Below are 72089 nucleotides of genomic sequence, written 5' to 3'. Positions count from 1 at the left end.
GTTGCTTGGAAGAAATATATGTGCTGTGTGAAAGTCAAACAAACAACATGCCTTATTTTGGAAATGATGAGACTTCCAGCCATGTTACTTTTCCATGTAGAACCATATTCCTTGGAAAGGAGTCTAAGCACCTTAATGTAGGTATCTGCCTGGGGGAGCTGCAATAAGAGCAGGCTGGACCCAATAAATGTGAAATTAATTGAAGCAAGCTGAAAGTAGAGCTTTAAAGAGAAGCAAATAAGCCCGACAGCAAGTCTGAGTGGCCAGAATGTCGGTGTTTTATGTGATGAGGATGCTTGTAATTTACCCTCGTTCTCTCCTGAAAGAAATAATGCTGGAAATTTCATCTAATTCTTCCCATGTGAAAGGAGTGCATGAAAGGAACACCAAAAATCTCCCCTCTTCCTTTGCCATTCATTTTTTCATGCTATAACCTTGTGAGCAAAGCTCTATTCCAGGTGTGAGAGAACTTTTCCTGTAAATTATCCTTGTTATTCTTATCAAGAGTATTACCTCCAAAAGTATTTCCTCTTAACATTAATTATCCTCTGAGTCAACTCATTCATGGCACACAAAAAGATCCGCAGACTTTGTGGGGGTTTCTTTCGTTAAGTACCACATGTGCTTCTCTTTCCAGATACAGAGAGGCTCCATCACCACCTTGAAGACATCACAGCGTATACTGTAGGAACCAAAACTAACAAGTATAAAATGGGTGGTTATTGTTTGCTTATGTGCCATAATGTTTCCCAGATGACTTAGTCATGGGGCTCGCCGTGTTCGATGTAACAGTAGTATAAAATGTTTGAGGAAGGATGGATGTAAACCCAGCTGTAATGCCATCTTTCAAGGGCATATCTTCATTGAAACAGTAGCTGTGCATGAGAGGTCTCTCTCTCATACTAGATTACTAAGAAATAAAGATGAATACATTATTAAAGCCACCAGGCACTGTAGTTGTCTCTGCTGCACACAATACACAAAATAGCAAGAGAAGGGTTAATCTTTTGTCCTCTTTGCCCAGTGGAATGTTTATCGACTCACAGGGAAGGTCTCCTTTCTTTCAGTGAGTTAAGTCAGCCTCTGCTTTGTTTGACGCTGCCCATTTGAGGAAAGCTTATCCCTGACCTTCTGCCAGAGAGACTGATGACAAGGACGGTTTGCACTAACCTTGACATTCACCAGGGTAAATGGCTTTTTCCACAAGTAGTCAGCAAACAAGGAAAGCCAGTCAAGAGCTAATGAATCTGTACCTGAGAGAAACTGAACAACAATTGTGCTTTTAAAGAAGGAAAGGGCCCACAGTTTCATCTGTGCTTAAAGACTGGAGAATTAACTTGTATAGCTAATAAAGGGTTTTGAAGAGTGCTATAGATTAGGCGAAAGGGGAGATACCAACTGAGACATATATAAGGAAGCATACCAAGAGAAAGGACATGTAATCAATGTTATGATTACTTTATTAATGCATCCTGTTAAAAATTTCCCTCTTCCTCACTTTTGTTTCATGTTTTGAGTGATAATTACAGGTAGGATTATATTTTTATGGAGACAATCGAAGCCCACTCCCTAGCTGAGCGGCCACATTTTGTATTCTTCTTGAGTTGTGTTTGGTGGCGAGGAAATGCCTGCAAATGACTTTAAGGTGCCTTTGTTTTGGGCCCTGTCTGTGAGGTCTTGCATTTATGTGGCTTTGGAGGTATTTTGATCTACGTCTAAGACAGTTCGGGACAGCAAGTTCCTAGCATACACCTAGCATATCTGCAATGCAGAGATGTCAGAGACATAAGTATACAAATCTACATGGCACAGAGGGCTCCTTCTGGTTAAAATATTTCCTTGGGGCTAGTTCTGCTGGCTGATGGCAGAGTAAAAAGGCTAGAGTACAACTGGGAATCTGATGCCTTCTATCCAAGTGTCTTTAAATAAGGTACAAAAACAGAGCTATACTGAGCATCTTTTCCCGCTTCTTGCTTCAGTTGGAAAGAGTTTTCTTCAACCGTTTGGCTGATCTCTGGGAACACAAGGATGAGCCCTGTCAAGTGCAACATCTCACTTTTCCCAGTGTTGCTTAGATGAAGTAACCTTATCTTTAATGAGGTTTTCAGAAGCTTAGTTTTTGTGAGCAACCTTCTTTCAGTTTTTGTGTTTGGTCAGACAGACCTGTAGACTGAAATCCTTTGTTTATCCACAACACTTGTCCATTGCTTTACATAACAGTATTTGTCGTATGCCAGGGATTTCCTACAGTAATTTCAGAGAGATACAGAAAGTATTGAGGTTATTTACCTATTTGCTCAAGGTACAAGAGGCATGTTTTTAAGGTCAACCATTGTACATCAACAATGCAAACTGCATATACAATTCTGAACCAAAGCTCTTGAGGGATTACTTCTAAGAGTAATAAAGGGACTGTGTGTAGAGGTAAGGAGGTAATTTGCTCTTTATACTCATTCTATCCTTGGCCTTCTTGTGTGAACTCTGAACAGGAGTTGGAGGGCACACTTAAGTATCTGTACTCTAATCACATCTAGGCAGGTGATGATTTTTTCTCTCTCTTAGTACATATCTGTGCCAGATTCAAACCAGCTCTGTATTTCATCAAGCTCTCTAACCTTCTCTAAATGTTTACAAACCAAGGCCCACATCATCAGCTGACTTCAGTGGAGCTACACTAATTCACACCTGCTCAAAATGTGGCCCAATATGTCTTATTAGCAAAATTAATCATGGAGCTAACCCCCATTTTTTGAGATAATCTAACCAGCTGTTGTCAGGGGGCTTTGTTACATATTGTACTTTAAGCTGCTCAAATGTTGGTAAGTGCTAGTACTAGCTTGAGTTTGGAGCTGTCACACCTCAAGGCTAAAAACCTTCTCTGGCTGTTCCTGAGCTGCTCAGCTATGACTTGCCACTAGAGGGCTGGTAAGCCCTAAAGGTCTGACTAGGACCTACAGCTATAAGTTGTCACTACAGGGTTGGTGAGCCAAGACAGGCTTCCATCCTTGCTGCAGGTGGGAGTGTGAGAGACAGGTTGGGGGCGGGGGCAGAAACATGAAGCCAGGAGTTAATGGGAGAGGGGGGTAGTGAAATGGGAGGTGGAAAAGAAATGGACGTGGGGAAAGGATGGTGAAATGAAGGAAGTCAGCCACTGAAAGATCAAATAAAAATAAGTAAAAAAAATTAAAAAGTAAATTAGCAGAGGTCTCATTTTTTAATAAATTGGCATTTGTGAATAGGGTATAGGGAGTTCTGGATGTGTTTCCTGGAGTGGCTGGGAGGTGGGACAGTGAGGGAAGGCAATTTTGGGGAGTTACTGCACCAGCTAATGGAGACCTGATCTGGCCCTTGCCCCGATTCCACTCCTAGACCCATCTGTGCCCTTTGTCCTGGCTAGCTGGCATATGCTCTGAAGGCTGTTTGTATGGGTTGCACCCTTGAGAGTGAGAGGAGGAGTTGGATTGGTGCCAGAACTGCCCCCTGGGCAGTAGAGTTCAGTGGATGGAAAGTTTGTCCACACAGAAGAGGAGGGTAGGGAGGGGACGCTGCATCCTGGGATGTTGGAGGTGCTGCAACTTGGGTGGCTTATCTATGGGGGACAGCTACACACTAATGGAACACAAGCTGGGTAACACAGATCAAAGATAAACCTGCTCTGGAGTGGCATAACTTTAAGCTGCCTAAAGTGTGCTCAAAACTAGTTTCAGGTGTTAGTGTGTGGACAATCCAGGGGTTAAGAGTTTTCTAGTGGCAGGCTGGAAGGACTCAGCCTGGATCCTAGGCCTTGCTGCTGCTTCTCCCTGTTGTCTGACTGCTGCATGTTACAAAGCCCCTTTCTGCCAGAATGCTGATGAAGCCCCAGCTCTACGGGATGGATCCAATGCCTCTGTGAGCTTCAGGTTGCCAAGCCCTAGTCTAGAGGGACTTGGAGTTAGGCCTTATAGACTTTACTTCCAACTCTGCCACTAATTCATAGCTTCTGAACATCCGCTGTTTGTAATTGATCAAGTTTTTATGCTTCACTATTCATAGCTTTAAAATATATACACACACATGCATATATGTGCATGCCTATATATATATATATATCTAGAGAGAGAGAGAGAGAGAGACCTAACAGGGCTGCGGAGGTGCCAGGAAGTTTAAAAGCATGCAAAAAGCTTCGGGGTGCAAAGTGAAGAGTATTAGTACGCTTAGATACAATGTGGACCATGTAAATAGGATGGCAAGCCTGGCAATACTAATCACACTTTCCTCAGGACAACAAAAGGTTGTATTCTTTCTTACTGCCTAGCTTTGTCATGTGATCATTTTCTAAGTGCTGCTGCTCTCACACTTAAATAGTATTTTAAGGACAAAGAAAAATAATGCTTGAAAAAATTAAAGTGAAATAAAATGCAAATATGATGTCAGATGAAAAATACGATGGCTTGTTGACATTTCCTTAAGTGGAGCTCTGTCCAGATTTTGGCTAATATAAATGAGAAGAGAAAAGGAAAGGGTGAACTTGAGGATAAGTTGGGATATAAAACTTAGTACGTGGCTAGGATTGGCTGTTTTTTGCATTTGCTGATCAAACATTCAGGAGTCCCTTGAACTGTCAGAACATGAAATGTGGAGCTGGCTCAAAGTAAAGGGATGAACCTTTCGAACTGAGGATGGTGGGCACCCCTGGGTGAAGCCTGTCAGGAGTGTGTTGAAGGCAGATAAGTATGTAACCTTGTGAAAGTCTAAAACAAAGCTGCAGTGGTAGTGAGGCTCCCAGGGAAAAAGTTGTATACAGTGGAGAAGATAATATTTCATCTCCCTCCGGGTCAGTTGGTTCTCAGCAGAGTGTTCTCTGTTTGAGATTTGAGGATTTGCAGACAGACAAACTCCACAACCCAGCAAAGGTCAGTCTAAATATCAGACAGATAAACAGCACCTTAACCATAAGCACAACTCCGATTTATGGTAGTCAATTTATTCTTTCCTTTACATGATAAAGTGAAATGTGTGCTTCTTCAGCGAGCCACAGCTGAAGAATTTAAAGTAACACAACTTCCTGAGGTGCTTTTAAAGAAATATGCTTTCCTGTAACCACAGTCCCCTTTAAGATTCTTTCTTCCTGGCATTTTTGCTTCTGAGAATTTCTCTCTTTCCCTCCCTCCTTCCCCCACCCCCGCATAAAACTAAACACCTGTCTTGTAGTGCAAAATAAGGCACTAGTTAATAAAAATCTAGCTTGGCTAAGTTCCATTGTGTCAAAAATCCACTAAGAGGAGCCTTGTTGGCAGTGGATTGGGCCCTCTTTATTTTCACAGTGTGATTCCAGGTTAATGAATGCATGATGCCTATGGTAAACACATCTTTACTAGTTGTAAGCAACAGCACAGCGCTTGCAGTCTTTTCTTAGTGGCAGTTGCCTGCAATCCACAAACAACTTGTGAAGCCCACTAGGAACATCAAGAAGGGTGAGGTTTTTTTATGACATCACGGGCACTGACAGACATGCAGTTCCCCTGTCTAACTCATGGCTGCTGGGAGAACAATACCAGGAAGTTTTTGCACAGTGTTGGGGACAGGCAATCCAGGAAGTTTTTGGGCAGTGTTGGGGACAACTTCCTGGTGCAAATACTGGAGAGGCCAACTAGGGCCATGCTCCTCTTGATCTGCTGCTCAAAAACAGGGAATAACTGGTGCAGAATGTAGCAACTTGGGCAGCAGCGACCATGAGGTAACTGAGCTCAGGATGCTAAGGAAAGGAAGGAAGGACCTTGGTCTTCAGAAAAGTAGACATTAACTCAGGGAACTCATGGGCAGGATCCCTGGGAGTCCAGTATGAGGGGGAGAGGAATCCAGGAGAGCTGGCTGTTCTTTAAATAAAACTTACTGGGGGTGCAGAAACAAACCATCCCAATGTGCAGGAAGCCTAGCAAGTATGGCAGAAGACCAGTTTGGCTAAGCAGGGAACTCTTCAGTAAGCTAAAACACAAAAAGGGAGGAGTACAAAGTATTGCTTAGGCAAGAAGGGATGAAGTCAGGAAGGTGAAAGTGTAATTTGAGTTGCAGCTAGAAAGGGACATGAAGGGTAACAGGAAGGGTTTCTACAAGTATGTCGGCAACAAGAGGAGGATAGGGAAAGTGTGGGTCCCTTACTCAATGGGGGAGGCAACCTAGTGACAGAGGATGCAGAAAAGGCTGAAGTACTCAATGCCTCTTCATCTCAGTCTTCACAGGCAAGGTAAACTCCCAGACTACTGCAACTGGCAGCACAGCTTGGGGAGGAGGTGAGCAGCGAACAGTGGCAAAAGAACAGATTAGGGACTATTTAAAAAAGATGGGCATGTACAAATCCATGGGGCTGGATGCCATACATCTGAGAGTGCTGAGGGAATTGGCTGATGTTATTGCAGAGCCGCTGGCCATCATTGAAAACTCATGGCAATTGGGACAAGTCCTGGATGACTGGAAAAGGGCAAATCTAGTGCCCATCTTTAAGACGGGGAAGAAGGTGAGTCTGGGGAGCTACAGACCAGACAGCTTCACCTCAGTCCCTGGAAAATCATGGAGCAGATCCTCAAGGTATCCATTTTGAAGCACTTGGAGAAGAAGAAGGTGATAAGATTGTCAGCATGGATTCACCAAGACCAGACCATGCCTGACCAACCTGATTGCCTTCTATGATGAGATGACTCGCTCTGTGGATGTGGGGAGAGCAGTGGATGTGGTATACCTTGAATTTAGCAAGGTTTTAGATACAGTCTCCCACAACATTCTTGCAAGAAAGCTAAGAAAATATGGGCTGGATGAATGGACTGTAAAGTGGATAGAAAACTGACTGGATCATTGAGCTCAACAGGTAGTAGTCAATGGTTCAATGTCTAGTTGGCATCTGGCATCAAGTGGCATGTTCCAGGGGTCGGTCCTGGGGCCAGTTTTGTTCAATATCTTCATCAATGACTTGGAAGATGGGATAGAGTACACTTTCAGCAAGTTTGCAGATGACACCAAACTGGTGGAGTAGTAGATACACTGGAGGGTAGGGCTAGCATTCAGAGAGACCTTGACAAACTGGAGGACTGAACTAAAATAAATCTCATGAGGTTCAATTAGGAGAAGTGGAAAGTCCTGCACTTGGCATGGAACAGTCGCAAGCACCGGTATAGGCTGGGGAACACTTGGCTAAGCAGCAGCTCTACAGAAAAGGATCTGTGGGTTACAGTGGACAGTCAGTTGAATATAAGCCAACATTGTGCCCTTGTTGCCAAGAAGGCTATTGGCATACTGGGCTTCATTGTAGGAGTGTTGCCAGCAGATCAAGGGAAATGATTCTTCCCCTCTATTTGGCAGTGTTGAGGCCACATTTGGCATACTGTGTCCTGTTTTGGGCCCCACACTACAGAAAGGATGTGAAGTAACTTGAGAGAGTCCAGCAGAAGGCCACAAAAAGGGTTAGGGGGCTGGGGAACATGTCTTATGAGGAGAGTCTGAAGGAAATGGGCTCATTTAGTCTGGAGAAGAGAAGGCTGAAGTGGGATTTAATAATAGTCTTCAACTACCTGACAGGTGGTTCCAAAGAGGATGGAACTAGACTTTTCTCAGTGGTGGCAGATGACAGAACAAGGAGAAATGGTCTCAAGTTGCAGCAAAGGAAGTTTAGGTTAGATATTAAGAAAAGAACTCTGTCCGTAGGAGGGTAGTAAAGTGCTGGAACAGGTTATCCAGAGAGATTGTGTGTGACAAGGGGGCCATTACGAGACCAGTTGCAATGTTGGCGCACCCACCTGTCTAGAGTAGTCTGCTCTGCCTCACCTGCTCCAACTTGCTGTTCAATAAACTGGATGTAAATATGTGGGAGGCTGCCCATTTAATGCTTCACTGCCTGGAGTGTTATACACAGCTCCTTCCTTCCCTACACCATGTCCCATGTGTCACAGATGGCATCATATATTGGTTATAGCACCAGCCCAGGGCCGGGCCAAACTGCCCCTTGTAGGACCCTACTCAACACAACCCCTGTGCAGCCGTTCAGGTTGCCCTTGCAACCCGCCTCTACACCTCAATGCACAGGCCTTCAGGCTGCCACTGTGCACCCTACTCTGTGAGGGTAACCACACATATTTCTGCTCCCTTACTGGGGCCATTCTATTTCTCTGTCCCCTCACTGGGGCCTCCGGGGTCTTACATACCATGGGGCTTAGGTATCTGTAGCCATGCCTGGCCCCCAAGCCTGGCCCTGCTCTAAATTACCCACTGGGTGGGGGAGCTGGAGTTATAAGGTACCCCTACTGCTTTTCACTGGGGAGGCAACTGATCTGGCATTTCTGGGGAACTACCCCACCACAAGTAGTTCCACCAGGCCATCCTTCCCTAGCAGGGTGTAGTTTTATGTCATACTGCAGGACAAGGAGCCTCCTGCCATCCCCACAGCTCCTGCCCTTACCTTCAAGATATTCTGAGCTGCAGCTCAGACAGGTGGTATTCTTCTGGCTGCCAGCCCTGAGGGCCTGAGTTAAGATGGAGGCTGCTCAGCCTCCTCCTCCAATCACACAGCCCTCCTACAGTCACATGACCACCTTATCAGGGATGGCCTGCACCTGCCATCTGCCCTGCTGCTACTCTGGCCCTGAATGTGACAGGCACCAAAAGGTATCTCCATCCTTGGAGGTTTTTAAGACCTAACTAGATAAAACCTTGTCTGGGATAATCTAGTTGGGGATCATCTTGCTTTGAGCAGAGAGTTGGACTAGATGATCTCCTGAGGTCCCTTCTAACCCTAATTTTCTATAATTCTATGATTCACAGAAAACATCACAAATTAGACTGACTTTCCTGACCCAACAGATGTTCGCTGTTGGGTTGGGAGAGTGGGGGATCAAGTTCAGATTTGGAGACGATCTGGCTGAGGAGCTGCAAGTCTGCAGCTTGTCTTCCCTAGCCCTGCCCCCCTCTGCTCCCAACTCTGGTGCTGTCTGCATGGTGGGAGGGGTGGGGGGAGAAAGTAGAGGAGTAAACTCAGGCTTTGGTTTGCTGAGCCTGTGCTGGAGTGGGGGAGGGAAGATTGAAGCTCTCCCCCAAGGTGGGGTGCTCCAATCTACCTGCTTCCCTCTCTAGTGCAGGCTGGGCAACCCCTAGCCTACGCTCCCTTCCCTGCCATCTCCCTCCCTCCCATTCTGCAGACAGCACTGGGGGCAGGCCTAGGCTGCATCATCCCAGCGGCCCAAGCACACAGGAGTTATTGAAGGTGTTCTGCTTTGAAGTGCCTTCATTTAAACCCTCAGATAATGTGGGTTAATTTGTCTTATAATTAGGAACTTTTAAAATGCTCTGAAGCCATTATTACTGCTAGGGCATGCCTATAGAGTGATTTCAAGGGGCTGATTGTGCAATCAGTGTAACTTCTGTCTGAACCTCTAGTGCCTCTGGGTGGACACAATTAGTGCTTTTTACTATAACATATTTTTACAAAAAATATTTTTGTCATGATTTGTGTTTGTGTACTATCTATAGAGATGATTGGATTATAACTGAAAAATAAAGTCTTACTCTTGTAATTGTGTGTGGGAGGTGTGGGGTATGGTTGGGGGTGGGTATGTGTGTATGGTGGGGTGTGGGTTGTGTGTGGGGGTGCTTGTAGGGGGTTGTGGCTGTGTGTGTGGGGGCAATGCAGTATGTTGGGAGTGTACATGAGGGGGGGTTGTGGGGGCGGGGTGTGGATGTGTGGCATTTGTGGAGTGAGAGAGAGGGTGAGGGGTTGTGGGGACCCCCACACATTATCTCCCATGGTGCACAGCCCCCACCAGCCATAGCAGCAGCATCAGCATCAGGAGGCAGTGGGTGCTTAGGGTGTTCATGGTCTGCACAGGCACTGCTGCCCAGAGGTGCATGGCTCCAGCCAGTGCTGCACATGGTGGCAAGGAGTGCAGCCAGGCCATCCTGCCTCCATCACATGGGGCTCTACAAAGTGCATGTGCAGCTTTCTGCTACCGGGGGAAGCCCCATACGATAGAGCTAGCTGCCTTCCCTGCTCTCTGCCATGCAGGCCTTGGGACTCTGCTCTACTTCCAGTGGAATCCCGGGATCTGCATGGCAGGGAGTGGAGAAGGCAGCCAGCTCCATTGCATGGGGCTTCCCTTTGTGGTGCAGAGCTGTGGTGCGCCACGTGGAGCCCTGCATGATAAAGGCAAGCTGGCTTGGCCATGCTCCTCACCACTACATGCAGTGTTGGCCGGAGCTGCGCAATGCTGGGTGGTAGTACCTGTGCAGACCACGAGTTCCCTGAACACCTGCTGCTGCCACTGGTGTGTACTATGCACATGGGGGGCAGTGAGTGGGGGCCTCACAATCCCCCACTCTACCTGACACCCACACCCTATCCACCTGAGCTCCATGTTCCCACCATCCCCCTGGGCATGGGCTCTGTATTGCTACCAGCTCCATGCTCTATGCTCCTGCCCAGCCGCAGCTCCCCTCCCCCGCTCACACCCTGCCACTTCCCTACTTGGTGCCCAGAGCAAGCGGGAGGCTGGGGAAGCTGAGCACGTCCCTTGGTGGCTACAGCAGTGGCAGCAGCACCCCTGCCGGGAAGCTGCATGCTGGCTGGCCAGGCCCTTCCACCCACATGGGTGGGAGCGAGGCATGCAGGCTATGTGGGGTACAATTAGTTGGTGGGCACCTGGGGGCCAGATGAAATTGCCTGGCAGTCCAGATTTGGCCCACAGGCCAGATTTTGCCTGCCCCTGCTTTAGGCATTACTCCTTATCTCAGTTTTCATGGTATTAGTTCACATGCTTGGTTATGGTCATTTCACACAGTGCAATCAAAAGACTCCAAGGAAGAGTCGTGGCTCATGGGAGTTTTACGTGAATTTTGCCTCAGAAACATTCCCCAAAAGAAAGAATAAGGTACAGATAACTCTTGTGTCTTGTGTACTATAACAAAGCTTTATTTCAAATACCTCTCCCAGGAAAAGCAGAAAGGAAGGTATTTGAAGTATATCCTTTCTATAGTACACAAGACATGGGAGCTAACTAGTTTTTGTGTGTGCTTTCCTTATTCTGGACTAGATTCTCATGTACGCTAAGGACCATTTACACCACTCTGGGGGTGAAATAGCTTTAAAGTGGGTGTAAATCATATTTAAATGTAATTTGCTCTGACATAAAAGTACCCTTTACCCTGCTAGAATGGTGTAGGGGGATTTAGAGTAAATGGGACTCAGGGCCTCTAATATTTTTATTCCTGATGTTGCTGACTTTACAAAATCTCTTGCTTCAGTCAGTGGATGTTGTCAAGGAGGGAAGTGCTCTGGGACTGTTTTGAAGTCAAATCTTCTTTGGCCAACCAAATAATCAAGAAAATATCACACTTAAAATTATGATAACAAGGAACATGTGAGGAAATTGCACCCCAAAATCCATCTTTTTTTTGTTTCCAATGAAATCCAGAAACATGGCTCACATACCCATTCTGTTTGGACCCTATATTCATTTTTAAGAATTGTGAAATCCAGGGGTTTTTTTTCCCTCTGATGAATCCATTTGCCTTTATCCCAAATGATAGAGTAGCTGTTTAGTCAGTATGTTGAAACTAATTTTTAGTGTCACTGCACACTTGATGTAGTTAAAAAAAATCACTACTTCTGTAGCACTGTAACTTAACATTTGTCAGCAAAGTACACTGCTATAGGCTACTTGTCACAACTGTAGATGCCAATACAGTAAACTATGGTTCAGTTAGCCCACTCACCATTTATAGCTGCAGCCTTTAAATCATGCAAATTATCTGCATAGTCTGTATTCTTAATACAAATAACTTTTCAATAATTTGTATGGTTTTATAACACACATAAAAGCATTGTAAAGTTATGAAAAATGCTAATGTTATTTTAATTGCTTTTAAGTCCCCTATGGGAATCTGTATTTTATAAAGATACCCCTTACAACTCTCACAGTCAGTAGAAGACATTTGGTCCTGCAGAGGAATGTAATTTAATTTCCTTATCTCTTTCAAGTTCTTCTTTTATTTTTTTTCCAAATACAACATTTTCACCATTAAAATTTAAAGCTGCATTTTGGGGCCTTAAGTTCAAGTTTGGCATTTTTCTTTCAGTTTGCATTACAAAAATGCTATTTTGTTTGAGGGCAGGGCAGAAAGAGGAGATATTTGAAATGACTCAGACATAAGGTGAATGGCAGGAATAAAGAGCCAAAGAGGCATAGGAGTACGCAGAGAGTTTTGTATATATGTCCTGTTAACTAAAGTGCAAACTGGGTATGTAAATTCCCAAGTGCAGGGTTGATTAGGAATCCCCAGAACATCCCTCCAATTTATTCATTCATACTTAGGAGATGGAAGAGTGACATGCTATTAAAATTTGTTATTCTAGATAGTTTACTTCTAAATGCACTGGGGATTTGATATAATTACTGGAATGCTCCCCTGCTACCCGGGCTCAGGGGCTGTTGGGGGATACAATATCTTATTGTGCAACAGACAGATCCCAGCATATGGCGCATCTCTTTAAGTTGTAATTGATATATCATTCTGAAACAATATTTTCTGGTAATTTTTGACCCAGCCTTCCATGACCCAAAGAGACATCATGTGATAATTAGGGCTGGACATGTACCTTAGAAGAAAAACAGAATTCACTGATATTAATAAGGTGCAGTTCAGTCCCTTTCTTTTTCCATTCAAATTCACTGGCAGGAATTTGAGCAGAAACCATAAGCTTTCAGCAAATATTAATGCCTTTTAAAGAAAACAAATTGTAAATTCATTTACATGTCTATACTTCTTAGGAGCTAAGAGATTCAGCTAATCCAATCAGAATACAGCTGTAGAACCAGGTGCCCTATCAAAGGAAACAGTGCAGCTCAAATTTCACAAACTCCATAGAGCAAGATATGCACTTACAAATTATTCACAGATTAATTTGCAATAAATACATAAATATATCTTTAAAAAGTGAATCCTGCTTGTAGAAGAGTGACATACAAGAGGCAAAGATAATTTCCTTGAATAAATACATGATGATTGATTACTTGCTTTGCTGGTGAAGTGCTGCATAACACTGTAAACAGTGTATCCCGTTTTATGGCATCATTCCATGTCACCAAGGTTTTTCCAAAAGTAAAAAGACACATGTTTCCATGATGGAATTTTTTGCCTACTCCTGACAAAATGAAGTGTCAGACTAAGGTTGACAGGAAGGAAGAACAGGATACCTGTGCATTTCTTTACAATCACCAGCTTTCTGGTATTAACTTCTTTGGGGATTTTGAAGGCATTTGTCACAACTAATGCCCATATATTCAGCCTGGAGATTCCTTTCTTTGTTTTCCCCCATTAAATTAGGTGGTTGCTACATTGCCTTTCCATTCACAGAAGTGACTTCCTCCAAGAAAACTAGCAATATTGCTCTACCCTGGATTTAAACAAAGCCCATTATATTCCACGGGCATTTTTCTATTAGCCTCACATTAGGTCCTAGATAGGCCAAAAAAGCAGTAAAGCATTAGTCATAGGATATGTCTACGTGTGCATTAATGTGCCATAATTATGGTGCATGTAGTTAGTACCTGTAATATCAGCACTTATGTACTGTAGTGCCAGCACAGGTTTTTTACCTCAGTAGACTAATTCTACTGCGCATTAGCACATTAGCATGGCTTTTGCTTTGACATGCTAATGTGCACTAGATTTAGCCTACTGCACTTCTAGCATCTCATGTAGATGCACCCGGGTGTACTGTTCTACACAAGCCTAAGTCCAAATCCTGGTTGGGCTGGAAAGTGCAAGAGAACAATATTGAAATGATGAACTGTGGTCACTCCTGATGTGGTACTGTAATTCCAATGAGTCGAACAATAATTACATTTAAAAGAAAGGCCCTGTGGTCACTTCTGTATCTACAAAACTGAAATAAATATATCAGGACCAGCAGAGACAAAGATCTAAGGCAGTAGCATAACAAGGTGTGGACTTAGCCACTAGTTAGTTACACTTCTGATCACTAAACTTGTCCTGTTCATGGCTACTTAAAACGCAATGGTTAATCAAATGATAACTAGTTCCTGTAACTATTTCTGTACATGAACTGATGTACAGAAATGTACTTCACTTTTTGATCTCAATGAGATAGCCAAAAATTGTGAAATTTGAAGAAAATTGGTTCAGGATTCTTAAAGGTATAAACATTTGCCTTGACAACTTTTGATAAGGACTGAAACCAGAAGGACAGGTAACCTTAAATAATAGAAGGAGAAGGAAGATACACTGAAGGAGCTACTGAAGGAAAAATCATACATCCAAGATGATGAGGATGTGATGGAGTCATGAAAGGTGATGGAGGATAAAAGGGGTTGAGGAGGAAAAATAGAAGAGACAAATTTAAGTTCCTTGTGTTTTGCCTAAAGAAGTCGGGAAAGACCTGGCCCGAGTGAGTTCAGAGGAGTGGAGAGGGCAGAAACCAGATTGGAAAGAGTCTAGGATGAAGTAAGAGGAAAGGAGCTCCAGGTTCACTGATTCGGGATGTGAAAGGAAGAAAGAAAGTGAGACACTTAATGAAGACAATAGCATAGGACTAGAGAAAGCTTGATGGAGTGAGAGAGAGGGTAAGGGAGCAGATGGAAGTGGGTGTGAAAGATGTTAGCAGCTGTGAACTGAGCAAATCAGGGTGCAGATGAAAGGGTTAGAGAGTCAGCTGGAATACTTGCCACCAATGTAAGGGTATAAATAGAAGAGGTTGTTGGAAGGGGAAATAAGAGAAAAGGAGGGATGAGAAAAACAAATCACAGTGGAACCTGTCAGTAAGCTCTTGCACAGGGAGGAAGAAGGGGCACTGTAGAAGGAACAGCATAGGAGAGAATCAAAGGTTATAAATAAGGAGTTTGGAGGGGAGGGATTACTACAGCTATTCAAAGAAAAAAACCCCCAAACCCTACGCAGCCTGCTATCACAGCAGTAGCATAGCTCTGCTACTGCTTTGAGCCCAAGGGTGAAGACTGTTTTCCTATCAGCCCCCTCCATTCTCTGTGGCATGCAGCTCAATTATGTTGGCTTTGCATGGGAATAAAGTCTGGCCCCACTAATAATCAAGCTGCAAATATTTCCCTGCATATTTCACTTTAAATTGTGCCTCTCATTCTGCAACTCCTGGTCGCTCAGGGGCATTTCCCACCATTATTCCATACTTGGACCTCTCAGGAAAGCCAATGGCATTTTTGAGTAATAGTCCAGGACAGGATACAATGCAAGTCCCACACCCAAAACCTCTGCTGCTTAAAACGTGGCCTGTTCACAACTGTAACTCGTACATGCCTCTTAAACACTAACATGCTAAAGAGAGCTGCGCTTGACAGTTAAGGAAAACTCTTTTTCTCATGAAAGGCTGGGGAAAGCAGGGGGGAGGAAAGGTCACAGATGAAAATGTTACAGGAGACCAGCCTGCTGGCACCTGATAAAGAGGTATGTGCTGTGAACCCACGAGTTGTGAGCTTGAGACAAGCCTTGTGCTTCCTGGTCTCTGGACCAGTGAAAAGGAGGATGGGCTGCTGGCATGGATAAAGGTTGCTGATGGCTGTCCGCATCTGTTTCACCCTGCCAGGAGATTGCATTGCCATCCAATTTCAATGCAGATGAAACTAAACCCATGTAGTAGTTGTGTCAGTACATACAGTGGCATATGACTTCTATTAGCCTGGTGAGAAAGTATCTTGTTAATATTCAGACAAACTATGGGATGCGAGACAAGGAGCGCATAAGTGCAGGTAAGTACCTTTCACGAACTGTTGCAGTCTTATTTGCAGCTGAAGCAGAAGGAACTGTGCCACCTTGTTTTATGTGGACAAATTGAGACAGTTACTTAATTGCAGTAGTAATCATGGCACTGTCAGAAAAAAGAGCTGCAAGGAGATAGGCCTTGTCCATCTGAGAGCATGTATGCTTCTTCCTTTTCCACACCATGTTAGTAAGACTCTGACTCTGCTCAACAGATTTCTGGTTGTCTGTCTCTGTGTTTCCTCTGGGATTGACAAATAGAATCAATCATCTTGTTCCTTGGATAGTTTGGGGTGTTTTCAGCCTAAAGCAGATTTATTTATACTGAGCTGACCATAGAGACTGAAATGCAAACGTGGAGATGAAACAAGTTTGTACAGTTAGGCAGAGTCATTAGCCCTTTTTTTCTTAGGGACCTTTACCTATTCCCCTCCCCTAGATCTGAAAGCCAAGCGTTTCAAAGGAAACTCATGGTTTTTGATTGAGCCACCTTTAAAGTGGCTTGATTTTCAGAAGAAGCTGAACACCTGCTCACTAAAAATCAGGCTGCTTTGAGTTGCCTCAGGTTGAGCACTTACAAATGAATACCCCACAAATAACCCATCCACTTGCTTTTGAAAATGCTGCCCAGTGGCTTTTGTAACTTTAAAAAGATGTTGTGAACCTAACACTCTGGTGGCTTGATCCGGTACCAGTTTAAGTCAATGGGAAAGGCTCGCATTGATTTTAATGTAGTAGGATCAAGCCCTCTCTTAAAACACAGGCTCTCTCTGAAACTCTTCTTTCCGAATGTGTTTAAAATTGACACTGAATATGACTATCTACTCGAGAAGAATTGAAGCAAACAAATATTTTTCTCTGCATCTTCTGCTCATTTCCTTCGTGCAGTTTACAGCAATCACTGGGTTAGTTGTTTTCACCCATGGTTCAAGTGAGCTTTTCATATGCAGCAAAGGGGAGAGAAAAGCCTTTGAAAAAAAGAATGATAAAGCTGTACAGATTGCAGAGACAGAGGGCCAAAAAATATCTGAAACTGTTTTAATTCCACTCCCTTCCTTCTTTTTTTTTCCAACTTACTAGATGTCAGGTTGACAGTGTCCCTTTAAAATCAATGTCCATTCCATTGTGGGACAACCTTTTTGGTAGGAGTGCTACAAATTAGCCGCGAACCATCCCTGGTGACCCTCCAATCCACTTCCTATGCCTGATTTGCTTCTCTGCTTTCTGCCCTATGCTCCCTGCCCCATCTGCTGTTCTGATTTCTGCTTCCTGCCCTATCTGCCACTGTGCTGCACTTCTCCGCTTTGATCTGCTGCGTGCCCGGGCCACTTGCGGCGCACGTGCTGTAGGCTGGCCATCCCTGCCCCATTCTTTCCCTGTTAAAAGATATTTCTTTGATTCCAGTTTGAGGAGGGCTGGCCTTATATCTAACACCCCCCCCTCCCTCCCCCCTCAAGGCTTGATCCTGACCAGCAAAACCCTGCCTTAGGAAAGTTTTTCTGTTCCAGAAAGAACCATAGCAGCTTTTTCAAATTAGGCTGGAATCAACTGGATTTTAGCACGTGATCACGTTAAAACATCCTGAAGCAGGGCAGAGGATGGAAAGCTGCTTGCCATTTCACTGGATTGGGCCCCACGAGAGGAATTAAAAAAACCTGGGAGTGATCCCCTTATCAGCTGAGAAGAAAGTGAGGGAGGAATAAGGCTCCCTGCACTTAAGCAGAGTACCCTGGGCTGCTTTTCCTTTATTTCCTTTTTTTTTTTTCCTCTCCCAAATCTGCTATTAGTAAATAATTTAGAAAATACTCCTCTTATCTCCTGGAATACATGCCAAAATGAAAGCACTGGACTAGATGGGACTTTATCAGCTCTTTACCAAAGCAAAATTAAAGTGGAATGTGCCAGACTGCGTGTCCCTGCTGCACCTGGCTGGAGGAAGGTCATGGCTGGGTCAATCTGTACTTTTCTGCAGAGCTTTGTTATTCATCCATATCACTCTGTTACAGTTATAGGGGTCAGTTCTGTGGGAAAGCTGAAGTGCCTGGAGATTGTTAAGCGCAGAATTTTGTTTACTCACTATTTTATATGGGCATATTTCATGTGGCTTCAAGACGAGATTGTTCTCTTGCAAAATTAGCCCTCGTTTTAACATCCCACGTTTCCATTTTAGGACTGCGCCGCTTACAAGCAATTATATTATTCAAGGGAGCTGTGATCTCCCGGAACAAAACATGGTGTGCAGGGCTGGAGACGAGCTCTTAAACGTTAGGCTACAGGAGTGGTTAAAATATCACTTCACGTCCATAAGGGATTTTTCTTACCCTTATGAAAACAGTGCGGCCTCACAATGTCAGCGCAGCCTGTCTGTCAGTTCTCAGCTGCACCATGGGATAAAACTGCTGATCCCTTTTATCCTCTACTGGGAGTGGTATTAATAGTACACTCATTTTTGTTCCATTTATAATTCATTACTGCCCAGTTATTTGGATTTACTTAGTTGTGTTATAAGGCATAATGAGACAAAAAACTTAAACTGTTAGAAGCAGGGGAGGACAGGCACGGGGGCTTCTTCCTTTTTTTTTTTCTTTTTTGATTGTGATGTGAGGCAAGGTGGTTGTGGGGGGTCTGCCTATTCCCTGATATCTGCTATGGGTGCAGTGTTACGCTCAGTTCCTGAGAATAGAGCATTTCAGTGTGCACACTGCCATCTTGCCAGGATCTATTTGAAAATAAGATGTAGGGATCAATGTGCTAATCTTTGAATGGGGGAGAAATAGAGGCAGGAGAAATAAAGAGTGCATAAAAAAACAACTGAATAACAAACAATACGGCTCTTTTATTGCAGTTAAAAAAATGCTATATTCCCGCCATAATTTTCTCCATGTATTAATAATTATAGACTAAGTATGTTACTGGTACAGGAAACCCTCGCTATTCGTGGGTTCGGCATTTGTGGTTTCAAATATTTGCAAACGCTGAACCCGCATCTGAAAATACACTTAAAGGAGGTCGTCTGGAGCTCCACACTTGCTGCCACCAGGCTCCCACCACCGCCGGGCTTCTGTCACTGTCGTGCTCCTACCACCGCTGGTGCAGCCATGCCACCCCCTAGCCACCAGGGGCACTGCGTTCATGAATGCAGATGGCATTCATGAACGCAGTGCCTTATTCATGGATTTCACCATTCCCGGGGGATATGAGACATTATCCCCCGTGAATGGCAGTGTCTCCTGTACTGCTTATTACCTGTTTTATTAAAAAACTGAATGCAGTTTATTGACCTGACCCTGTTTCTAATATATAAATCTCATAATTAGGCATCACAGAAATGTAGGTACTCAGCATCTCTTGGGTCATATTTGATTATTGTAAATATTAAAGGGTACTTAATTACAACAACATTACATTGTTCTATATACTCTAAACTATGCCAAACATGCCACAAAACTTTAACTAATAAGTACAACTATAATTATTTGCTGTGTGGGTTTAAAAAGTAAATCACTCCAAACACAGCTTTCCTTCTATTCAGATAGTTTGGCTTTAAAAGCACCATAACTTTGGAATTCAGTGGGCACATCTACATGTGCGCTTTAATGTGCAGTTGACTATTTTACTGCACATTAAAGTATCATGTAAAAAACCCTATGACGTTATGCTAATGCACAGTAAAATAGCCTACTGTGCACTAAGCATCACTAAAAAGCATGAAAATGTGCTACTGCGCATTAGCACAGTCTAATGTGCATTAATTTAATACATCATATTGGAGGTACTAATTTTAATGCGCATTAGAAAAAGCACATTAATGCACATTTAGATGTGCCCACTATGTTCAAGCAGTATTTCTTACAGAGTCTGAGTGAGTTAGGCACTCACTCCACTTGATTTCACTTGGGAGCCTCACATCCATTTGGGCACCTGCAATTTCCCACAATATCTCTGAGTAGAAAGATTTTTTTTTATGTTAACTTCTCCCCGCCCTTGTCAATTTAAAGTCATCTGAGGATGACTTATGCCCCCTTAGAGTGGTACATGTTTAGGGACAGACTGTCTGCTTTCCCTACAATACGCTCAATGAAGGATGCTTTATCTCACACCCAGCTGCCCACAGTCCCAAGGGGATCTTCTGACAGAAAAGGCTTTGCGGGACAGAGCAGCTTCCAAGCCACAGTCCCTTTTACCCACACACACCCTTACACCAGCTGGGAGAGAGAAGGGGACATTGTTGCAGAAGTGACTGCTCCAGCCTCACCCCATAGGTACTTCACCTGGACAAGGAAGTCCCCAGTTTCCCAGTTAACCTGACTTTCTGACTGGTTTGCTATAATAGTACAGCTAGAGCAAAGGCCAGAACTGCTCCTTACAATGTGTTTTTGCAGGAAAACTTAAAGAGAAAACCTCAGAGTTTCAAACTGGTATGTTGGAGCCCAACCTGCATGTATGTGTTTTGTGAGAATGTTTCCTTTATAAATGAAGTGGTGAATTTAATTAGAATCTGTGGTTCTGTGAGACTATATCAGCACCTGCATGTTAGGCTTCACCAACTTACTACTTTTTATTTGGGCCACAGCACTTGACCTTCAGGGGTTCAAAGAGCTCACTTGGGATACTCGGGTCCAAAATATACTTTCTAAGGCTGGTGCATTATATTTTTGCAAATAATCCCATTTAAGGATATAATATATATCCTTAGCACTATATGTCTTCTTATGATAACCTTGGCTCTAGTCCTCAGTAAAGCCTCTGCATAAAGAAGTATGTTATGTCCACATCCTTGGCTGGCAGCTTCAAGTAGCCTTCTTCTCTACACCCAGAGAGTCTCACAATGTTTTGGGCCAAAAAATACATGCTATGGAAATGTGGTTTTGGTCATTTCTTCCCCATTTTGTTCCTTCTCACACCTGTGTATGCTGGAGGGAAGCTTGTGAGTGGAATTCTGACATAAAACACACATGCTTCAGGTGAAAACTTGTACCAATATACGTTTTTTACTTGTTTTTAACTTAATGATTCCAAAGGCAACATTATTGTCTCTAGGATACAAAAAAATGGCAATATTTGTGTAAGACATGCCCAAATGCTTTCCAGACTACTTAAATGTTGCAGTCCAGATACAGAGCTTAACTTCACCGTTGTCAATTTGGAATTCTTCAGTTGAGTTCAGAATAATTATTCAGACTTTAGACTAGTGTAAATGAAATCAGGATTCATTGTATCTTATCCTCCTCATACAATAAAACAGCAACAAATATGGATGTGCATGAAAGGACAGCATCATAACAGATAAACCTAGAGTGGCTTTTTTTGCCTCTGAAAATTGCTGTTTATAAACAAGGGAGGAATTCTGACTAGTATCTTACATGCTGATAATGCTAAATATATGTCACTCTTCAAGGAAAGTCCAAAAATTCAAAACTTAAGATGAAACCTAGCCTCATCCCATCAGCGAGCGATGCCTTTTCTCCCACTGTGTCCCAGCTGAATGAATTCAGCCTCCACTTCAAATTTTCTGGCTTTTGTTGTAGTCAACATTTTTAATGTTATTTAAACACATTGTAGGAGGGGCCACGGGACAGGAAAGGACTAAAGATTCATATAATTATGGATATAATATTAAGCATCCACATTTCCCTGATGAATTGACATAGCTACTTTAAATAGTTCCTTATTTAAGACAGCCTAAGAATCTAACATATTTGTAAAAGGGGAACAAAAATATTGAAAAGGAAGGTTAGTGGGGGTGTAATGCCATGGGGGTGGGGGGAGGGGCAGAGAAGATGCTCCCAGCCCTTCTAACAGGAGCACAGTTTGCAATCCTATTCACACTCATTGTCTGTCATTGTTGTACCAGACACGCTCCATTCATGGCTGTTCTCTTTTTCCTTTTCAAAATGTGCCCAGTGGTCTTGCTCTGTTTGTTGTCAAGAATGAGCTGCCTGGAGTAGGAATGTTTCCCAGACGGGAGGTCAGGAGGTCAGTCTGGACCTCTGGACATTTGCAGTGCTAACTTGCAGACATGTCATGTGAAAGCAGTGTGATCCTTTGAGTATTTGACGGCAGTTTGTTTGTATATATGCTGCAAAGCGCAATTCAGATCATGAGATTAGCTGTCAGGTCATCTGCTGTGAAATCCATTATGAAAAACACCCGGAAACTGATGCTTGACTTGAAATCCTTAGTTTAGTAAATTGCAGAAATTATCTTTGGAAGGTTTTGTCAGCTTTATATTATATATTTTTTTTAAAATAATGTTTGCAGTAATGCTTCATGCAAAGTGCCAGCTGAATAAATCTGTCACTAAAACTTCAATTCCAGATTACCACACTCCAAGATCTGCTATTATAAATGAAAACACATCTTTAGAAAGTTCACAACAGCCTGAAGTAGATGAGCTATTGAAATGCAATAGAAAATCTACCTTTTACGGATTAGTCAGTGATTGTAGTCCTACATGTAAACACTGTCTAACTGTATTGTCAGGGTAAATGGTTCATGATTTCCTACCACAAGGATAGGTTAGCATTTCCTAAGACTATGAATAATGATATAAATTATCTTTAAAAATATCTTTTGCTTGTAAGCATGGTCAAGCAATTCAAAGGCCCGTAGCAAATCAGTCAATTACCAAACTACTATGTATCCTCGTGTTTTTGTAATCTCTGTGAGCATCAAGATACAATTTGCCAGAAAATGCATTTGAGTAGTTCTTAAAGTACCTTTAAAAGTAGCTTTTATCAAAGGAAGTTCTAAAAAGGTCATAGCCTGGAACTAATGAGATCAAACAGCAGTGCACTGGACTCATTTTGGGGGGATTTGGAAGGTCTTTATTTGTTGTTGTTGTTATCTCTTTATGTTTTCAGAATGTATATTGTTTTGTATGCACTCTGGATTTATACAGGAATAGCCGTATTTACCTTGCTGCCATCTGAATACAGCAGCAAATCATGAACTCCTTCAGGACTGAAAGGTAAAGGAAAGAAGCAGGGAAATATACATACAGCCCTCTCTTCAGAGGAGGAACAGCTTCTATTCTGTTAACAAAATACTTCCCAGTTTTCTACTTTGTCTCTTCAAAAAGCTCTCCAAGCCCAATCTGTTTCAATGGAGTTGAATGGCTGACATACCTGAATAAAGATCTGAGTGAAAAGAAGAGCTTAGATTTACAACAGATGTAAAGTTTGAATAATTTTAGCCAACCAAAATTTTCCTGAAAACTTACCAGCACAGGCATAAAATCTGTTCCTTTACCCTGACAAGGGTAATGCTGATATAGTGGTAAGGGGAACACTTTTACTCAGACATGAAAGCCTGGGACACACCCCAGATATGACTGGGCATATTAGCAAGGCTACCTCAAATTTCTTGAATAATTTAGCTAAGACACAGTTTTTGCTAAAAATTTTGCAGCGTCAGTATTTGTCCTATAGAAGCCTATACGATTGAAGTAGTTCAAAATGTGCATTAGGGATGTGACCAAAACAAAATTTTTTTCTCCTTCAGAAATGTAACCAGGATATAGTTGCCTAACAGGAGCAAACCTCTATGCAGGGTGCATGATTACAAATTCTTTGCATACAGCCCAATAGGGCTCAATCAGATTGCATGGGTAGTGGATGAACATGTCACCATTGTACTTTTTTATTTGCATGAAACAATTACCCCATGGACAGTGGCTTCAGAGTTGTCTAGACAACATGCTTTAGATGGTATCACTGACCTCAGACACACTAGGCTAGCTCTAAATTAGCAATGAGCAGGGCTGGAGGGATGTATTATGGTAGTTATAAACCATAAGTAGGTATTTAAATAGATAGATAAGACACATGCAAATCTTTTCATTGCCATGACAACCATCTTGATATAGGTTTTCCATATGTAGCAAGAAGGGCAGAGCAAAAGGCACTGGAAAAATAGTAAGAACCTGTAATGATAATGAACCCTGACAGTGTATTAGTCTAGATCTTGGTCACTTATTAACTCTTAATAGAATACAAACTTCTATAGTAATACACTGTTCATTGGGTCAGGGAGCAATTACTTCTAAACCTTTGCTATAAGGATCTCTGCTATATGGTTATACCTAATGTACCAATTCTTCACAAATTGATCTGACTGATTAAAAAACACTTTGCTATTAGATGTAAATTGCTTAGCTGCTCAAAAGTGCTTGGCAGGGAGGGTTTGTATAAAGCATGAAAATATGTCATTTGTGGACATGTCTATATTTCCTCCCAGCTTTATTGGCCAGGCAGTGAATCCTTGTACATCTGAATTACTAAACAGTAATTGCATAATAGCTCAGGGCAGCCAGTTTCAAAAGGAGGAGACTTTTCAAGCCTCAAACAAATATGTGGCCCTTCTATACCTTACATGTCGGATGAAGCAAGAACCCACTTGTTCATCCTCTTTTATTTTTCCTTCCTATAGTTCTTCATTTCTTCTAGTGCAAAATAGTAGTTTCAAGGCCAGCTTAAGGCACTAATCCCTCCTGTGGCCAGCGAGGGTCCCCCTCCAGCAATGTATTTCTCAGATAGATGTGTGGAGTGAAATAAGATACTGGAGCTAGGACCTAGAGGCATCTTATCCAGTCTGTCTGCTTCTCCTTGTGTTTGTCTCTGGTTCAGTCTGTGAAATGTTCAGGAATGTGTGACAGAGGCTGGGGAGACACAGGCACAGTACAGCACTTTACTCTAACATTTTCCTCTAGTGATCAGATGCATCACCAGTAACTGGGACCTTTGAAAATGAATTGTGACTGGGCTTGAGGGAATGTTTTGCTTAGGTACTGACGGGGGTACTTACAGGGAAGGAACTAAACACTTGTACATTTAAGTCTTTATTACAGTGTCTTAGCACGTATGTTTAATGTTTAGCTTAGTTGGATATATTGTTGGATTTAAAGACACTGGGCCAGATTCTGCAGCTTTGTGTTTGCTGCAAAGGCGTCAGGCAGAAGGGATGCACAGTGGATATGGTTCTACTTTGATTCTGATTCCTCTAAACCTACAATGAACTTTTTGTCTGTGGGACTGTAGTAGTGTGCTCCTAGCTCAGGTTTAGGAATCAATGTGTACAATAGGTAGATTTTAACAAGTACATCATCTTCTGTATCATTGCTTCAAGCATACTACCTTCCCTTTCACACCCCTCCACTGGGGGGGATTTTTACCCTTTTTTCCATCACATCAATAACAAGTATGTAAAGCATATTCATCTTCTCTTTGAAGACCTGCCTGAGTCTTTATGTGGTTCTGAGCCACTGACACCTGTCTTCCATCTACCAACAATCTCCTGTTTACCAGCAATGCCAACCTTCATTGTCCATCAGTCAGCTATTCCAAACAGCATCATCAGACTTTTTCTCGTATCATCCTCTGTGAATGGAAAGAGCTCCATGTGTAAATCCACTCCATCCTCTTCATACAGTCCTCCCAGCTCACCTCTGTCATGATGCCTTAAGAACACTTGACAATGACAAGAAACCTGGTGTGGTTTGACTGCCACTTACGTTAAGTGTAAGCACCTAATTCTTACCTTGCACTCCTTCCATCTCTCTGTCTGCATCTTTCTATTAGCTCTCATAAACTGAGAAGTAACCATCTGGGCTAGGACTATCATGTCCTTCTACTTCTGTACAGCACCTAGCACAATTCAGCCCTGATTCTTAACAAGAGTCTCTAGGTGTCATGGTAATACAGATACTAATGAATAATACATACTCTAACTCAGAAAATACATTCTTTTGCCAAACTAATCTATTCAATGGAATTGTATAGAGACACAACCCCAGCCAGGATAGATTCATAACAGTGTTTTTGTTTTCTTCCAAAGATGAAAAGGATCAGGATTTGACTGATATGTTATCTTCATGAATGAGACCCTGGAATCCTTTTACATTTAAAATATTTCCATGGACACTCTTAGACCCCCAGCACATGCTCATTCAGTGGTACAATGGGATCTGGTTCCTGATTTCAACCATCATGCCTCATGCCATGCTTCACATGCAGGGCAGGATACATGATTTTAGGACTAGGGATCAGATCTCAAAGGCGCCATTACTACTTACCAAAGTAGAGGAAGCCTGGGCTGTTAGCTACCCCTCCCCTGACTCCGGCAGCAAATATAGAAGTTGGTGCCTATTGGCTGGAATCCTGACTGGGACCAAGAATCAGCTGATTGTCAGGCATGGCCTTGGGGGAATGCTGAGGCTAGGTCAAGACTCAGATGTGGTCCCGGGGCTGGGACCAACCAGAAGCTGATCATTGGTTCCAGACATGGGACTGCACCAAAGCCAGTTCCAGATACCTGTCCCATTCCAGAGCGGGGACCAACAGTTGTACAGGCAATCCAGGAAGTTTATTATTTATTTATCTAGAACAACTTCCTGATGCAAGTGTTGGAGAGGGCAACTGGGGACTGTGTTCTTCTTGACCTAATGCTCCCAAACAGGGAAGAATATAGAAGTGGATAGCAACTTGGGCAGCAGCAACTGTGAGATGATTGAGTTCATAATTGGAGGAAAGAAAGGAAGGAGAGCAGCAGAGTAGAGATTCTGGACTTCAGAAAACCAGACTTTGACTCACTCAGGGAACTGATGGGTAGGATCTCTGGGGAGTTCTGTCTGAAGGGGAAAGGAGTATAGGATAGCTGGTTGTACTTTAAAGAAGCCTTAATAAGGCACAGAAACAAATCATCCTGATGGGCAGGAAGACTATCAAGTATGGCAGAAAATCAGCTTGGGTCAGCAGGGAACTCTTCTGTAAGCTAAAACACAAAAAGGAAGCTTACAAGAAGTGGCAACTTGGAAAAGCAATGAGGGAGGAGTATAACAGTATTGTTTGGGCATGCAGGGATAAAATCAAGAAGGCCAAAGTTCAAATGGGGTTATGCCTAGCAAGGGACTTGAAGGATAACAAGAAAGGTTTCTACAAGTATGTCAGCAACAAGAGGAAGGTCATGGAAAGTGTGGGTCCATTACTGAATGAGGGAGGCAACCTAGTGATAGATGATGCAGAAAAGGCTGAAGTACTCAATACTTTTTTCACCTCACTCTTCACAGGTAAGGTCAGCTCCAAGACTACTACAGTTGGCAGCACAGTTTGGGGAGGAGGTAAGAAGCCAACAGTGGTGAAAGAACAAGTTAGGGACTATTTATAAAAGTTGGACATGCACAAGTCCAAGAGGCTGAATGTGATGTACCCAAGGATGCTGAAGGAGCAAAATTCCACATTTAATTTAAGGTGCAATGGAAACTAGCCACACAAATATTACACATCTTTTGCAGAATATTTTTGTGGCTGGTTCCCTGTTTGTCATGCCATTAATAATCCTAATTTGAACTGGGCATAACTGACACTAGCTAATGATGTATACCTGATTACTGACATTTATAATTTATATGAGAAAGGTACCCCAAACTCCTCAAGCCTTTGCTGTGATCCTAATACACAAGAAGACTCAGTCTTCTCTGACATGTGGTTCGACTAGAGTATCAGAGAGACCTCAATATAATAATGACCTTTGGTACCAAAAAGTAACCCCAGTTTTAATGAAAGAACAAACCTTAGGTGCAAAGTAGGGTAGAGTTGTCCTATTGTCAAATGGTATTTTCTGCATTGTCTAAGGTACAAAGATGGTGGAGATTTAAAAAATAAAGGCAAAATAAAAAAATTAAGCAATCACATTTTTGCACTGCAGAACTTAAATAGCCTGTGTCAGAATCCACCTGTCTTTATTTTATTTAATTTCAAATTATTTTTTGTAGATCATCTAAACTTTATTGAAGACTAACCACAGAACTGAAAATTGTTGGTATTAACACTCTAGGGCATGCTGTGTACTGAAGTCTCAATTTCCTATCCAGAATACGTGTTCTGGCTGACAAATTTTGGGGTGTTATTTTGCCTTCTAGATATTCAGATGTTCCTTTGACATCTGGGAATTTAATTAACAGCCTTTGCATGTATTTAAAGCAAAGTAAACTTTGCCTGATCCTCCTGATGGTGAGGAGCAATCTTATTTATGAACACTGGCACCTGTCATGTTAATTTGTACAAAGTTTTTGATTTATCCTAAAAGAACACATTACACAGTGGATTTGGAGGAGTGAAAGGGAATCTGCAGGGTGACTTTAATCTTTATGTCTTTATATACTTGAGGGCATTTTACTGCACCTCTGCACTGCTTTCACTACACAATCATTTTCTGCTTTAGAAATGTAGCCATTTGGATCAATAGTTACAGTACAATATATTGTACTTCTGATGGGAGCCTCACAGGACACTTAAGAACCACCGTAGTAATTTTACAAAATGCTTGGCTACACTCTGAAATATATTTTAAAGATAAAGTTAGCAAAACATACACTGGGCAAAATTTACAAGAGCCCTAATGCCATTTTACCGACTCCCCTTACTTTATTAAAATAAAATTAGGAAAAATGGAGTGGAAAGGACTATTCCCTCACTGAAACATAGACGTTTTAATGGAAAATTGAAGTATTAAGGGCTGGACAATCTGCCTTTTCTGAATTTGTCATGGCAGCAATGTTAAACATCTTCAGCATCGTGTTGGGTTGCTTGGTTTATTTATTTATCTATTTATCTATTGCTGTGTGTGTATGGTGGGGGGGGGGGAAGGAGGAATGATGGGAGTGATTTCTAGTCAGTGTGATGACTATGCATTTCCCAGGCTTGATATAAAAAGAAATCTAAAGTGTTTTGCAGATCCTTGCAGAGTGCACAGAAAACAAACAAAAAACAAGAGGATCTAAAATATGAGTCCCTTAAAGTGTTAACAAATGTATCCGGCACATTGAAGATTTTACAGTAATTTTTTTATCTATAAACAAACTGGGTTATCACAGCTGTTTATTGTACTGCTAGCCCTGATCCTAACCTTTATGTCTTTATTGCTTACATACCATTCCCTTGTTTATATGTCTGTACCAGTCTGTGCCCTTGAACTTGGCTCCTCCGAGCCCTGACCCCTGAATGCTCGCTCACTCACTCAGGTCACGTCTGCAATCAGTAAATCTGAGACAGGGGCTGGCTGATAGCCGAGCTGCAGCAGGGCAATTAACACAGAACTAAAGTGTCATTCATGGCATGGCTATGAGAGTGGCAGACCACAGATGACAGTCCTCAGCTCTGTAGCTGTGACATCCAGGCCAGACTGAGGATTATAGTGAAAGAGAAAGAAAGAGAGAGAAGGACTTCCAAAGGAAAGGGCTGACTAGATTCTCTTTGAAGAATTGTTTATTCCTCTGCATAGGGCTCCAGCTGGATGTCCGTCTGATTGGAGACACACCAACACCTAGATCTGTGGAAAACATCCTGCACATTAAGGGAAATGGCAGCATGGGCAGGGTACTTTCTTTCTTGAATGTGTGAAACCATCTGCAGCCCCGCCTTCTGCTCGCAGACAGGGGGGCCTGTACAGAGCAAAAAAGGAAACACAATGTAAACCCTGTGCTTTTCCTCTCATGTTCCTCCATCCAGTAGCTTTGTAATCATGCAGGGCTTACTGTGATGGCCCAGTTAAGTTTGGTTTGAATAGAAACTCAACTTATCCCATCGTGTTCTAGCTGCTAATCCTGAAGGGCAAGCCATACAGCAGCCTATATGAGCCCTAGGGTTACTAGTGGCAGCAATAATCAGGGAATAGGAAAAGTATGGAAGGATTACAGTACATTAGTGATGAGCTTAAAAAACCCTGCCACCACCAACATACATCCATGAAGAGATCATGATTTCAGACACCCTGAATTCCATTATTTTTAAGATACAGCTGATTTGAAATACTGGCATTAATTGCCCTTCTCTGAACACACCCAGACTTCCAAGGACTTGACTCATGGAATGTAGTTTCCCACACAAGTCCAATAGAAGGACACTCAGAAATGCAGGGGAAAGCTGTGCACACTAGGAAAAGCAGGCTTTTGAGGCAAAACACACCAATATCTGCTTAAAAACCTTGTAAGACTTGATGCTGAAGGAAGAAATCAGAGAGATGCAGATTTTAATTTAATGGGATAGTCACCAATAGTATGTCTACATAGAATGTTGATAAGATCATCTCCAGGTCTAAGACACAAATTTTTCATTTGCTACTAAAAATAATTTAAATGAATGGAAAGAATCCACCAATTCTCTGAGGGGGGAAAAAAGATGATCCCATTAACCTACGTTACTGCCATTGCCATTAAAAAGTTAACACTAACCCACAGTTCCCACAGAGTTATATTTGAGATGCTAGAGCTATCTCTATAGCTGGAAGAGATGACTTTGATAATTGTATGGTGTCCACTGATAAATGCAGACTTTTTTTTAACAGTGACTCTTTCACATGGATTACCTGTTATATAAGGGTGTTTCATGTTTTTTCAAGAGTTATGGATGTTTAAACAAGGGCCTCTTCAAAATCTGCTGAAATCAATGGAAAGACTCTCTTGTACTTCAGTGGGCTTTGGATCAGAGCCCAAATGCAGGATTGGGTTCATAGCCATATGAAATTACAGGATTTTACTGCCTTACAAGGTCACAAACAGTCACAATAGATCAATACAGAGGATGATACAAGTATCAAGAGCTTTAATGACATAATATCATGTTGTAGGAGATGTTGTTTCACCCACTAACATACCACATATATTTTCAGTGACTACACTTCACAAGTCTACTGATATTCAAACACTGAAATCGCTATGGCAGTGATACTAGTGAATACCATGTATTTGGTGAATAATCTTAGTGGAGAGCTATTTGTTAGAGAGGTGGAACATTGTTTTCTAATCTAATCTATCTGTCTAGCTATCTATCTGCAATAACATTCTACTCTTTCAGTATTTTCTATTTACTTTATACCAGGGGTATCAAAGATATAGCCAATGGGCTGGATCCAGCTCACAGAGCCCTGTCATTTGGCCCACAGTGCTGTCTGTGGGTCTCAAACTGGACCTACATGCGACATGCAGTACATGCCGGCTGTAGCCCTGCAAGTGGCATGCAGTGCGTGGGGTCAGTCTGGTGCACACGCTGCATGTGATACATGTGGCAACCCAAAGTTGATGCTGCACATAATGCCTGTGCCAAACTGATCTGTGTGCTGGATCTGGTGTGTAGGGCTCGTCTGTAAGCCTCGTTTAGTCTGTGCACCTCATCCAGGCCATGGGACTTGTTGAGATTGATGCCCTTGCTTTAGACATTGAACCTCGGTTACTGCCATTCAGATGCTCCAAAAATCAGATGTTCTTCAGTTTCCTTCTGCTTCCAGATTGCCTTCAAAATACCCATATTTACTTTTTTTCCTAAGAGGAATTTGTAGACGGTTAAGGAACTGTAAAGAGGGAAGGTTGCTCTTGTGGATGACTGTACAGAAGGAGACCTCAGGAGATTAGGCTTTATTTCTGGCTTTACAGTAAACTCACCCTGTGACCCTAGAAAATTCACTCACACTCTGTACCTCAGTTTCTCATTTGTAAAAGATAATGAATAATACATGCTTCTCTAACTAGGTAAGTGTGAGGGTAAATTCACTGTTTATGAGGTACGCAAACACATTGCTAATGAGTCCTATAAAACTACTTGTGGAGTCATTTAGAGATGGATGCCCTAATGATCCTATAAGGTGCTGAGCCATTTCTGTAAGCTTCTTACAGTCTTCAGGAGCCATGGATTGCAATGGGAATTCAAGGGGTTCAGAACCCTTCAGGATGGGACGATTTACTTCAATTCAAGTTAATAGCATACAGCACCTCAGGGCTGGACCTCACATGAGGTCACGGTGGTGTGGACAGATAAGGATGTTAAACCCTGCATTAGCTATGTATGTGTCCAGTTAAAGCAGAAAGCAGTTAAAGCTCAAAAACATAAAAGGTAGCCCAGCTACATTCCCTTAGACAGGAAAGCATTCAAAACTGATTATATATTTATTAATTAAATCAGGGGGGAATTCCATTGGAGGATGACTATTTCTGTTATTCTCTTGCAAAACAATAATGACATAACTACTTTCCCCTGGACTTAGAGAAGATAGAAGTGCTGTATTCTCTATATTCTACTCTCCGGAAGTAGCAATAAAATGCACAGGCAAACTACCTCCTGTGACCTAAATGGATGAGCAAAGTCTGTGAGGGTAGCACATGAGAATCCTGGGACCTTCTTCCCTCACTTAAAGTTTCTTATTCATTTCTCATTAAGTTTCCTGTTAACTTTCACTGTCTTGCCAAATATTTCCATATGTCTCTTTTTTTCGGTGGGTGGGGCGCTAGGCACAGACAGATGGAGTGACTTGTTTAAGGTCAGACAGGAAGCAAGAGGCAGAGCCCAGACTAGAATCCTGGACATTCCCATTGCCTTCCCAAAGGCTACCCATCTCCCTAGTACTGCCTCTATGCTCTGACAGCAGAATCTGGCATGCGGGGCGGGTCTGTGAGCCCGCTCTGACCCACAGACCCCTCTGACCCATGCCCCTCATTTCACCCACAGAGCTGGATGAGTTTGGTACCCCTGCTTTAACCCCTAAGCTATTTGAACAACATGGGAACAGCGCTTATTTGTCCAAGAATCTATCCCCAATTTCCTTTTTCCCCCATCCAAAATATTTGGTGCTCTTGACATGAAGTTGTGAATGATTTTGGGTTGACCAAAACTGCTTTTATACCCAGAATTATTCAGAAAATTTGAGGGAAGAGAGGAAATGTTAGTGTGACATTTTAAGTGTTCTGGGAACAGCTGCACAGATGATAATGCTTTGGCTTCCTCAACCTCTGTTACAAATGCAAAAGTATTGTACCATTATTTCCCATTTTACAGATGAGAATATTGAGGCACTCAGAGATTAATTCTAAGCAGAGGTGTAGCTGAGCATGAAGTGCATGAAGCAGCATCAGTGGCTGTGCTACTGCCAGCAGCAACTGCTATTTTTTTACTCACCCCACTGGCCCCTGCTTAGTTGTGCTGTTTATTCTGAGGGTAGGAAGGAGATAGTGGTAGGCTCACTAACTCAAGTTTCCTGGTTCACTGATCTACCAGACCAAATGCTATTCCCATGTGCTCTGACAGACTGTGATAACTCTTAAATAGTAATCATTTCTCTTCAGTCAGTATCTATAGGCCTGAGAACAATGATTTAAAGGAAGCTCCAGAAGTGGCTTGACAGGGACATGCTGCATATTTTTAGAATTCACAGTCACATGCTTTTTAAAAACAGTTGAATGGTGGATACCTCTGTCTTGTATATCTGCCTTCTCCCTCATGTATCTGCCAAGAATGCTTATCATAGTACCACTGTACCACTGAACGAGGGTTTGAATTACACTTTAACCCTTGGGGGAAAAGGATCTGTGAAAAAAATTAAACTGGTTAATTGATTAACATGTTCTATTTACTTTATACCAGGGGTATCAAAGATATAGCCAATGGGCTGGATCCAGCCCACAGAGCCCTGTCAGAGACCTAGGTGAAGGACCAATCCAATTGGAGACCCTCCCAGGTTATGATTTTCAAATCTTTTAGGGGGGCTGTTATCTCTGGGGGGACAGGGGGGCGGGGAGTCATCCTCCCTGAGCTCCCCCTTAATTCACATCCTGCACTGAACACAAAAAAGTGTTTTTTAACACCCCATCTAAAAGTGACCAGGTGAGCTGAGGCTGAGACCAGACAACCCTGCATATCTTCTAGCACCCTTTTTAGAAATGAAATGCTACTTTCAGGTAAGTATACTCCTCACAGTACACCCCTGGCTTCATAAGGCATAACTGAGCTCCAAAAATTTGGCTGATACATTCTAGGGCTCTGATGAAGACATCAAAGACTACCAGGCAAAGAGCATGCATTTGAAAAACGTTCAGTTGTTCTTCTCTTCCTTGAGAGATTTTAGTCTCTTTTCCCACTTTGCATTGTTCTTTTTTAAATAACATATTAAAAATATTCTCTAAAGTATAAAACAAAGACAATATGCATGGCTGAAACAATATTGAAACAGAGTCTATGTTTCTGTCAGTTAAGACTAGGAAATAAGATGTTCACTAATTTAAAGATGAACCAGAAGTGTAAGAAATCCCATTCTTTCTAGTTATTGCAGCCAAAAGGGTCTTCTCTCGGGATGAAAAACACTGAATATTAAAGCACAGAATAATATGTAAGCTAAAATATGGGAACAAGGCTTGGTTTAAGGACAGTGCTTCAAATTTCCTCTGAACTTTCTAGTTTGATACACTTACATCACAACCTTAACATCTAAATTATTTTCTGCTAGTTAGAGATAAAAAAAACAATGTCTAGAAATCCAATGCATAAATTTATTTCTTGAATTAATAGGAATTGTTGTCTTAAGGCACGTCTACACATGTGCCCGCCTGCGCAGTTGTTACTGTGCAGTCATTTAGTACTTGCTTTACCAAATACTAAATGACTGTGGAATAACCACCTGGGAGAGCACATGGGTTGTTTCGAACCCTACTGTGCAGTAGCAACAAGCTACTGCGCAGTACTTTATTACACATGGCATGTGTGGTTCATGCCTGCTGATGCTACATCTCTGTGGTGACGAGCTATGTCGCCATAGCATCTTATGTAGACGTGTCCTTAGTCACATATGATTGTCTAGTGAAATAAATGCAAGATGCTTTTAACCATGATATCTATCTATCTATCTATCTATCTATCTATCTATCTATCTATCTAGAGTTACACATTCATCTCCACAAATTACATAATTGATTTAAATATTTTCTAGTGATTAGATGTTTTGTCGAGAGGAGACTGATACAATGTACTACATAAAACACTACAAGCAGAGTTTAAGTATAAAATGAGATTCTCCGTGTGCTAGGTTTGATGGTCTTAATTTAATCCCTAGTGGACAGTAGTCTGCATTACAAAACCTTCACACATAATTTGGCACAGTTTGGATGATTTGCAATCTCTCTCACTCTCTTCAAGAGATCCCCTGAGCAGATCTTGCATGGAAACTGAATGACCTTTCATCTCTCAAGAGGGTGGTCCCTTCAGGTCAGTGTTCAGGTCATTTCTGCAGCAGGGTAAGGAAGGTTTGACTGTTTCTGCTACTGTGGATAAACAGAGGACTTTAATTTCCAGTGTTACTAGTCCTTAACCTTCAGGAGCTAAATAGTCACAAAGGGGTGGTGGAGGGAGAATAAAAGAAAATGCAGACTGAGGAATGTAAAGAATTTTACTTATCTGTGACAATTTTCTAAGGATGCTTGATTATGGAAATAAGGCTACATCACTAACAAAAGGACTTTAAGACCTGTACTCCATTGATAATCAGCTCTGGCTGAAGTACAATGTACAGTTTTAACAGTACTTCTTTTTTTAAAAAAGGAAATGTAAGAAATATGGCAGAAATAGGCAGTTCTGGAATTTAACGTGATGAGATTGGGTGGGGCAAGGATGGCTAATAAAAGAGCCAGTATCTCACAAAGACAATCTATAGTAAATTATGACTGCAAAATGTGCACCATTCCTCCTCATTAAAACTCTCCTGTAATTGCAGATCTACTTATTGCTTTAACTTATCTTTGCTGGTGCTGTGCTGAATTAGTTCTTTGGAGTCCCTGAATGGGAAGACTGGAGTACTGTCATGGACGGGTATAAACTGTTCAGGAGACAGGAAGGATGGGCAGGGGAGAAGAGGAGGAGTTGTTCTTTATGTAAGAGTTGTATGATTGCTCAGAACTCCAGTATGAAACTGAAGACAGGCTCATTGAAAGTTTCTGGGTTAGGATAAAAGGGGAGAGCAACAAGGGTGATGACATAGTGGGTGTCTGCTATAGTACACCAGTCCAAAAGGATGAATGGTGTGTCTACACACACACGTGCTTTAATGCTCAGTAGCCTATTTTACTGTGCATTAAAGCATCATGTAAAAAATGTGATTACTCTAATGTACGGTAAAATAGGCTACCGCATGTTAAACATCACTTTAAAACCATGCACATTCATTATTGGACACTAAGGCAGCCTAAAGTGCATTTCTTTAGTACCTCACATTGGAGGTACTCAATTTAATGCACATTAGGAAAAGTGCCTTAATGCACATGTAGATGTGCCTGAAGTGGATGAGGCTTTTTTCAAACAGCTAGCAGAAGTTTCCAGATCACAGGCTGTTCTTCTCATGGGTGACTTCAGTCACCCTGACAACTGCTTGAAAGGCAATACAGTAGTGCACTGGCAATCTGGGAAGCTTTTGGAGAGTGTTGGGGACAACTTACTGGTGCAAGTGTTAGAGAGGAGCCATACTCTTCTTGATCTCCTGCTCATAAATGAATGTAGAAGTGGATGGTGACTTGGGCAGCAGCAACCATGAGATGATTGAGTTCAGGCTCCTGAGGAAAAGAAAGAAGGAAAGCAGTAGAGTAAGGACCTTGGATTTCAGAAAAGCAGACTTTGACTCCCTCAGGGAACTGATGGGTAGGATCCCCTGGGAGGCCAGTCTGAGGGGGAAAGCAGTCTAGGGGCATGTGTAGATGAAATGGAGGCCCTCAATAAAAGCAGCAAGTTTTAAAAAACACTGCTTCAATTTAGGGCTGATTAAATCCCTGTGTCATGCACTACCCTGCTGATTTACCTGCCTCTCTGTCGGGGAGGGGAGAGTGAGCTGCCAGTGGGCAGAGTAGTCCCTGGGCTGTGGGGAGGGCTGGTGCTTCCCTTCGCAGCAGCAGCAGTGCCTCCCCCCCTCCCCCAGGTGGCACCCACCTGCAGGCACCTGGCTTGGGCAGTCCTGGGGGGCACCACAGCCACGGAGGGAAGCACTGGGTCCCTGCACAGCTCAGGCAGGCAGGCAAGCAGGCTCCATGGGGAAAAAAAAGAAAAAGATCAGGCTTGTCACTTGTCTTGGGCGCAACCTGCTATCCCAGGCTGCTGCCAGGCTGCCTGCAGGGCTTCCTGCAGAGCCGTGGAGCTTCACGGCACTTGAAGGAGATTTAGCTTGCTGCCCCTGAAGTTATTTAAGGCTCATTATGCTACCGAATTTCCTACAGCAGTTGGAATTAATGTGCAATAAGCTGCTGAGGCATGCAACCACCGATACCATTAAAGCGGTGCAAAAGCATTTAGCCCTCTTTAAAGTGTTGTGCACACATGCCTCTCATTTTGTCTACACACAGCTTAGGATAGCTGGTTGTAATTTAAAGAAATCTTACTAAGGGCACAAGAATGAACCATCTCCATGTACAGGAAGGCTAGCAAGTATGGTAGGAGACCAGCTTGGCCTAGCAGGGAACTCTACAGTGAGCTAAAACACAAAAAGGAAGCTTACAAGAAGTGGAAACTTGAACAAATGACATATGAGTATAAGAGTATTGCTCAGGCACACAGAGATAAAATCAAGAAGGCCAAAGTGCAACTGGAGTTGCAGCTAGCAAGGGACATGAAGGATAACAAGAAGGGTTTCTATAAGTATGTTAGCAATAAGAGGAAGATCAGGCAAAATTGTGGGTCCCTTACTAAATGGGTGAGGCAACCTAGTGACAGATGATGTGGGAAAGGCTGAAATGTTCAATACCTTCTTCTCCTCAGTCTTCATAGGCAAGATCAGCTCCCAAACTACTGTACCTGGCAGCACAGTTTGGGAAGGAGGTGAGCAGCAAGCAGTGGTGAAAGAACAGGTTAAGGACTATGTAAAAAAGCTGGACATGTATAAGTCCCTGGGGCTGGATGTGATGCACCTAAGGGTACTGAGGGAATTGGCAGATAAAATTTCAGAGTCGCTGGTGATTATCTTTGAAAATATTGGTGATTGGGAGAGGCCCCAGATGATTGGAAAAGGGCAAATCTAGTGCCAATCTTTAAGAAAGGAAACAAGGAAGACCCGGGAAACTACAGATTGGTGAGCCTCACCTCAATCCATGGAAAAATCATGGATCAGGTCCTCAAAGAATCCATATCTAAGCACTAGGAGGAGAAGAAGGTGATCAGAAACAGTTAGCATAGATTCAACAAGGGCAGCTCATGCCTGACCAGTATGATTGCCTTCTGTGATAACTGGCTCTGTGGATGTGGGGAGAGCAGTGAATATGATATACTTTGACTGTCACAAGGCTTCTGATACTCTCTCTCCCAACATTCTTGCAGGCAAGCTAAGGAAGTAAGGGCTGGATTAATGGACTGTAAGGTGGATAGAAAACTGCCTGGACATTCAGACTCAAAGAGTAGTAATCGATGGCTTGATGCCTAGTTGGCAGCCAGTATCATGTGGAGTGCCCCAGGAATCAGTCCTGGAGCTGTTTTAATATCGTTATCAGTGATCTGGACAATGGGATGGTGTGCACCCTCAAAAAATTTGCAGATGATACAAAGCTGGGGGGAGTAGGGCTAGGATTCAGAGAGACCTCTAGAAATTGGAGGATTGGACCAAAAGAAATTTCATGAAGTTCAATAAGGAGAGGTGCAAACTCCTGCACTTAGGATGGAACAAACCCATACTCAGGTACAGGTTGAGGAGTGAATGGCTAAGCAGCAGCTCTGCAGAAAAGGACCTGTGGGTTATCATGGACAATAAGCTTAATATGTGCCAACAGTGTGCCCTTGTTGAGAAGGAGGCTAATAGCATACTGGGCTACATTAGTAGGAGCACTACTAGCAGATCGATGGAAGTGATTCTTCCCCTCTATTTGGCACTGGTGAGGCCGTATCTGGCACACTGCATCCAGTTTCGGCCCCACTGCTACAGAAAGGATGTGGAAAAATGATGATGCGCGTGGCCCTCCTCTGCACCTTCTGGCATGGCCCTCCACTGCCTGAAGGGTGGTTCTACACAGGATGGAGCTAGACCAGGGATGGGCAAAATGGAGGATCCGCTTGCTAGTCAGACTCCATCTCCCAGCAGCCCCTGCCCACATTGCTATGGCCCGTTTCCATGGAGACCCCAGCAGCAGAGGTACCATGACATTATGGAGCTAGGGTTTCCACAGGGTGCACAGCTGGGCAGGGAGCTGCTCCAGGGCTGGGGCTGGGATCTTGCAGGAGTGACAGTGTGGTCCAGAGCCAGGGCAGAGCCATGATCCACTGCCTGCATGCTGCTGCTTAGGGTGAGTGGGCAGCAGATTGTAGCTCTTCCCTGATTCTGGACCATGCTGTCACCACTGCAAGTTCCCAGCCCCAAAGTAGCTCTCCACCCATTTGTGTGCCCTGCCAGCACTGCTGGGGCTGGTCTCCATGGTACCCCAGCCCTACTCTGTCAAGGTGCTGCTGTTCCTGGGGTTTCCATGGAAACTGGCCACAGTGATTCAGGTGGGGGCTACTAGGAAATGGAGTCCATTGCAGGCCCAATCAGGCCCATGAGCCAGACTTTGCCCACCCCGAGCAAGACTGTTCTCAGTGGTGGCAGATAACAGAACAAGGAACGGCAAGGGAAGATATTTGCAAGGGAAGATATTAGCAAAATCTTTCTCACTAGGGGGTTAGTGAAGCACTTGAACAGGTTACCCGAAGAGGTTGTGGAATCTCCATCTTTGGAGGTTTTAAAGACCCAGGTAGAAAAAGCCTTGGCTGGGATGATCTAGTTGGGGATGGTCCTGCTTTGAGCAGGGGGTTGGACTAGATGACCTCCTGAGGCCCCTCCTGGCCCTAATTTTCTATTATTCTATGATTCTAAAATAAAAGAAGGGAAGGGAAGGAGACTGAATGAGGACCAGGAGAAAAGACAGAGAAGATGGGGGTGGGAGTGTCTTTAACATAATTGCCTTTTGATTTCCTGTGAAATCTTGAAAGCTTCACACTACTTTGGCTGTAGTTGCAATGAGACTACTTTCCACCTTGTCACTGACTGTAGGGAGATCCATGTTAATCCAATTCTTTCCAACTTGCATTACCCAGAAACTGTTTCCCGTGAATTCCACCCTACTTTCCACTTGTCTCACTTGTTCGGGCTGTCAGTGCTCCTCCCTAATTATCAATAACCTAAATAATTTGATATTGTCATCATCTTGTGCCAGCTATTGTCAACTTTCTCTTTTGGCTGGATTGTAAATATATAGCACTTTCCTAGATTTAATAATGATTGTTCCATAAGCACTTACTATTAACTTTGCTCTGATCTAATAATTGTATATTTATTCCTACTTTTCATTTCTTATCTCCTAAGAAGTTTATAATTGATAGCAGAATGTTATCTCTCACCCTCTAGTTTGCCCAACTTTCTTTACCAGCCTCTGTGAACTACTTATCTTTTTTTCTGCATGGAACTGCTGCTGTATTTGCTAGCCTGCCTTCCCCCCCGCCCCCGCACCTGATGATGGCATTCTCTGAGTTGAAAAAAGGAAATCAGCACTAACTGTGTTCCTGCACACACAAAAAAGGTGTAGTGATGGAGAGGGCTGGCAATCTGACAGCTGCCATTCCTCCTAAATCTTTTAGTATGATAGCCTCTGTCTTGACCAACACATGAGCTGTTGAAACAGGTGTCATAACCCAATGATTTTTAGTGCCTCGGCACATTGGAATTTTTCTGCCACATGGAGCTTTCTTTGCTCGGTGGATTTCTCAGCTGCAGAGAGAAATCCCCGGTGCAAAAGAGTTCCTGCTACGCGTATGCAAATTAGTGTCCCATTATTGGTCAATTCTAAATTATTCCTATGTGGCAGCTAGCAAATCTCACTTGTGTTTGTTTGTGTGCAACTGCAACTCAAGCAAGTTTCCTTCCTGCACTGTGACCATCGGCAGTGTAAGTAAAGCTTTCTTTGTAAAACCAATACACTTCCGTGCCTAACTCTACTCCGTCATGGAAAAACCCCACCTGACGGTCCGGGCTACTGGCCATAGCCTCAGACCGCCCTCGGTCCCGACATGGCGTCACGAACAGGATGCGGGGAAGACACGATGGAGTTAGAGTTAGTGAGAAACTGCCCTTGGCGCAGTGGAAAACGGCACGTAACAGACGCCAAAGAATTAGAGGCGCATATTGCTTACCATCAGGCGGGCGGAACAGGTGAAAGGCCCATCAGCGGTTACTTTTCGCTGAAGGGAGAAGAGAAGGAAGCACATCTTCACTCCGGAGCTTTCGGGTGTGTGATGGGTGGAGAGCGGGTCCTATTTAGATCCTGAGAGGAAGGGGGCACCATATCCTCAGTCCGAGTGAAACCGGTGGGCGCAGTAGACCCGACCCTCGACCCAAAGTATACCCGCTGCCTGCGATATGTGCAGGAGACGGAAGACCAGTTTACTCCCCAAGCAGTGTTGTCTAGATTGAGGAGCTGCGAGCTCCCATCTGATCTCCGTGAGAGTTTGGAGACGGAGGGACGTGCCGCAGCTGAAGGGGCAGCCCCGAAGTGCGACAGGGGAAAAATGTTGAGTTCAATGGTCCATGCTATGACAACTTTAATGCGGGAAAATGCAAGTTTGAAAGCCCAGCTGCTCACAGCCGTTCAGGCGGCTAAAGATGCGGCTGTGAGAGAGGATCCTGAGACGCCATTTCAAGATGGCGCCGAGCAAGAAGGGAGCCACGCGGAGGAGCCGGAAAATATGGGCGGAGCTTCAAAAGAATGAGCGAGAATCCGTCCAGCAGTCCCACCCACTGAAGTGACGTCGCCTCCAGCGGCCCCGCCTTCTTGCCACGGGGAGGGAGCATCGAGTGGAGAAAAGCATCCACCCCTCCTACCAGAAGCAATAATGGCTCTAGCAGCAGTTCGCCCTGTGACACCGACCTGCCAGGCAACTGATCCATCAAGTGCAGCGTGTACTACCACCTATCGTGCTCGTACTCGAACTGAGTTGCAGGAACTGTACGAGGAGTCAAAGATCAAGCCCGAAGAGACCCTAGCCATATGGATGGGATGCCTAGTTGTGGAATTTGGGTCCGATTTGTTGGACTTAGAAGAAGCAAGCTTCCTAATCCGGTGGGCCTCATGGAGTAGAGGTCATGCCATTGACATCAACACAGCGACGTTCAATGTTCATTGGCCCATTCTGCTTCCGGCGCTTGCCACAGGACAAGTCGGTCAGGAATCTCAGGCATGGCATGACGGCCGGCCGGAAAAAGCCAGCGCGGAGCAGCTTTTGCTGGCCATGGTCAGGATCTCATACTTCTCCTGGAACCCCAGAGCATGTGTACTGGGACTAACACCATCCCAACAGAGAGGGCCGTGGCCTCATCGCTATCTGCGAAATCCTAGAACGGTACCAATAAAGCTGGACAGCGTAAGAGCCTGTGTTGAGGTCTATGGAGGAAAGAACATCGTCCTCCGGGTTTTCCTCAATGCAATGGTTGGTCAACCTGCAAGCAACCTTTTGCGTCAGCTTTCGCGATTGCGCATCCTGATGAAGTCGAAAACACCCAGCGACTGGGAGCATCGATCTACTATATACCCGACTGAAGCTCAGGGTGCAAGCCATAGCGAATCTGATTATCAACCGTTGCTGCAGAGAACGCCCGAAGAGCAAATCATGTTTGGATTCCTCATAAACCATTCTGGGCTCACCAAACGACAGCTCTGAGTCCTGGGGGATGCAGGCCAATGGCAACTGGCCTACGAACTGGGTTTTCAGTATCCAAACAAGCTAGACGACAACTCCTCGATGTTATCATCGACGTTTTCATCTTGCCGAACGTGGATAAAACCATGCGGTGTTTGCCATCCACTTCTGCGTCAGTTGTGTCCACGAGCGTGCAAGAGAAAAGTTGTCCAGAGTGGAGCCGTGCCCGAGCACCTGTATTGTGTGCTGTGAAAAGCAGAAAGCGGCGACAAATCTAGCTGACTGCCCTATCACGCGTGGTTCCATGTAAATATTGTAATATAGGTTAATTTATCGTTTTGAGGATTTTCTTTTTACAGGTCCAGGACTCAAAGTGCGTGGTGGAGGGAAGTCCCGAGACAGAGAAGAAGAACATCATTGAAGAAGCGAGGGCTTGACTTGTGACTTTGCCATGACGCCTACTGAAGTCCTGATAGTTGAATTTCTTGTTACGAATATAATTATGTGTCTGTGTGTGAGTGCCGGCTATTATCTGATTTGGTCCTTAGAGGACGAACTTATTTTGTTGTCTGAATTTGTGTTTAACCGTTTAACTTATGAACCAGCCAAGAGAGCTCATAATGACCCAAACGACGCGCATGTGGTTTAAAATTCCAGCTGTGCCATCGGCAAGGTGGCATGTCATAACTCAATGATTTTTAGTGCCTCGGCACATTGGAATTTTCCCGCCACATGGAGCTTTCTTTGCACGGTGGATTTCTCAGCTGCAGAGAGAAATCCCCAGTGCAAAAGAGTTCCTGCCACACGTCTGCAAATTAGTGTCCCATTATTGGTCAATTCTAAATTATTCCTACGTGGCGGCTAGCAATTGGCTCGCTAGCCATATAAAAGGTTAGAGCAGTTTCCGCCCAAGTTGGAGGACTCCACAACCATCTCATGGGGAACTCTGAACACGCTGTGGAGCCTAGCAAACTCCACGTGTGTCTTAGAGGAGGACACAGAGGCCTGATCAGCTTCTAGCCACTCCCCGTCATAGTGGAAAATTTGACGTATCCCCCATGTGAAGTGCTCATGGAGTCGTGCATCGATGACTCATCTCGGTTCGGTTCGGAAGAAATCTCACTTGTGTTTGTTTGTGTGCAACTGCAACTCAAGCAAGTTTCCTTCCTGCACTGTGACCATCGGCAGTGTAAGTAAAGCTTTCTTTGTAAAACCAATACGCTTCCGTGCCTAACTCTACTCCGTCGTGGAAAAACCCCACCTGACGGTCCGGGCTACTGGCCATAGCCTCAGACCGCCCTCGGTCCCGACAACAGGGATCTCCAGAAATGTAAGCATGAACTGGTATAGTTCTAGCTAACAAGCCAAGGAACTCTAGGTGGGGCTGTAACAGACTCCACAAGGATCTCTGTGGGTGGAGCACAGTGGCGACCTGTAACACATCCACACCAGTGAGGTATGTAAGCCCTCAGAAGCTGGTAATATGCTGCTTCTAATTAAGGCTGTAACAGTGCTTCTGAGGGTATGTCTACACTGAAATCACCCTGATGACACTGAGACTGTAGTGTAGCATTGGCATAGCTTTAAATTAGGTAGCTGCAGTACTGGCAGCAGTCTACCCATTTCAACATGGAGATCAGCATGGATTGCAAAACCCAGCTTAGGCTGTAAATAGGGCTAGGGATGGAAATGACACATAAACTGGTATAAGCAATTGGATACTGGTTCAAATCTGTAATACAACAGAATTTCAGTGCACATAAACTGTTTTCAAAAGGCGGAAACTGGTTTAAAATAAATCTAGATGGAGGTAGTATCAGACCTAACTGATTTAGGTTAAATTGGTTTATTGACCTTTTGTCCCAAATCTCCTCCAATCAAATTAACCCCAGCATCCCATGATGTTTTGCACCTCCTCTGTAGGGGTGTGCAAAACGGGCCATATTCAATTCATATTCGGCCTGAATTGGGGACAGTGATTCAATTAATTTATTTGGATCACTATCCCCGATTTCATTTGGCTGAATACGAATCTGAAGAATCGATGCTGATTTGGAGAATCAGCAATTTGGCCACAGACATAACTTTAAAAGTTTTTTCTACATACCTCAAGGTACCAGGTGCGGCTTGTGAACGCTGCAATGCTGGAGTGGATGGAGTGTTCCACAGGATCGTGGCCTCTCCCACCCCGTGTGTTCAGCGGTGAACCTGCAAGTGGGCCGGAAGTACTTTCGGTCTACTTCTGGGTCTGCCGGGAAGCGCGCGGGGAGTCCCCCCGTCTGTGCCCCTCCTGGCTCAGCAAGTGTCCACAGAGGGAACCTGGGTGCCCCTCGAGATCCAGGAGGCATCAGTCACTAATCCAGGGAGGCACGGGGGGCGGGGGGGGGGGGGCTCCCAGTGTGCTCCCTGGCAGACTTGGAAGTGGAACAGAAGAGCTCTGCACGTGCCTGGCAAGATTCCTCCTGAGCAGTTGCTGGAGGCAGGGGTGGCTGGGTTAGGCCCTGCTTCTCCTGCCTGGGGCAAGGATCAGCCAGGGTGGGGGGAGAGGGCTGCTGTGAGGACGGCTTGATTGGCTTGAGAGTGTGTGTGTGTGTGTGTGTGTGTGTGTGTGTGTGTGTGTGTGTGTGTGTGTGTGTGTGGCACCCCCTTTAGCATGGCACTCTGTACAGTCACTCACACTGCCCACCCCTCAGGCCAGCTCTGAAGATTGGGGATTTGGTATGAAGCCATAACAAGGTTTGAGTTTGAAACTGATGGTACTGAAATATCATGGATTTTTCTTGCAAGATTTTATAACCCAGGTAGACAGAAATGGAAAGCTGCAGGTATTTGAGGCACACTTCTTTGTGGATTCCTAGGTATATTTCCTAGGTATGTCTATAGTATATCAATGTCACAACATGCTCTATCTAACATAGATCAGCTTACAAATTCTGGTAAGAACATTTTGTACCTTCAAGAAACAGATGCTCTTATAAGAAACTTCCTCTTTCAAGAAACCATGATTCTGCTCTGAAGTGCTCTAAAGTGCATGCTCTGAGCAAAGACTTAAGTTCCATTAATTTTACTTAAGCATGGTGGGTTATTGAATGGGTATGGTCTAAATCAGTGGTTTTCAAACTACCTAATGTTACAAAAACCTTTCATATCACTTATTCTGCTGTGGAACCCCTACCTCTGCTTTCATGGGGGCCATGTGAGCTGATGTAGAGCCAAGAGATCCAGCCCAGTGGCACACTACCTCCCAGCCCACTTCACCATTAACCCCTGTCCCTTTGCAAAACTCCTTTTGACCTATCATGGGCTAGATAGGAGAATAAATGTTTGTTAAATTGAAACAAAATCATTAACTTTTAACTCATTCAGCGCAATAGATGTGTTCTATGTACTCTGTTTTACTACTGGCTACCTGAACTTGAACTTTGTGAAGTTAGCATTTCTCCTTATGGTGCCTTTGGGTTGAAGAAGGCATTTTAATACTCACAAACCTCTAATAAACTAAAACAGTAATGAGGTCTCTTCTATTTGTATTGCTCTTTTGTTACCGCTTATGCACATTTACCATTGATTTTTGCCAAGCTCTTTTATTCTGTAGATACGCAGAGTTATAGACTGGTGTTATCCAAGGGAACTGAGGTGGAGAGAGAGTGGATGGCCATAAAAATTACATGGTGCAAACAAACACGGCAGCACTATCTGGGTGTTTATCAGTAACACCTGGAGATTATTGCACACAGCCTACCTAATCAGTAAATCAGCCAGCCACCAGTTGTTCCCTTAGCCACATCATACAAAAAATGTAACAGCTGTTTAATTTAGTTTTTTATTATAGGAAATTCATATCCTGAATCACTGATATCTTTATTTTATAATTTGCTACTTCTGTCATATTCTTTTCACTTTTTTACTGATCTGTGGTGGTTTATTGTAAAGAAATGGACGATCAGATGCTTTGCTTTAGATCAGATCCCAGAGTCAGGTGGGTTATTTCAGAATAGCATGCAAATGAAACTGAACTCTCTTGAGCTATGCAGTAGGGTATGGTGGCACCTTCTCTGGAACACGGCAGGGCACTTGCTAACATGAGCTTTAAGTGAAGGAAATACGAGCATAGATTTAGATTGTACAAGCTCTAGAAACTCTAAAGGAAATCGCTTCAGTTAGCTTGAGACTGTGCAACAGCCAGCTACAACCACATGCTTTATTGCTGTCTGGAAGTGTTTATTTTCTGAACATAAATTCAAGGGACAGATTCAAGGCATGTCTAGAAATAAAGCATATCATCATGTGAGCTAAGCTGACAAGGACAATTTACTGTACCCTGCATTCGTTCTGGGCCAATCGGAAGAGAACAGGCTATTAACATTCTGAAATTCCCGCTGTTCAGTTCTTATTGTCCCTTCACTGAACTTTGGAATGGCATGCATTAACCCCTTGAGGGCCTCAGATGCACAGCACGCATCTAAAGAAGGGACACTTGTTTAGCCACTGTGGACATATGCAGAATATCCAGATCATATTGACGGCAACAGAACAGTCTTAAAAGCCATGACACTGAATATGCTGTCAGGGGGCCCAACAGAGAGTTAAAATACTTCCTACAGGCAGTTTCAGTGCTATTGATGAGCATTGACTTAGTCTGTTTAAATAGTAGAGTTCACTGGTCAGCTTGACCTTGAATTCTCTTGCAAAGACCGGAACAAGTTGACATATTGTTCATGTTTCCAGTGGCTTCAGAGTTCCTGGAATATGACACGACCACTTTTCACACATGGTGAGCATCACTTTTTCTAAAGAACATTTTCTAATTTTCTAATAATTCAAGCAAGGGGTAAAGCAAGATATTAGCAGAGCATCAGAATTTAAACACAAGGTACGTGGCATCAGAAACAGCAAGGAAAACTCACCACTTATACCCATTCCTGTATTTGAATAAAATCAACAACCAAAAGTCCAGAGACAATTGTTTGTATTACTGAAGCATGGCAGTGTTGCAATAGGTGCATGGGTAAATACAGGGAATGGGATGATAGTTCAGTTGATTTTATTTGGTTTCCCTTTTCTGGCTTATGCACTTAAATCTCTTTGTTCAGAGACCGACTTCTAGGCCTTTACCTATAGTCACTCTATGTGAGGAATTCTTATTGCCTTCAATCAGAGCTCCATGTTTAGAACAACAACAGGATCAGACCTACTTGAGCCCTATTCTTCAGGGTAAAATAATATTCAAGCTCAGAATGTTGGCTTCCTATATGCAGCAGTGCAAGAGGGCCATGCTTAACTAGCCACAAGTTCATTATTCTTTCCTTGGCCTCCTTGTCCAAAGCAAGTGGTATATAGTCAATAGAGAACCTGTGGCTATTTCTCCCTCCTAGACCTGTAGGACAGCAGAGGTGTCCAATGAAAAGGGTGCATGTATTTCTAGTTGTCCTGCATTCACAAAGGAAAAATAAACCGCAACATCCAGTCTCTTCCATGTATCACTCTATTGCACTGTTTGGACAGGGGTGAAATTACTGGCCATACTTATATTTGTAGATAACTAGGCATAAATAGGACATGCAACATGTCCATTTAACTTTAAAGAAAGATTATGAGTCCAGTTTTCAGTTTGCTTGTAACTGTTTTTTCAGTTTTTTATATACAACATTGCTCATACCATTTTATACTTTCTGGTATTTTAGAATTTAGCGATCTACCTAACAGCATAGCATAAATAACTAATCAAAACAATTATTCTCCTTCTTTTGGAAAACCATTCTGGATCCCTCTTTCCCAGTTAGCAGATTGTCTTATCTACTCTCTGATTACCACTTCTGACTCTTGTATTACAACCTTCAGGGTGACTCCAGAAACAGGTAGGAACCACATAGAATCATTTATCTGAAATGACATATTTTATGTTCTTGTGCAAGTTTTCCTAAAAGACTTCAGAATGTCCTGGTGGGTGACTGTAAAGACATCAAGAACTCAAAATCATGGGTTTCATCTGCATTACGATCCCTAAAACATTCAGCATAGAGACAAAGCTGAGCAAATTTAAGTTGGGGGGGGGGCAGGGTTTGAAAATCACAATACCTTATTGTCTCTATACGGTTCTTTCGAAGCTCCCTTTAGCAGCAGAGTAGTTTGAGAGCTAAAAGGATCCAAGGACTGAAATTGTTCTTAATTTTGCATTATTATGGAAATGCTTCTACATGCAGAACTGAAAAATGCTTGCCTATCTCTTACTTTCAGACTATCCTAATCTCAAATTAGACTTCAGTGCAAAGGTCATGGTGTGTAAGGGTAGGTCTTATTGGTTCAATTAGAGGAAATAACACAAAATCACATGGGCTATTGCAAAAGTCTTTGTCAACAACTTCCTGACTATTGAGAGGCTGGTCAGACATGAACTGTCTATGCAGCCAGATAATGCTGTTATTAGAAACACATTAGCGCAAGAATTTAAAAATATATATAGTTAATAGATACATTCATCTCATTGCTTTCACAGTAAAAGTCGTTGGACAAGTGCTTCTGATTAATAATTAATGCTCCACTTCTTCCTCTTCTTTTCAGTTTGTTTACAGTTTAGTCTTGCCTGTCTCTCCCTCCCTCCCCCCGCATCCCCCAAATGCTCACAACATAACACAAAGCTCAGTTACACTAGTAGATGTAGTGCTGTTACTTGTCGGTCTCCTTAATAATGATGAAATGTTAAGTATAATGTACCAATAAATATTTTGGAATTAGGGAGCTGGCAGGTATCTGGGGAAGGCACTTTGTGCTAGCAGTTGATATATTGTTGGTATATCAATGAAAACTAAGGCTAATGCATTTGTGTAAAGCTTGCCTTTAAAAATGATTCTTTCTTACTTTCTGTCTGCCTGTCTGTCTGTCTGTCTTCCTTTCCTTCAAATCATTCATGTCCTTCTGGTTGAACATTTGACCCTGAGGGAGTAGGATGGATCAGTTGTCTCAACAGCAGAGATTTGTTTATTTCAGTTCTCCGTTTTTTCAGTCCCCATTGTAGGTAAATCACTTGAGATATGGAAGAATCTCAGAAAGTTCAGCGATTCAATGCAGGAAACACACTCCCCTGCCCCTAGAAGTTTGGATGCTGAGCCAAATTTATCTGAACATTGTCACTTACCGTCTTTTCCTTGTCTGTGCCTTTCTATTTCTTTCTCTTCATTCAAAGCCAGTCAGACCTTATCCTTTTTCTGACCTGCAACTCCCCCCTCTGACCTGCCACAAGCTCTTTTCTTGAAAAGTCCTAGCTCTCAGTTTCAGGGGGTAGTCTCTGGCTGCTTTTCCTGTGAAAATATTTTTTTACATTAGAGATGTCCCGAAATGCTCTGCCCACAGAAGACCCCTCAAAAGAGACATCTGAGAACTCAGCAGACAAGAAGACAGTAGTAGTGTCTATCCATAGCATTCTGTGGATCTGTCTGTCAGTTCACAAAGGACCAAGGCAGGGTCAAGGTACCCATGTATACATTTTGTTTTAGCTGAAAATATTAGTGTGGGAGTTCAACTACATTTCAGACAGTTCTTAATTTCTATGTCCCTGTTTGTCCATTCATATCAGTTGGCACTAATATGATTAAATACAATCTGCTTTCTCTTTGTAGGGAGTAGACCAAGTTCAAGAGGGCCTTTTTAATGTTATAGCCTTGCACTGTGGCTATCCCAGTTTTCTATCAGAAATGGCAGGCAGCCAAACACTGGAGTCATTATTTGCAAACTCTAAATATAGAGTCTAGATTTATATGAAGAAAACAGATACGTCTAGTTATAAAACCACAAGTAAGCACTGGCACAAGTATAATGGTTTATTCTTTCTTGATATGGCTTATTGTAAATTATGCTATATCTTTCTAAGAGATACTCTAGATAGCTACAGAACAGAAACATTTCCTTTTAGTGAAAGTGTTGGAGAACTGCAGTGTATTTCTTATTAAGACTTGATTATTCAAAGAAAGTGATAAGGGATATAGGAGCCCCCAGGAATTTTGTATATTATAAGAGCGGGCAGTTTGTTGTAAAAAAATATACACTGCTCTTGTCCTGCAGGTCATTGGTGATGCAAAATGATTTCTTGTTATGCTTTATCTTTGCATAAAGGATAGTTCAACATTTGTACTTGTGGCCCATGGTACTTATTATAAGCCAGGAATACTGGATACCAGGTATACAAATGATAGTGATTTCTTTTACACTTTTCCCATCCTCAGTTCCTTTGCCTGGATGCCAACAAAGAACAGAAAAGAAAAGAAAGAGACTTTCAGAAAGAGTTAAAAAAGACTGATGAAATCTTTACAATGTACACCATATGGCTTGACATTTACCAGATTAGTTAAACATTTCTACTGGGGATAAATATTCCTGCAGATTGATGTAAAGAAATTGTTTGAGACAAGGGCACATACAGCATATTTTATGCCATGGAGTAATCTTTTTTTCTTGCTAGTAGCATTCAGGGTACTGAATGTATTAGGTCCAAGCAGCTTGAACCCAAAGTAACCCTTACTGATGGCTATATTTTGAAGGAGGCTGCATAAAGAAAGCAGCACAATGAAAAAAGGTGTGGAGGGGTATAACATTGGCCCTGAAAGTTTAGAATGAGCAATTTGTCTATAAAAATAACTCTTTGGAGAAGCTAAAGCATTAAAGTTTGTCAAAATCTATTTCAAGATTCCCATTGCCTGTGGAGAGATGACTGTGATGGCTGCCAAATTGATTCTAGGCGGGTTGATGCAGAGGAGGTGACTGCTGGTGCCCGTGTCTGGTGTAGACTACTCTGCTCCTTGGTGAACAGCCCTAAAGCCATAGATTTCATTTGATCTTTGCAAAGGCTAACATCTGTCTGCTGTCATTTTAGTAAGATTGATGACAGGCTGGGAAAGGCAAGGAGGGGGGGAGTGCAGCAGGAGGAAGGCAACTCTCAGCAGCCCCAGTGGCAGTGGCCAAGCCTGCCAGGGGTCACTGGCATGGGTCCTCTGGTCGTCTGAGGCAGAGGCAGGAAGCAGTTCATGTACCATGCTGGCAGTAATTGCACTTGGTTGTTACAGCTGATTGCAGGAACTCCAAGACATAAAGGCAGCATTTTGCACCTTATATATCTTAATAGATTATTCACATTGCAAGCAGCACAAAGCTAAATGTTATGACAACCATAAGAATGTAGTTTACTGTTATCTTAATGTAGCCGGGCAGTGCAGGGTAAAGCTATCAAAAAATATTATGATTTTTTTAAGTTTCTAAGAGAAACTAACTGATGTGGACATGCAGCTATTTTTACATAAAACCCTAATTTTTGGCCAGTTCTTTCTAGGCTGTAATTTTAAATGCTTGTTTTTGTTGGGGTGTTTATTGTTTGCTTGTTTCTGTTTTTATTTTATTTTATTTCATTTTATTTTATTTTACTTCTCACAATGCCAAATTGAGAAGCATATGTTTTCCCCCTCTGATACTTCCCTTTAGTTCTTGTTTGAGCTGTATATAAAGCTCATATAATTTAGGTATCTACGAATGGGGGCATGTCCCAAACTGGAAAGCTGGATGCTGGCTCCAGCAGAGCGGGTTCTTTACAAAACCCTCATCGTTTATTCCTGGGCATGATAAGGCACTGGGATCTGTTTCTCATGAATGAATGAATGAATGAATGACTACCAATACCAACATGGAAATTTGATCTTATTCTACTTACTGATTCTGATTTCAGTGTGTGTCTGTGAGTATAAGATTGTCAGCATTGCTGGGAAAGTACTACAATATGCTCTGCAGGAAATGGATAATGATAGGGTTAATTACCTCTTGGAATGGGAAGCAAGAAAAATATCTGCAATCCTTAAGTCTGATATTAGATCAGAAACTACTGAGGCAAGGACTGGAAACAGAAGATTACTCTCTAGTTTTAGTCCTTCCAGCAATGGATAAATTCCATTATGGGGTTTGTGGGAGCTAATTATATAATCTGAACATTTTTCACATGAAAATCAAAACAAGTTTTTACTAAATTCCACACAAACTTTATGTGAGTTGAGCTCAGATCTGAATTTCATGACTTAAGCCCTGTGGGCTAGAAAGCATGGTATTATATCTTGCATGATGATATGACATAGCTCATGATGGTGACAACATTTTATGTATGGTAGGCTAAAATATGGTTTAGAATAGAAAAAATAGCCAGTCCTCCCACCCAACATGCATGTGCGCATGCACACATATGTACACCACACCCACTATATATTTTATCACAACCTCCACACCAAGAAAAAAAAACAAATCCTTTCAAATGGTGTGGACAGTTCATAAGCTGTGTGCTTAGGTGAAAGCTGTTGGCTGGATTGATGAAGAGTGAGACAGAGAAATAAATACACATACAGAGAAAAATAACAGATAATGGATTGGTGTAAGTTGCAGTATATTTCCTCCCAATGATGAAATACTAAGAGTGAGTTATAGATCTTTCTTCATGATAAAAATAGATATTTCTTTTCAAATAATTTATCTGTAAGATACTGAGATACTTTTTAGGTCTGCGTATGTTTTCAATGATACATAATGGAGGGTTCTAAGCTAGGGCCACAATACTATTACAGTAATACAGAAGAGAAAAGGGCCAGTTGTGGAGCGGTCCCCACAAGGCTACTGCTGAGACAACAGGACCACCAGGGCAGTAAACACAGAAATGAAAAATGCTTATTAGATTGCTTAAAGCAAGGATAGAAAGACAACTAGGCAAGACTGGAGAGTCTAGTAGTACTGTCTTAACAAAAATACTGTTTTGCTTATGTCATTAACTGTTTTTTCTTATCTTCTATCTTCCTTTCTGGCTGCATATACATGAGATGCCGACTGTGCAGAACCCTGACTACATTTTGTACTGCACAATGATTGTGCAGTAACTGGAGCTACTGTGCACTAGCATTGCCAAACATCTTTTTTGTGACGCTGACTGTGCAGTAGCATTTTACTAGTGCGCAGTAGAGTCGCATCGCATTTTCTGCCATGCAACGCTACTGCACAGTAGTAATGAGCTACTGCACAGTCAGTGTCTCATGTAGATGTGGCCTCTGACTCTGGTATATCTGCTCTCTCCTCTCAGCATGTTTTTTGCTGACGGGGCACTTTTTTCTTCTCCCCTCTCTATCTTTGCTGTCACTGGTGGACAACAACGGGGAAAAATTATGAGTACTGGTCTAGGAGTTACTGAAGTTACCATGACAGATGAGCCCAACTACCAAAAAGGTGGCATTGTGGAAAGAAGTCTAGACAGAGGTCACTTGGTGCTGATGTGGCCCCTGTTTTGGTGGAGTTATGCCAATTTCCATAGTAGAAAACAAATGTTCTCAAGTTTCTGTGAGCTGGTTTGCATTGGCTGAATCCACCATTAAAACACAATGGATGTAAATGTGTATGGTAGCATGTACCTCAGAGTCAACAACAAATAACATCAAAAGAAAAATTCTTGTCTTTGTCCCCCTGTCACACGAGTTCCTGCTGCATTCTCACTCCCTGTCAAACATACTTCTCCAAACAAATTTTCCATTGTATGCCTGATGATAGAGAATATGTGCAAGGCATTTGTATTAATCTGAATACATTTTGCTGTTTACATTTCTGACACAGTCATTTAATGATTGAAAATGCTGTGGAAGAAACCCTAAAACACACCATTAGGGTTTTCATCTGAAGATGCTGTGAATAACAAATTAATTTTTATTGTGAGGAGTTCAGAAGGAAGAGGACTTATTTATTCTGGTGTCATGGATAAATATGATATGGCTATTTAAACATTACCAGAGTTTAAATCTTAGTTTGCTCAGGCCTGTAATGCATGAGCAGCAAGTGCTATAAGTGTTACAAGAGATGTTTGCTACTCTGAGATATAATTAACTTTAAAAAAGATGCCTTTATGAAGAAAACAACCTTACCTGACAACTTTGATATCATCAGAATCTTCTACCTTTGACTCTTTAGGAGAAGCTGGAATGTCTGTTCTGGTGTATTATGCAGCTCTGTTTAATCCTATGTTCAATGCTATGCGATTTACATGTCTCAAAGATATGTCGTATGTACAGAATGTGTGCTTGAGGCCTAAGTCTATCTATTCCAGACTTAAAAGATTTTTCAGAAAAGGCAGGGTGATTTTTGTCAACCTAAAAAAACATTTTGCTTGCTTTTTCAACCATAGGATAGAAATGTTTCTTATAAAATCTAGAGAAAGTCCTTTATGTTTTTGATCCACAGAGATATCAGGTCATGACTGAGCCAGATTTTATTTTAGATATTTGGGATCTGATTAAAATGCCGTAAAAAATTCAGTTCTTCACTTTTGTCTCTGCAATGTACATAATGGCCAGATGAAAACACATATTAACTGAGGAGATATAACACAGATCCTTCTGTTTTGATCATTTTACCTATAGGAGAGTCTCCTTCAGCTGTGCAAGGTATGAGTCTGAAACACAGTAGAGCTGTTCTGGTTGTATCCAAAACAGGACAGAAGTACACACACAGTTCAGCCAGTTCATTACAATATCTTTTTTGTTCTCTTTTTCACATCTCCCAGAGGATGCATCTCATTTTCATACCATATGCTCTGAAGCAGATTAAAGAAAAAAAGAATGAAAAAACCCCCAAACTAATAATATGTAGGGCAATGGTTTTCAGCTACTGGAACCTTAACCAGTAATGGCATGTTAACTTTTCTTTCCACAAGTTACTGCAGTCAAAGCATGGATCGGACAGAAAGAGTAGGAGAGATCTCAAGAACATTATGGAAGAAGCATCAACAGGTCAGAGTCTGGATGTGTGGGGCAGAGACAGAGAGAGAGGAGCCAAAGATGATATCCAGGTTAACAGCTTTTGTGATTGAGGAAAGGTTGGGGGTGTTGACAGTGACAGAGGATCGTAAATAAAGGCCAGGATTTCAGTGCTGACCATATATCAACTGAGTAGATGGTAAGGCATGCTGATGGAGATGTCAGAGAGACATAAAAAGATATGGGTTGAGTAGAAGGAGGGAGGTAGGGATAGAAAGGCAGCTGTGTGAGTCAGCAGCATAAGGATGGTAGTTAAATCTGTGAGAGTGGATGAGTTTACTCAGGGTGTAACAGGTGTGGCTGGTGAACTCAGACTGGAGGGATGGGTGGAGCAGCACACAGGAGCGGGGGATGGGGTTGCAGCTTCCTCTCCCCCACTTCTGGCTGCCTGCAAACCCACCCCTGCTCCCGTGTGACACTCACCTACCCCACCAGTCTGAGTTCACCAGCCACGCCTGGGGTGTAAAGTAAGAAAAAGAGATGACCAGTGATGAAGACATTTGGAACTCCTGCCCACCAAAGAATTAGAGAGGGGAGGAGGTTGTCCTGCTTAAAGGCATACTGAAGGAAGGATCTAAAATGTGCCATATAAGAATAAGGTGAAACAAGTCACTAAAGCCAAGTGGGACAACAGAACAAAGAGGTCAAGAATTTAGTCCTTGGACTCTGATCTGGAAAAAAGATATTAGAAACTTTGTTTATGCACATTGCTGGTAGAGTGTAGATGGGTGGAAGCCAGAGTGGAGATGACCCAGGATAGGGCCGAAGGACAGAATCTTAATAAGGTGGTTACAGGCAGTGCATTCAGTTGTTTAAGAGATGAGAGAAGAATCTGAGAAGGAAATAGGGTAGTCTATGGTAAGGCGGCTTCTGAGGACTGAGTAAAGATGGCTACATTTGGTTGGAGTTAACCAGAGGAAAGATAAGGGATAAGTTAGGGAGCAGTGGATTAGGTGAGAGTAAGGGATAGTACTACTATTCAGTGGGTGCATCTACACATAAATTAAGGTGCTTTTCCTAAGGCAGATTAAATTTAGTAACTTCAATGTGAGGGCACTTTTACATGTGCTTCAACAGTGGAGGAGGGGGCGGTGCTTTAATTAGAGTGGCTCCAAGAGCTGCTCTGATTAAAGCATCACGGTGTCTTGTGTGTCAGCATCCCCATGCTTAAAAATGGCAGCAGGGGCACTTGAACTTAAGCTCTCAAATGAGCTTTAGTTCAAATGCCCCTGCTGCCATTTTGAAGTGCAGGGTTCCCAATACACAAGACATGTGAGGCTGTTGGAGTGCAGTAATTACCACACTCCAGCAGAATCGATTAATTAAGTTATAACACATCAGAGTATGCTCCACAGTCATGTATAGGAACCCTGAGGCATTAAACAAATGTGCCTTAGGCTGCCTTAATGCGCAGTAATGAGTGTGAGGGTTTTTAAGTGAGGTGGTTCAAGCACCTACTTTGAACGACCTCAAGAGAAAATTGGATGCTTATCTTGCTGGGATCCTATGACCCCTGCTGACTTCCTGCCCCTGGGGCAGGGGCTGGACTCGATGATCTTCCGAGGTCCCTTCTGCCCTAATGTCTATGAAATCTATGACATCTAAAAGCACAGTAGCCTATTTTACTGCGCATTAGCATAAATGCACTTTTTTTACATGATGCTTTAATGAGCACTAAAATAGGCTACTGCACATTAAAGTGCACATGTGCATATGCCCAGCTAGTAACCAGAAGGGTATGGGCAAATGTCAGCCCATGTATTACAGACAGAGATCAAATAATGTACTTGACAGACAGAGACTATGGAGAATGGATTTTGGATGAAGGAATGAGAAAAAAGAGGAAGCAGGGAGGTTATAGTAGTTATAGTAGTTCCTGTCAACTTTTTCTTTGAAAAAGAGTCAGCGGGATCTTGAGTGGAGAAGCAGGGGTGAGAGGGCATAAAGAGGTGGATGGATTTATGGGAATCAGTGATGTATGGGATATTGTGCTAATTTGGCCCAGATTATTGTTCCTTAACATGAACATGTTTCTTAAAAAAAGAATAAGGGGAATTGAGCACTCTGTTCCTTAACTGGGATTGAGGGACAGTGCAGAATGGCTGACCATGCAGGTTCTATACAGTGTCTATGAATAACAGTTATCTACATTATAAAACATTTGCAGGTCAATGAGATTTGCATTTCTGCTAGAAAGTTCAGTATATCTTCTCCTTCTGTAATCCTGGTTTGAGGCTTTACTGTCATGCCTTTGTCCTGTAAAAACCTTGCTTTTGAATCTGAAGAGAAATCTTTACAGTGGTCAGTAAATCCTAATGTTCTACTTGTTCTATTTTATGAGATTTCAGGTAACACATAGATTTGTAACAAGCTCTAAAGACACAGCACTTTTGGAAAGGAGGATGGAAAAGGCAATTGTCCCTACCTTATTTAAATGATGTTTGGTATATTAATATGCTAATAAGGAAATCTTGTGTTCCCATTCTGTTCTTGAAGTTACATACTATTGACCTGGCCTCTTTGGGCATTTATACACATGCTCTGGGAGGTGAAGAGGGGGTGGGCACTTTAAACACAGTGGCTCCAAGAGCCACTTATTTAAAAAGTGCCTGGAGTGTTATGTGTATCAGTGTCCCTGAGCTAAAAAATGGTGGTGGGGGTGCTTTAATTAAAGCTCGTTTGACGAGCTTTAGTTAAAGTGCTCCCATCACCATTTTTCAGCATGGGGACACTGATACATATGACGCTGAAGTCTACTGGAGTGTGGTAATTATCACCTGCTGTAATTACAGTGCGTTGGAGCAGCCTCAATGTACATGCACAGGCACCCTTTAATCCCGGCTTTCCTGAAGAAAGAGAGGACCCATTAGGTCTACTGCCTCTAAAATGCAATGAAAGGAAATGGTGGACTTATTTCCATGCTAGGATTTCTTAACTTCCTAGAAAAGTCCCATACTAGATTTTAAATTCATTCCTTTCGGGGAAGGGAGATGGGAAACCTACATAAAAGTTTAAAGTGCTAATGATGCGTAACAGTATAAGGAAGTAAAGAACCACTTGCTGGTTTAGGTCATTCTTTTCCCTAAAAATAATTATTTTATTTTTAATTATTTAAGCCTATTGTTATTTTTAAAGGCCTCACTTTTCAGCCAGTTTAGGCCACTTTGAATATCCATCAATGTGGGAAAATCATTTCTCACACCAGGGTAAATTTGGCCCAACTCTCTTGACTTCACAAGCATTAGCAATGGAAGACTTAAGACCCTTGTCTTCACAGTCAATATAGAATAGTAGGATTATCATCCAATCTGGTATATTTTAAGAAACAGAGTAAGGCAAACAGTACTTGGTGTCAAAAGCCACAAAGTGCAAAAAGCACAAAACAGTATGGGCCGGAGTGTGAAATTCCCACAACCCTCAAGTAAAGGGAAGCACATAGATAGCACATAGTCCCAGGAATGGACCAGAGAAAGAATTGTGTCTTAGAATTGCCTTTTGTACAAGGAAGGGTATGCTGCATGATACATCCTCTTCCCCGACTGTGTTTGCTCTTTTCAGCTGGCTGGTACATTGAGTGGGAAGGTCCCAAAATTCTACTTTCTCCCTGCTTCTACCTGTGGTAGCTGTTCTGTCCCCCAGTTAAAGCCTATTAATTTGGATAATCCATGTAGGGGCATATGTGGGGGTCCTGTGCCTGCAGAGCTGGCACAATTGTCTCTTCAAAATCAGAATATGAAGCCTGTTCCAAAGACCAGTGGAATCAATGGACAGAACCAGAATTGAGTCCATGCTGTTTAATGTTATTATCAATGAGGTGGGGGCAGAAATAGACAGCTGACTGACCAGGTGTGCGGATGACACAAAACGAGGTGCAAACTAAGTGCACACACTGGGTGCATCTACATGAGACACTGTGTTGCCATATTGATGAGCTATAGCTATGTAGGTCTTCACTGCAGCCACGTAGCTTTGGCGAACACAAACCGTGACACCAACACTATGTCACCATAGTGTCTAAAAGTAACTGTGTACTGTTGGGATTGTGCAGTACCAGCAGGTACTGTAAAATCATTTAGTACTTTACCTTTAGCAAGTACTAAATGACTGTGCAGTACAAAATGTAGAGTCAAGGGCACATGTAGACGTGCCCACTTAGAAGGATTAAAATTCAAAAGGCTCTTGGGCTATAATCAACAAAATGAAATTCAGGCAGGACAAATGAAAGATGCCAGTTTTAGGGTAAAGATACCAAACACACACATACAGAATAAGGGATAATTGGCTGGACAGTAGCTCTGTTGAAAAGACAACAGGGGTTATGGCAGATCACAAACTCAACATGAGTTTGCAGTATGATGCTGGACAACCCCCACTCCCCACCTCCCACTATTGCAGATTTGGGCTGCAATAACAGAAGTTTTGTACAGACAACACGAGAGGTATTGCTCTAGTAGTATCACTGCACTTAACATAGGTTAGACCTCAGCTCAAATACTGTGTTCAGTTCTCGTCACTGCACTTTCAGAGGGTTGTAGAGAAACTGGAAAGGATCCAAAGGTAAGTGACAAAGGAGTGCAATGCAAGCTGTGCAAGGGAAGACTGAGAGGACTAGGTATGTTTAGTCTGGAGAAAAGGAGGTTGAGGGGGGACAGGGTAGCAGTTTTCAAATATTTGAAAGGCTGCCAAAAGTGGGAGAACTGTTCTTTTTTTGCCATAGAGTGTGAGGCACAAGGTTATGGGTTTAAATTCCAATAAAAGCAGCTATAGATTAAATCTCAGGAAAAGCTTCCTACCTCTAGGAACAATTGTGACACTGGAAGAAGTTCCCTTCACTAGAACTTTCTAAGAAGAAGTTGGATAGGTATCTGTCAGGAAAGATTTAGAAGTTAGCACAGCCTGCAGCTGTGTAGGGTGTTGAAACAGATGACCCTTGACGTCCCTTCTAGCCCTATGTTTCTAACACCATTGATTTAGTGGATTTGTACCAGACCAATGGACCCAGAAATTGTGATTTATATTTGTACCTGTTCTACTGAAAAATTCAAACCATGGGAAACAGAAATTAGAAATTATACCTGTAAATGGAATTTCTACAGGTCCTGTATGCTATCATGGATTTGAGTCTTTGCAGTCAGCATACAGGCTCTTCCAAAGTACTAAGCAGTCATATTGAGATTCTCAGTCTGCTATTTTCTCTCTGTAATTCTTCAAATGAAGCATCCCTAGTGTTCAGAAACAAAAGAGGAACAGTAAATGGAGAATCCATAGATAAACATGATAATTGGATTGTGAGAGGACAAATGAAACCCACAGCCATAGAGGAAAGTCTAGATTAGATTAGCGCCCTTGTAATAAAACCCCAAATCAGAAGCACACTACATTTCTGATTTCATTCAAAACCCGAAATGCAGGTCAGAATCACTTGACATTTCACCCAATTTTGCAACCTTTCTAAACTCAGTTTTGGAAGTTGTTCACATAGTCTGGGCAGAATTTTTACATTATTTGTTGTCAGTTTCCTAGACAGCCTACTTTTTCAAGTGTTCTTGACTGCCTTCTACTTTTTCCTTATCTTTGGCTTCCACCAGACAATGAACCATGGAAACCTTTGTAGTGGATATGGACTCCCTACTAGGTAACATATTGAACATCCCCCCCCCCCCCCCGGGAATACATGGAAGTAAAAGATGCTTATACATATGTTCCATATGTTCAACTACATGCATTTTCTTCCAACCCCCTGTGATGTAGTTGTTTGCCACCTTCCTTTTTCTTACTGCACAAAGGGACTGGGGTAAAAACTGAGTGTAATAATACTAAAGCAGAAATAGTTCCAAACTATTTTAATAATCCATGGCAGAAATCTGCAGTTCCTAAGGCATAAATATCAGTGCTAGGGTGGCTGGTGGAAGAAGGCCAGGAAGGCCAAAAAGTAACTTATATCTTTCTTTCACTGAGGCTGATCTTCCCTTGGTCCAGTGTCTGACTGAAGCTTGACTACAGTAGGCTTCAAAACAGGAGCTTTTCAGTTAAACAGAATTCCCAATGTATAATTTAGTTCAGTAGACCTAGGTGCTTTCCTTGATATCAGTCACAGAATAAATGACTGCTTGGATCTGTCACTCAAGTGTTGACAACAAATGATTCAACACTTCCAGGCTGGTGTTTCAGAGTTGTGGGATAACTCCTATTAAATATGAGATGTGTGAACCAACTCCATTCACTTATGTTAACCAAATGCAGATCCTCAGATGGAAACTCATGGTCAGCTCTTTCCAATACTATTTTCAGAACTTCCACAAAAGATTGTGCTGTGATTATCTGTATTCATGATATGCATATCATGTATTCAGCTCAAAGGATATTTGAATGATGCATTTAGAATTATTCCTAAAAAAGGACCAAGCATCTGTAAACTGCATCATATTTGAGAAGGGAAAAAATCTAGCTTGATTTTCTTCCCCCCCTTTTTTAAATATACCAACCCATAAAGCCATGAGAGTTAGCGTTAATGCTACATTACACACAGACACACTTCTACATAATCATATGCATTTGTATGCAAGCCATCACAAATACATAAACAACCCTATGGGATCCCTGCTCTCCGTTATTATTTTTGTTTCCACATTCACTTTCGAAATCAAGGAAGCCCCAGGCATCAAATCAGTAGCTTTCTCTTCTTTTCCTTCACTGGACTATGCAGAAAGTCAGTCTAGGAATGCAGATGGGCTTTAGTTTGCCTACCTGGCCAACCCTGGCTATCTGCTTTCCCTATCTAGTCCTTTGATTTTTCTACAGAGAAAGTGATGCTCCTTTGTTTCTTTTATTAAGTGCCCTTAGTGCTGCACAAATTGATTTCTAGCCTTCTGTGGCTAAGAGTGTCACCTCCACGATGCTCCCTGCATTTGCTGACCTGGAAAACAGGAAAACTGAGGTTGCTACTGCCAGACACTGGTCTCTCACGTGGTAGCAGAGAAGACAGGTAGCCTTGAGTCACTGGAATGTCCAATTCATTTATTTCTGTGATGTCATTCACTTCTTGTTACACCATAATTTTATGGTCAACCTGTTAGGCCAAGATACCCTATGGGCCTTGTCTTAGTAATGAAACTACAGAGGGTAAAGAAGATTTACTATTCAGAATCACTGAGCCTTGGCCTTCGTTTCTAAATGTATTCCCAACTTTGTGTGCTTTGTGCTTCTGGGGCCTTTAAAATTCAGATTCCATAGTCACAAGAAACACCCCTCAAGTTGGAATGCATGTCAGATTGTACCCTGATTTACACACTGCACAAACCAACTGAAGTCAATAGGATTTCACAGGGTGTGCCTTGGACCGAATTCGATTCTTTAAGACCAACAAAAGCAATACAGGACGTGTCCTCTTCCCCCACCCTCCATGCATGTCCCCCAAATTTTTGGCAATTAATAAAATACTGGCCACCTTTGAGTGGTGCCAACTGGCTTAGCTTCATTGGCGTGACTAAAACATTCCCAGTCAATACTACTAGTTGAGAATCTGGCCCTATGAATCTCAGTTCTGTCTGTGTGGTTCTGATCCAACAGCTTCTCTTACTAGCTAGACTCTTCATGCAAGAGAGTGATGACAGGTTTAGGAAATGACCTCTATCTACGAGACCCAGGCTCGATGAAATCACCTTGCCAAGCAGCACTTAAACACAGAGCACTGCTAAATAAGGGTGGACTTGCCAACATTCCAGACATTGGCAGTTGATCATAGACCATTCATTCATCTCAAAAGAACTTTATGAATGTCAAGTCCCTTGGCATCCCAGTAATGTATGTAAGGGAATACTGTTATCCCCATCTGCCAGATGTGGAAAAGAGGAAGAGAGATTATGAGACCACAGCCTGAGTTATTGTCAGAAGTTGGATTTGAACTCAGGATTTCCTGGCTAGATCAGCAGACCTCACCTTCCTCTCATTGTAGATGAAGTTTGTAGTATCTTGAATGCACATTAGTTCTGTGAGAGACCACATTCATTTGAAATTATTTTCTTGGGGTTGCTTCTGAAATGTTTCGGTATCTTAATGAACTGTTGTCAAAAAGCAAAAGCTACCTCATATGCTGGAAGTCATCTACTTGATACACATCTGCATTTCTATTACCTCATTCTTACATCTCAGAAATTCAGAAACAGGCTACTAGTAAAAATTGAGTAGTCATGTCTTTAAAAATTGGCCCTGTGGGGTTCACTTCCCCTCCCCTTTTTTAGTTCCTGGCTTGTAACCACTCTGATAGATGTCTTACATCCTTGAGATGAACTTGGTGCAGTCCTCATTGACCTAGCAAGCCAGTTTTTTCCCTGATGACAAGCTGGGATCACATCTTGTAATGACTGGTGCGAGATTGTCTTGTTAGGCAAAGGGCTAAGGTGGGATCGTCTTTAATGACAATGAAAGCACTTCATAAAATCTGATTCTTCAGTTTTACAGGCATGGCTCTAGAATTTTAGCCGATATTGTCTTAGTAAATCAGTCAGTCAAAAATTATATCAGTTGAAGTGTAATGTTCTTGGCAGTCCAAAAACCTGAACATGTAGGTGATTTGGAGGGCATTTTGTTAACTCTTTAATTGGCTGTTTGAGTGCTGGAGGCAGTAGCTAATTGCCTGTAGGTCAGAGTAGTTCTAGAGCTTAGGTAAATGTATATTGTCATATGTCACATTTTCATGTGGCTCCTTTGCACAGGTTGGTAAAAATGATTGCCGCATAATTAAAATTAAGACAAGGTGGGAAAAGTGATTCAATTAAACCCCTGCAGCCATTGTACAAATTATCTGAAGTACCAAAAACTAATGAATAGTTATAACTAGTTTTATCTTTGTGCTCTTCATTCTTCAGTCCTGAGGGTATTAAAAAGGATAGATTCTTTTACAAAGTTTTGAGTGGTAAGTTTTTGGGTGGGCAACATGAGCGTGAATCAGCACTGAGGAATTCAGGCCTTTTAAAATACACACATACTGAAACTTTGTTGTCTAGTTGTTTTGAATTGAAAATAACCAGACCTTAAGCACAAGAGACCTTTTGGTTTCTCCGCAGCCCAATATTATTTTGAAAACATCTGCAATATTTCACTTTGCATGCAGCAGGTATTATATACCAGTGAGGGTGATGACAGCAAAAATAAATGAGATATGCTGTAACCAAAACATCCCAAGTTTTATATCATGCGTTTCACAAGGCTAGCAAGCATCTTATGCTTCAGCTGGAAGGCTGAGGGCATGTGGCAGTTTTATAAATGTCTATTAGTATTAAAAAAAGTTACACTATTAGACAACCTGCCACTGCCCCAACCCTCTCATGGAAGGGGTGAATTAATATTGCTAACAAAATATAGCAGTGCCACAGGCAAAAGCTTAGTAAATCAAGGATCCAGCTAAGCAGGTGGTCTCATTACATTTGGTGGGGAGCATTACTGGCAGCCTGAACATAAGTTTTACCAGTAAGACTTTTTTTATTATTCTTATTCTTTTCCTGAGAGGCACAATGGGTTTGGGTGAGCAAGATATGCAGCACTTAGATATAGGTGACATACTAATTCTGTTTTGAGCTGGGTTTAAAACAAAAGTAAACACAGGAGTTAAAATTCCTGCACTTATGTTGTGTCTCCATTTTAAAAAAGGTTTTTTTTTCCCACAGATATAGCAAGTCCAGGTTAGCAGGGCACTTACTGCACTGACTTCTATAAAAGCAGAGATGTTTTCCTGTCAATAAAGCTCTAAGGAGTTCAAAGAGAGGTGCATTCTGAGTGTCATCTCTCACTGCCAGTGGCCTAGACGTACCAGGATTGGATATGAAATGTTACATTTCTGGGATGCTGAAAGCATTTCTAAACTAAAATACCAAGTGTCAAGCATGTAGAGAGGACCTGATGGTCTGAAGCCTCACAAACAAGTTGTAAGATGAGCTCAATCAGAGAGTCCTTTGCTAATGTTGGGTAGAGCAGAGGTTATCCTGAGGGTTGTCCAGAGCATGCCCTACTACAGAGTGGCTGCAGCCATCTCAACAGGGGGGTATTTGGGGATTGGCATTTTCAGCTACAACTGAGCAAAATCAAACCGAGGAACTGGGTAGTTAGTGTCTTTTCATACCTTCACCGTGAGCAGACGCTCACCTCCCCTGCACAACTGAAAGGAATGACAGACCAATTGCAAGCTCCAGCCTAACACTTTATGTAAACAGCACGCAAAACTTTAGCTTGGATCCAAGTTACCACCATAAACAATAGGTTCAGCTAAATAAGAGTAATATTGAGTTAAAATCAACCCTCACATGGGGCCATGTTATTCATCTAAGGTACAGTGGGTTATTAAAACACGATGACATCAACTCACCAGATGAGTCCCTCATCCATGGGTAAAGCTACTGTAGGTAGAAAAAATAAACTGCCACAAAAATTCTATGGAGAGAAATCCCAAGAGATATGGAAGGCAAAGGGAAGAAAGAGAAAACTGAAGCACAGGAGGTGTTCAAATTACGGGAGGTCTCCACATGCTCCCAGCTTCTGAATGAGAGAGTAAGCAGCCAAACATTGACAGTATTGTGAGAGGGCAATATTGTTAATGCGCCCTGTCAGAAGGTCTTCTTCACTATACTGATGCATAGTTTCATAGTTTCTAGGGTCGGAAGGGACCTGAACAGATCATCAAGTCTGACCCCCTGCCCTGGGCTGGGATCATAATACCCCAGCCAGATATCTATCCAACCTCCTCTTGATGACCCCCACTTTCAGTACAGCCCATCAGCAAACTGGAAAGACAGCATTTCCACCGTTTTATACCCAAACTGTATATACATTCTAAACACAGCACGTGCATGCTTCTTATATGGTCTGTACACTTCTTGTATGGTCCTAAGGATGTGTTTGTGAATAGGGTGTGAATCTGTACCACAGAGGGACACCACCCAAACTTCAGGGGAAGAATTCCTAGTCTAAACTTGCCCTATGAATAAGAGATCCAATGTACAGGATACAAGCTGCATAGGTTTGCTTTTACACATTCAGATTAGTTTGTGTAAAACTAACAGAAAAGATCAGCTTTTATTTTAGGCTATTGTAGATTGTACTATAAGAGTTCCCTGAGATTCCTGCATGGTGTATAGGAATGAGAAAATTACTCCACAATGTTTTGGCTGTCTTTGTGTTTTGCAAATGTATACATTAAGTAACAAATGTAATACAATATAATGTACAAGTCATTACAAGTTGTTGTCCAGCATCTGTTCTGTAGTGGCTATACTGTCTCTGCTTTACATATAGACTGAGTGCAATTCAGGGTCATGTCTCAGCCTCAGCTTTTTGCAAACACAAATAGCTTTTTTTCACTGACTTTGGTGGAGTTTGGGTCAGTCCCTACATTCATTTAAAACTACTGAACTTTTGGTCCAATGATTTGGTCCATATACTCAGACATGTACTGGGAAAAACAGTGGTTATTGCTGGTTGTCAGCTCTAATATGCAAGCCTGACCCTGCAAAAAATCCCCTTGTGTGCAATGAGATTATGTTTGAGTATGCTGGGGATTAAAGGGCAAGGCACTTGCAATTCCCTTGCACTGGTGCTTGTATTTGGGAAAGCAACAGGTCTGGGGCTGCTGCCATCCCTGCTGTAGGTCTGTGGAAAGCAGCATCCCTGGAACTGCTACTCCCTTTCCTGTGCAGGTGGGGGAATGGGGAGAGGCAGAACCATGCACACAAAAGGAAGCACTTTGCTCTAGATATAGGGCTGGTTCAGACTACTTCCTCTCTGGAGCAAGGGTGGAAATGGGAAGTATTAACAGAGAGCTCAGAATCTGGGTTCTGGTCAAGGCCAGATGAACTCCATGCATGAATCAAGTTTGTAAGGTCAGGCTCATCTGGTGAAGTTAAGAGGGAGGATGTTGTGAGGAAAAGAGATAAATAATCTGGGAGAGAAACAGTTATGGATCACACAATAGCACTCTAGGGCTCAGGAAGTAGTATGTTTTCCCCTTCACTACTCAGAGATAATTCAAAGTTGTAATGGGACCTGATTACTATTGGCCAGATTATAACTGGCCCCTAGAGGCATGTGCAACGGGATGGGAGAGGAAAGAAGTCTCTTTTTGTTCTTCCTTGTGGGTCTACCCTATGCAGACTCTGAATGGAGAGCCATTTTCTCCTGGGGCTTCTGGGAAAAAATTTATAGAACTTAACAGTGATGAAGACCACAGAGCACCAGAGAAATGGATTGGGATGAGGCTATATAGCAATTATGTTTAAAACCTGGAGAATTTACCAAAGAATGAACCATTTTCCATAGTTTTATGGGCCATTCCTTTCTGTAGCAGGGCTATGATGCCCCATTAGATTCTACTGGATGGTTGAAAGACCCTATAGAAAGATTTGGTTTTTGACCATTAAACTTTATAGAATTTTCTGTGAAGGGAGTTGCTAAGACAATGTCCTTTGCATATGTATTGCCAGGCAGCAAATCTAGCGTTTACTTGCCAACGGGTACGGTCATACTTCCCCGGAGTTCTTGGAAGCATTAACCTAGATTTATTAACTCCGGATCTGCACTACTCCCAATATGGCCCTGTGCCTTAATGGCATCATCTGGCACACTTTTTTTTAAAGATGCTTTTAATATGCTATTATCCCAGGGCTCCACTGCCTTATGAGCAGGAATCCAGGTTTTCCATTTCCCATGGGAAAATGGAGAAAAACTACGGATTTTAGCTTTTACTGGAGGCAAATGTAGATTTTTCATTTTAGCAGAGAAAGCCATGGATTTTGCAGTTTTGCAAAGAGCTCTCTGTAGGCCAGCAGAGTTCCAGCCTGCAGAGAGCTGGGAGGGAGTGGGAGGAGGGTGGTCAGGCAGGGGGTGCCATATGCATATACATGCACATGGCCCCAGGCAGCCGGAAGAGCAGCTCTCACAGGTAAGTGGGGAGTGGGGATTGAGGCCCCATGGAGCTTGCAGTGGCAAGCAGCTTTCCTGCATGGCCCCACTGTTCCCTGCAGTGCTGGGTCATACCTGCTGGTCTGTGGAGGCCCTGGGGTAGGGCAGAAGGCTGAGAGCCCAAGCCTGCAGCACACAGGCCCTGCCCTGCACACAGATCTGGTTGGCACAGGTCCCCCTCTACCTGTCAGGGGCAGGGAGGTGTGCACCCAGGTCCCTGGCCCCATAGTCCTGGCAGCTGGGCCCCCCCTCCAGCAGGGCTGGGGGAGCAGGAGCTGTGGGTGGGAGACAAGGGGCACCAGCACAACTGGGGAGACTGTGGTGGAGAGTGAGGGGCATGAGCAGGGCCAGGGGATTTTGCGGGAGGGAGTGTGTGGGGGGGGTGTGAGGGGCACTAGCAGGGCTGGGGAGGGGGGCTGTGAGGGGGGAGTGAGGGGTACCAGCAGGGCCAGGGGTATGTGGGGGCACTTTCATTTTAATAATGGATTTGGGTTTTTTTATCAGAGAATTTATGACTTTTTTATCAGGGAAAACCAGGATCCCTACTTATGAGGATCTCGGGGAGGCACAGTCCCTGCTTGAGCAGCTACATGCCAGGGATACCTCCTTTAGTGTGTTGTAGCTTGCTCACTGCTTAGTGCATTATCAGAGCCTGGGCAGGAGTAGAAGTCATGAGCTCAGCTCAGCTCCTTTAGGAAGCATCTCCATGTATGCAAAGAAGAAGACTGTTGTTACTTGAGTTTATACATTCCACTTATATTATAGGGTATACTAGAGGGAGGGGTTCTTTACATGTTCCCTCTTCCCTGTGCTGTCACCTGAGATAATGGCTATGCAGAAAAAACTACCTTAAAAAGCTGGGAACTGGGAAGCCCCTTCTGGATGAGAAGTTGTGCTTACTCAGGTATCACTTCACCTGTGGGGTATATGCTAGGCAAGGTAAGGAGAACAGCTTGAGTGCAATATGCTTCTTCAGTCCCCAGATAGTGCTCCTGCACCAGGAGACCAAAGCCAGCCAGATACTTTTGAGTTTTCAATGATGTTGAAATAAGCCCAGGATAGAGAAGCCAAAAATAGTTGCTTTGCATCTTATGACCTTCCTTACAGAAGCATCAACAGCTTACTGGTCTGAGATCCCAACCTTCAGCAAGCCCCTTCTTTTTAATAACCTCACCACCTATTTGTAGGAGGCTGAATTCTGTAGCGTGCACAAGTCTGCAGGGATTGTGTTGAACAAACTTCAGATGTGCAGGTAGCTGAACTTCAGCCATTCTACTTGCCTCTTTGTTTTTTTCACATCACACGCCAATTTTTTAACATTTCATTCTTGCTTTGACCTAGCTTCATATGGAAATAGTGATGCTGATGTCTGGACAAGACATGGAGAGTTTGTGATTCCATGGTTTAAGTGCCTATAAAATATGACCCTGGTTACTGAAAGAAGAAAACTGCTGACAAATCAGGTCTTTTCCAACATGAAGCTGGTTAGAATAAATGCACCTAAGCACTATAAAATTTTCTCTTGGGTGACAGATAAGTTGACCAACCTCCCCCTGTCCCCCGCCCCAAACCCTCCTTCCACCATGCAAGGAAATATTAGGTGTAAGTAATCAGGTTAGCTGGATTTTTGCCATGTCAACTTCATGGGACTGCACCAGATTTAGGCCTTGTTTTCATTCCTAAAGCTTTTTTATTAAAACAAATCATATCCTAATTGTTTATAAGGCAAAGCTATGCAGCAGGAGAGTGCCACTGTAGAAAAACTCTACAACCTTGCAATAAGTTTTACAGTTTCCCTATTAGCTTTGATAACCCAAAGGATCAAGGCTAACATATGTCAGGGATGGGGTTGGGATGGTGTGTGTGTGTGTGTGTGTTGTGTCTACAAATGGAGATTTTCTTCAGGGTCAGCTGCAGGCCAGTTCAAATTTAGCCATCTTGCCCCTGATGTAATCCACATGGCTGAAATTCCCAATCCATTTACCCTGGAAATTACTGTAGCAACGGACTGCCAAATTCACACTTCGGTTGTTTCTTTACTTCAAGTGGTTGCATCAGTCCGGCAGTTGAGCAAAATACACTTTCTACATTAAACAACTCCAGCTTGAGAGTTTTCTTGGCTTATTTGTTTAAAAGAAACAATTGAAACAACTTTTGTCCTCATTATTATTCTGGAAACTGCCAATATTCATTGTCATTTGAACTCTTCTAGCAGAGGGCGGGTATGACATAAAGGATGAGAAGGAAGAAAATGGGTTTGCATGAAATTTCTGCAAGCATGAGCCTGCTTCTTTTAGCAGACAATGGTCATTCATTGTCTGAAAACTGAATCATTCACTGGCAATAGTTTTATATGTCAAGTGCTCTAAGAGTGGGCAAGCTGAAGGGCCTAACAATAGAGAAGAATGGTAGATTATTTTTGCTTTAAGGTGGGGAAGTTGGTATAGTCCAGTGGTGCTTAACCTCTGGCCCATAGGCCAAATGTGACCCACACAGCCATTGCATCTGGCCTCCAGGGCTCCCTAAGAGTCAGGAAATTTGGCAGCCACCCAATTTGGTGGTCATTAATATGGCCACCCTTCCCCCTGTCAAATCCCCAAACCTCAATCCCTGTATATGGCTGAGCAGAAACAAGCCACACCCCTTCCTTGATGAGATTGGACTGAGCCCCTCCCCCCCACCTTTTCCTTGCAGGGCTGGGTCATGCCCCCTTCCCTCTTGTTGAGGCCTGACAATGCCCACCCTTCCCCTGACCAAGCTGGGCCATACCATGCCGCCTTCTGTCCTTTTGGGGCCAGGTCATGACCCCTTCCCTCACCATGGGGCTGGGTTGGGGCCTAGCCATGCCCCCTTCTGTCTCCATGGGTCTGTATCAAACTCCTTTCCCCTATGGGGCTGCATTGAGGCTGGCCTTTTCCCTTGCTTCCTCTTTGCATGGCCAGATGGTGCCTGCCCAGGCACTGGATCAGGAACACCATCTGGATCGAGCCATGGAGGGACCAGGCTCTGCTAATCTGGTCCACTGGGCAACAAGGCTGGGCACCACTGGTAAAGTCAATAGACATTGGGGCGGGACTCAGAATACCTAGGTTCTATTCCTGTACAGCCACAGATCCTCAGTAAATTGTTTTTCCTATACTCTCAATTCGCAACCTATAAAATAAGCATAATTCTGCCCTGCACAGAGGAGTATTTTGCATAAATCTAATAGCGATGGTGGGCATTCAGATACTAAAGGGATGAAGGCTACCGTGTAAATGCCTAGGTAGATAACAATTAGCTTTGAAAGATGTTAAGTATAGACAAACTAGACCAAAAACTGTATCCCTTACAGCTTCTGAATTGTGGGAAACTCTAAATCCAGATCTTAGCTGCCTGGCAAAGACCAGCCTCTCTTTTGGCAATGTAAAAGGTCAGTTGTCCTTGAAGAAGAAGTATTTCAGACACGGCCATCTTTTGTCCTTATGGAACATTTTCCACAATTAGGTATTTATTTATTTCAATGTGTTTGCTTCCCTCCCTAACAAAGGCTCAAGGTGGCTTACAATAAGAGAACAGAATAACTTAGAAAACAAAAGAAACAACCAGAGAACAAAGCTACTTACAAGGGAACTAGAAAATAAACATAAAAAAAAGACCAATATTCCAGCCTAAATTTGTTTGCTAAAGGTATGTACACATTTGCCACACCCAGTTTAGGTTAGATGTTTTACTCTAAGCTGGCTAAACCTAGATTGGGAACAGCATGTGTAGGCATTCATCACTACCAGGAGTGGCATAGGCAGCCTGATGAAAGTAACTCAGGGTGAGGGGAGGGGCTGGAGGGATCAAGGGGCCTGGTGGGTCTGCAGTGGGGAGCTGGCAGGTCTGGGGAGAGTTTGGCAGATACAGGGGTGGCTGGAAGGTCTGTGGAGGGGTCATTGGGTCCCCAAGGGGAGGCGGGGGAGGGGAGGGGTTGGTTCGAAAAATAGTCCAGTCAGGGTCAAGATGGTAGGAACAGCACAGCCCCAGGGCTTGTGTGAGTGGCTGGGCTTTACCAGCCCTGGGACTGTACTGTGAACACATGTAGGTGTTCCCTAGATCAGGTTAACCTCTTTGTAGATCGGTTAACCCTTTCTTG

General features: G+C 42.8%; 1 long non-coding RNA gene across 2 annotated transcripts; it reads right to left on the bottom strand.

The window, feature by feature from the left end:
* Nucleotides 1-29015: 29015 nt before the first annotated feature.
* LOC109286504 (uncharacterized) lies at nt 29016-49673 on the bottom strand. Of its 2 annotated transcripts, none has more exons than XR_009457720.1 (4): nt 49342-49673; nt 44314-44414; nt 36008-36121; nt 29016-29203 (listed from the first exon to the last, which is right to left on the bottom strand). It is a non-coding gene; the product is annotated as an uncharacterized LOC109286504 (long non-coding RNA). The 2 variants fall into 2 exon arrangements; XR_009457718.1 differs by lacking the exon at nt 29016-29203 and adding an exon at nt 29213-34840.
* Between the last annotated feature and the right edge of the window lie 22416 nt (nt 49674-72089).

This window comes from Alligator mississippiensis, chromosome 1, assembly GCF_030867095.1.
Source record: "Alligator mississippiensis isolate rAllMis1 chromosome 1, rAllMis1, whole genome shotgun sequence".
Classification (NCBI taxonomy): domain Eukaryota; kingdom Metazoa; phylum Chordata; order Crocodylia; family Alligatoridae; genus Alligator; species Alligator mississippiensis.
Note: the sequence above shows the minus strand (reverse complement) of the source record. Positions and strands in the feature narration are given on the sequence as shown.